At 39.9% G+C, this 72,089-nt stretch overlaps 2 protein-coding genes and 2 long non-coding RNA genes across 10 annotated transcripts in view; 1 reads left to right on the plus strand and 3 right to left on the minus strand.

Moving 5' to 3' along the window:
• Positions 1-1,358: 1,358 nt before the first annotated feature.
• Positions 1,359-4,313, minus strand: GPR27 (G protein-coupled receptor 27). The gene has a single exon (XM_007432354.3). It carries the CDS (start codon positions 3,346-3,348, stop codon positions 2,200-2,202), a length of 1,149 nt encoding a protein of 382 aa, XP_007432416.2. The 5' UTR covers positions 3,349-4,313; the 3' UTR covers positions 1,359-2,199.
• Positions 4,314-4,629: 316 nt separating this feature from the next.
• On the minus strand, positions 4,630-31,257 carry LOC103052130 (uncharacterized). Of its 2 annotated transcripts, XR_015794943.1 has the most exons (4): positions 31,034-31,257; positions 26,289-26,462; positions 8,457-11,997; positions 4,639-5,735 (listed from the first exon to the last, which is right to left on the minus strand). It is a non-coding gene; the product is annotated as an uncharacterized LOC103052130 (long non-coding RNA). The 2 variants fall into 2 exon arrangements; XR_015794944.1 differs by lacking the exons at positions 26,289-26,462; positions 31,034-31,257 and adding an exon at positions 19,598-21,824 and having other exon boundaries at positions 4,630-5,735; positions 8,457-18,452.
• EIF4E3 (eukaryotic translation initiation factor 4E family member 3) lies at positions 30,390-51,589 on the plus strand. Its single transcript, XM_007432355.3, has 7 exons — positions 30,390-30,724; positions 40,835-40,907; positions 41,233-41,327; positions 44,172-44,232; positions 46,868-46,934; positions 49,675-49,830; positions 49,928-51,589. Exons 1-7 carry the CDS (start codon positions 30,546-30,548, stop codon positions 49,972-49,974), a joined length of 678 nt encoding a protein of 225 aa, XP_007432417.1. The 5' UTR covers positions 30,390-30,545; the 3' UTR covers positions 49,975-51,589.
• Positions 51,590-67,812: 16,223 nt separating this feature from the next.
• LOC103052297 (uncharacterized) overlaps positions 67,813-72,089 on the minus strand; it is a 41,602-nt gene continuing 37,325 nt past the window's right edge. For 5 of the 6 annotated variants that reach the window (XR_003085171.2, XR_015794946.1, XR_003085169.2 and 2 more), the window contains one exon: positions 67,816-72,089. This exon is cut by the window's right edge and continues 406 nt beyond it. This is a non-coding gene — a long non-coding RNA (uncharacterized LOC103052297). The other variant, XR_015794945.1, reaches the window with a different exon arrangement.

The raw sequence follows: 72,089 nt of genomic DNA on the forward strand, positions 1-72,089 counted from the left end.
GTCTTTAGGTAATTTCTAAAAGTAAATGAGGGACAGTAAATAAAGCTTAGTTTTAGAAACTATGTGCTCCGTAATCTGCATCTTTAAACGTCCTAGGATATTGGTAATTTTAAAATAATCTGTAACGGTGCAAAACACATAAGCAGATAAGCAATTATGTGCAGGAACTGCTTTGTCTACTAAAATTTGCAGTCCACAATTGTCTAGAGACTCTTCTGACACTAGCAGATGAACTGCTATTTTTAAATAGAAATTAGATTGGGCAGATATGTATGTCAGTGGGAAGGTAGTCATTCTACTGATGCCCCTAAAATATCATTATCCTCAGAATGTTCCCTTTATAATATATAAAAACACAATTCTATTTATAAGCACAACTTCTTTATCAGGTCACCTTGTCACCACTCAGACTACTCCAAGGTGCTCTACATGGGGCTGCCTTTAAAGGTCACTGCTGTTGGTCCAAAATGCAGTGGCCCATGTATTATCAGGCATTCACCAGTCACAACGTATTAGATCTGTGCTACAGAACCCATGTTAGCTTCCAGGTGCAATTTAAAGTGCTGGTATTAACCTTTAAAGTCCTTTATGGCTTGGCACCAAGTACCTTCAGGGCTACGTTCAGCCACACGAATCATCAGTTCAACTGACTTGATCTTGCCAGGAAAAGCAGCATGTGGCTCTCCACTTTGGGGAAGTGTGGTCAACTAAAGCATGAAAGGGAAGCTTTTCTGTAAGCTAGACTAACCCTGACTCTAGCTGTTTTCCAAAGGCATTTAAGATTAATTCTTCTGGACAGGGTTGGAGCTTGCTGCCTGTCTTGTTTTTCTTGGAAGGGATTTTCTAGTTTGTGTACCTTATATTTTTTGGATGTTATGGGATTGTGGCCACACAGGTGAGATGGGTGGCTATATAAATTGAATAAATAAATGTTTTAAAGTTTGTAGTTTTGTGAAACCACTGAGAGTCCTATGGGAGCACACTGGGATAGATAGAAGTAAAAATTAAAGTCTCCTTTGAGTTAGCCTCAATTCCTAGTTCACTAGCTTCCTGGGCAACTATAAGGAAGTAGTTTACCACTGCCTTCTTCCAGGACCTTTGACTTCAGATTGTAGACTACACCCTGAGATTTCCTAGAGGTCTCCCGTCCAAGTCCCAACCAGGTCCAATCCTGCCTAACTTTCCAAAATAAGTGACCATCCTATGGGTTTAGACCATAACTTGAAGTTAAGTGTTGTTTTTTTTAAAACCCTGTTGTTTGAATGGTCTGTAGGCAAATAATGCTTATATAAAGACAAGAGAAGGCAAGCAAAGCATAACCCAAGCATTTAAAAGTCATATATGTACAAAAACTGGAGAGTGTTTTATTAAAACAGTTCAAATATACAAGCATTACCCAGTTTGTAGATAAGATCTTATAAAGCCAGTAAAGTATGAAAGTCAGTGTAATTTAAAAACCTGATCCTGACAGTTTTAAAAGTTGATCATTTTTTCTTTTAAAATTACCATTTTTCGTAAGTGTCTGAAATACTATTAAAGAAACAGTACAAGAAAGTTTAAATTAGTTCTACATCAGAGTAAGTGAACACAATACTCATTAGGTTAGTAGGAAATGAGCTAATGATTCTAGTATAATTAGGATAAGACTGTATCCATATTTTCAGGCAAAGCTAGAAAGTTATCTTTAAGTACTGAAACAAAATTAGCCCCAAAGCTCCCTACAAAGAAGTGACTTCTAAACACAGTTCAGTTTCTTCATTTCCATTGCTCTTGAAAGACAAATACCCTAATAATACAATATTCTGAGGTCATCAAAAATAACTTTAGTACAAAATTTTGTCTTGACCTTTTATCAAATCTTACATAAGGAATAAAATTGTTAAACTTTTATCAAAACTGGCAAGATTGGGAAGAAAAATTAACACAAAATTATGGCCTTTAATCCATGTCAGAATAATCTGTAGAAATGCAGAGCAGAGATAAAAATGGAACCTGTCTTATTCTCTGCTTTCCCACCCTCCAGAGACATATAGAAGACCCCCCACCCCCCACCAGAAATCTGGATATAAATACCCTATTTTTACCTACTGGTTTGGTGAGGTCAAGAGGTTTGCTTAGATAATCATGATGCAAGTGCACATGCCAAAAAAAAGCATAGACATTTTTAACTTTTTTTTTTCTTTTTTAAGGAAAAATGAACTATATCCCCAAATTCTTCAGATCACACAGAATTGTGCCTTGAGTATTCTGTATGCTTTGGCAGCAAAAGAAGTGAGATCTGAAACAGACTCTAAGCTCCTTGTTGAAAATGAAACAAAGGATAGGGTTGACTCCTGCCTGGGCAAAGGTCATCCAGACAGAGGTGGTCAAGTAAATCTGGGGGATTATGCTGGCCTTGATGAAAACACGCAAATAACAGGTCACAATGTAGGGAGACCAGAGAAGCAGGAACAGGAGGGTGATCATGTAGAACATCTTGCAAATCCTCTTCTCCATTTTGAACTCCTCTAAGACCAGCAGTCTCTTGATCTGGCTATGAGTAGTATTTTGTCGGATGCCCACCAAGGTAGGAGGGGTAGGACCCCGGCCAAAGCCAGCCGTCCAGTTAGCAGCTGCCTGCCCGGTAGCTCCAGGCCCGTGGAAAGTCCAGTTCTGGCTAATGGCTGGCACCAACTGGGCGGGCTTCATTTTGCGGTGACTGTGAATGAAGAACAGGAGCTTGACATAAACCAGGTGGGTGGCTGCCATGACTGTGGCGAGCATGAGCATGAAACCCAGGGTATCATTGGCCTTGACATAACGGTGCTCAAAGATGCACTGCTCCTCCTCACGGATGAACTTGTAAGTGCCAACGTCAAAGACCGGGGGGAAGGCCATGGCCATGGAGAGCGTCCACACCATGAACACTATAGCCAAACAGGTCCAGCCAGTCATGCGCTTGGCGTAGAAGCGGTGATGGGCAATGGCCATATAGCGCGTCACCCCCACGCAGAAGAGCAGAAAGGCAGCATGAAAGCAGAACAGCACAGACAGGAAAGCCAGCACTTTGCAGCTGAGGAGCCCGTGGGGCCAGAAGCCCACCCCGCTGTGCACCGAGAGCATGACAAAGGGGAAGCAGGCCAGGGAGCGCAGGCCGTCTGCCAGGCACAGGTCCAGGAGCAAGTAGTACGGGGCCCGGTGCAGGTGGCGATCCTTGAGGATGAGCCAAGCAAAGAGCAGGTTGCCAGCAAGGCTGAGGCAAAGGATCAAGCCCAGGGTGGCCAGCTTCAGGCCAGAGGTGCCCAGGAGGCTGCCAGGGCTGGGCAGGTGGGGGCTGCTGCTGCTTCCCAGCTCGCTGGAGTTCGCCATCTAGCAGGGCCGGCGACAGTCCCCTTCTCTCCAACGCTCAGGCACAGGTATGGCAGGGGCGGAGACGAGGCTGCTGCTTCAACGGGCGCCGCCGCCTCGTCCTGCCGGGCTCCTCCACGGGGTTCTCCCGCCCAGAAGACAGGCTGGCATTGCCTCCGCTCGGGAGCTCCCTTGGCCGGCACCCATCTCCCCCAGCAGACCGCTCCGCGTGCGGGAGCAAGAGGCCCCCTGCGCCCTCCCCGTCTCGCTTTCACTTCCTCGGCCTCGCTCCCGAACTGCAGCGCCGTCCTCCTGCACAGCAGCGGCGAGCTCAGGCTGTGCGCAAACCAGGCGCCCCCACGCCGGCATGGTAGGCTCAGATCAGCGGAGCCGCCTTCTCCGGCACCCTCCGCGCCGCGGGCTTTCCCTTCCCCTCGGCAGACGAGCTTGAACGCGAGACTCCTGCTTAATCCGGGGTGCGGCCATCCTGAAACTTTAAAACGCCCCCTGGGGAGACGGGAGCGGGCCGGGAAGGCTGCAGGAAGAGGAGCGACTCCCGGGCATCTCCCTTCCCAGGACCAGAGCGCGCGGTTGCTGCTGCTGCCGCCGCCGTCGCTCCTCCAGCATTGCGCCCTCCTATTGTCGGTACCTTCTGCTCGCTCTTGACCGTCCCCCACCCCCCAGAACGATTTCGCAGAAACGCCGGGCTCCCCGCCTCCTCCTTCGCGCCGCGGTCTTCCCAAATGGCACCCAGGGAAGGACGAGCACACCCCGACAGTCCGCGCGCGGGGAGCCACAGTCCAGCCTCGAGCGCGGCCACCTTGTTTTATTGGCTACAGCTGCACTTCCGGTGGGGATGCTTCTCCGGGGATGAAGGAGGAGGGACAGGCTGAGCCTGCGCAAAAGGGGACCGGGTTCGGGCAGCGTCGCTTCTTTCACTGCGGATTTCGGTGGGAGAGCGCATTACCCCGTTGATAGCCATGGGAGGCTGAGTCCTGGGCATCCGAGCCTGCCTGCCTGCCAAAATCCACCCACCCAGCCATCAGCATCCCTACAGATCAAGGCAGTGCAGCAGAAGGCAAGCCGCAGCTGCTCTTCAAAAAACAAACCAGGATTCCTGACTATAAGCACACATAGTAAGCCACAATAATGCCAAAATGATGTCATTGGGATCATGATTTCATTGCACAAACGATGCAATAATGTCATGATGTGATGCAAATCACATCATTTGCATCAAAATGTCATGGCATGGGTCATTTCCTTCCCTCCCCCTCCCCCTCCCCAAACCACTCATGGTCCTGAGCCAGTTGCTCCCAGTGACTCTCAGTTTCCAGGCAACTTGCCCTTTAAAGCGCTGTTCACTCATCCTTGAGTCTGCATAAAACAGTCTCCTCTGTGTTACAAAATGATTGACTGAATCCACTCAAAATAGAGTTCAAAATTAGTTCTTTTATTCTTGTGTTATTTGGACAGAAAGCAAAGCAAGCGTTTAATCAGTGTTTAATCAAAGTTGATTAATACATACAATTTCTTTAGTTTCCTGTAATATGTATTACAATAAAATATATGCCCACCAAGGCTAGCAATAAATGTAAGTGCCCGACTAGGCTAACAACAGTGTATCAATAATCAATTGCCCAACAAGGCTACCCAAGTTGCTGTAGGTATTCTTGCCCTACAAGGCTACACATTCACACAGAATACTTACATTCACTCTCAGCACAGTTGATCAGGCTGTGCTAAAGTGGGCTGGGAATCAGACTCAGGGCGTCCCCTGCTCCAACAAGAGTCGTCTCGCACTTCCAGGGAAGTATGGTTTCCATACTTCCTTTTATACCCAACTTGTTTACTTAGAATTCATCTAAGTCATCTCCATCCATTCTCATCCAGGTACGGTACATGCCAGGAACAGTTCGTGTTTGGTACCGCTGGGTAGCTTGTTACAATGGTACCTCTCGTCCCGTTTTCTTATAAATTTATGATGTGTCACTTTATTCCTTACACCCACCAGCATTCCAGCCTTATCATTGTTGAGAACTCATTCATACAAGGTATCTAACGTATATTCCAACATTCCTTCATGCCAGCAACGTGAGTTTCCTAGTAAAGTTCATGAATAGGATAAACATGGCTGTTCTATGGCTATATGATTATATAGATTTATATATATATATATATATATATATATATATATATATATATATATGGCTTAAATTCATTACATCTGGCTTTGCCACATTCCCCTTTCCCTCAAATATCAACCAGAGTGAAAAATAACTGCCAATCAGGTACTGCAGCAGGAAGGGGGGTGGGTCCAATTGATTTCTTTAAGCTGGTTGGTTTGCTCCTCCTCTCACATTGCAGTTTGTCTGGACTCAAGTTCCCACTCTTCCAGCTGCCTTGAGCTGCCAGAGAAAAGATGGGCTATAAATGCAATAAACAAACAAACAGATGCTGAGTTCATAGTTTAGCCACATTTGGATGGCCAGAGATCCCTCACTCTTGGTTAATGTTCTGTTCAAGAGGAATAGTGTCATCTAAAGATTGAGGCACTGGACTTGGACCAAGGAAACTAAGTGGACCAAAGAGATTCTCCCACTTAACTGGAGAATTCACTGGGTGACTCTGGGCTGATTGCTTGCAGGTCAATTTACTTCTTGGGACACCGATAATATGAGGGTGCTCCTGAAATATGCTCAAGAGGAAAGGGGGAATTATATATCATTAACTTTCTGGTGCCCTCCAAATGTAGTGGACCACAACGCTCTCATCATCAGCTTGGAGCCTGACCTACTTCTGTTCCCTTTTAACAGGAACCAGAAAAGTGGCCACTTGGTGTTGGCCAAACCAACAAATAGTCATGTGGCACCTTAAAGACTAACAAATGTATTATTATATTAAGTTTGTGTGGAGTGTCATTCACATGAAAGAAACTTATGCGATAATATAATCTGATAGCCTTTAAGGAGCCACAGGGCATTTTGCTGTTCCTACATCCTTTGTTTTGTGTGCAGAAAAGAAGGACTTTAGTCTTGGCGTTTTATCAAATCTTACACTGTATAATGCATAAAACTGCTTAGACTTTATCAAAATAGGCAAGATGAACACAAAATTATAGTCTTTTAACCTGTGACAGAATAAACTGTAGAAAATTTATTTCTGTAGCTAGTGCCACAGATTGTACTGCTTCAAAGCTGTCAGAGGGGTGCATCAATATTTCTATTTTAAAACAGAGGCAGAATTTCAGCAATGAACCCTTTTGTAATATGGTTGAAGAGCCACTGCCTATGGACTTGGTGGGGCGATCACCAAGAAATACCAGGGCTGTAGCCTAGACTTGGAGATGGATGGGTGGGTGAGTGGGTGAGGTAGGGTAGGGTCGGGTAGGGTAGGATAGATGGAATGTGACAAAGGCAAATCACTTCCACACTCTTGCCAAGAGAAATACATGGACTTCATGAAGTCTCCAAGAGCTGAGCTTGACTTGAAGCAGATTTTACCATGGCTCTTTATATTGTAGTCAGTATCAATGAGAAAAAAAAGCCATAGTTCAGTGATAACACACATGCTTGTATTACATTGAACTAAATGAGTCCCTCATGTTTGTAAGTAGGGCTGAAAGATTCCTTACTTGAAATCTTGGAGAACTATTCCCATTTCCCAAGAATAAATACTGAACTAGATAGACCAATTGTGTATAAAAGGAGGTCTCTTGATATACTGTATCCTTTAATGGTTGGCCAAGAAGAATATACATCTCTGTTTAATAGAGCAGTCCTACAGAACATTATTCTAACATCTGAAAAAGCCAAGTAAAAGAAGGTATTCGAAATTCTAGCAGTTTTTCAAAGTGCAGTGTGGTACACACTTGCACACACACAAACTTTTCATGCCCTGGGTGTTCTTTAGAGTGCCAACTCATGTTGAAGAGACAGGACTCATTCACTATATTTGGAGAGCAGAGGTAGAAATGGGCCCTTAGTACAAAAAGTCTCATCACTTTAGCACTACCACCAATTAACGATTACTAATGCCCACATAAATACTTTGATATCTTGAGCAGTTTCCAAAAACCACCATAAATAATGACACATAGTTGATAACAGATTTATTAATCCTTTTTTTGTTGCATGTATCATAGATGGATGTTATGTAATAGATTAACTTGAATGTTTATTGTAAAAACCTTTTTAAAAACATGATTAATTCAAATTTTTAAAACCCCTGGTGCAAGTCAGTGTAGACCTAGAGTGGCAATCTAACATCCTAGTTTATCTAGCTCACCACCTCCTCCCCAATCCTGTTTCTAAGAATGCTTATGATGTCTATGTGTGAACCAGCAATATTCTTGTAAATAAAATTGTGTTACAAGCTAGTAATTTCTTTGCAGTTTCCCATGTATTTATTCTTAATTAAAATATTATTTAAAAATATTAAATCAGGCAGGGCAGAGAAACAAGCGTTGCTTTCCTCTGAATCAAGGTGCCTCCTCTAATGACAATCTCAGCTGCATGGAAGATTCTCTAGTACAAACGAAATCCAATCTTTATTACGGTCATAGACCAGCATAGTTCTCTAGCACAGCCACTGACTTTTTACGAATTTAAGGAAAGGTCAGAAATAAGAATGTATAAACTTTTTAAAACAAATACATACTGTATATTTGGGAACTGTTCTCAGAATCAGAATAACTCATTTTTCTAAAGGAACTCTTGAAAATGAAGCTTCAAATAGGAATTAAATATTAAGTGGTTCATTTTTACTCAACTAAAAAGATAAACCAAATTATGGAAATCATTACTTCCATTGGTTGCATTACAATTACAGTTAATTATTAACAGTATAAGAAGTCATAACAGTCAATATGATTCATAAGATTATCCCTGCTGATTTGGTTAATTTTATGCATATTAAAAATTTTGGTGATGGATGGATGAAATGAGATCACACTTTTGCACACAATAAAGTCTTTACTTAAACAAGAGACCTTACAATCTGCCCTCACATTGTTATTTTTACCTATTATCAGAAAAGCCTTGGTTCCCAGGATTAATTATAATAATTTCCAACTGTCTAATATACTCCTTGTAGGAGCTTGCATTCTTGTGATTAACGCTTTCACTTACATGTTAGTGCCTTGTTACTTCAGGATTTGCTGTGGATTCCAGATTCCCGATTGCTTTTGCTGACTTTACAGTTGAATTTTTCCTTCTTCAACTGTCTGGTGTACTTGCAACATTCCATGCCCACCAGTGCTCCTTGGTAAGTAGTCTGTCAACGCCGCTGCATGGATGAAGGGCATGATTCATTGTCATTATTTTTCTGGTCTTCCTATCCAGGGCTTCTAGTTCTGTTGGAGTCCAGTCCACTATTCCATCTGTGTATCTAATGACTGGAATTATATATTATTGTTGTTGTTGTTGCTTCTTTGATTCCTATCCTACCATAATACATGCTTCTGCTATGTATATGGCACGGAACTGATATTAAGTAAGAACTACTCCTGCTGAAGGTCTATATTAGATTTTGGAAGAATATTCTTCTAATGGTTGAATTTGTTCCTAACATGCATCTTAAAACTAGTTACTGAAGAAATGTTCAGTTTTCTAATCTGCGTTCCCTATGGCGAGAACATTTCTTATTTGCTCCATCTGACTGTTGATCAGACTTGGCTTTGGCTTTTTTTTCTATTCTTCATAACTGAGTGGGAGATTATTTTGACTGGAAACAACCAGACATATCATGATTGCAATTACCTCCAAGCGTTGCACTTGTAAAAGCTGTGACATTCCTCTATAAAACAAAGATGAATTCTAAAAAAAGCATGCTCGGTAAAATGATAGTAGAAAGGGAAAGTAGGATGAGCTAGCATTCATTTTCTTCACTGCCTATCGCACAGTAGATGCTTTTGCGTCACAGGCAACATGCCACTCCTCATTTCCAAAGCAATTCCCCTACTGTAGTTTAAAACAGACATTATTTCAATGTCTATTTTAACAGCTATTTAATGGCTTTTGTGGATGGATCACTCTTAAGTACCAATATAGGAGTTGCATATTAATTGACCGTACAATCAGCTTAGCTTTTGAATGTATTCTGATAACCATTCATGTTTTTTCTGGTTATTGCATCTTGGTTTGGGTATTTTAAAAAAATGGTCATTTAACAACACGCTCTAGAATCCTATTCTTTCATTGCTGCTCTCCTTCAACAGTTTTCTTAAATCTTGAGTAGCTCACAGGTACTTTCTACATGCTTATTTTAACAGCTTTAAAAATCACTGGCCTGTGTTCCTAAAAGCAGCACAGTGCAGCTAATGAGTTTGGGGAGATTCTAAGACATTGTAAGCTTCTCAATCCAGTTGTAATAAGCTTTCAGCATTCAGAAGTTCACCAGTTCTTTGCTCTAAAGCTATTATTTGACTCAAGTTTTTTTTTAAAAAAAACTCCTTCAGAGATGAACATTTTATATCTTGCAATTAATTAGGTGCATCATTACTGATACATATGTAGAACACCAACTGGAAACATCTTACAGCTGGAACATAAGTATAGATCACCGGGAAGTGGAATTTTCAGTTCTTCTCCTTATGTCTATCTGATATAGTATTAAGGTATGGAGAGTCTGCATATAAGGTAATGAAGGATGGCCCACACTCTAAAATGTAAATCTGCTTATCATTCTGTGAAAAAAAAAATTTCCCCTCTTTCAGAGTTTCTGAATTTCTGCAACTTTGCCGCTGAATGCTATATAGATCCTCCTGATATATAAAGGGAATATAAGTCAACAACAACCACAACAACCTTCAAAGTTAGGTGCTTGTTTCTTTTATTTGATAAACAGAGTGATCGAACATGCAATATGCCACTGTGAAAAAGGAATTGACCTCTTAGATTCCATAACGCTGTCTGCACCATCTTTAGCTGCAATAACTGTGACCAAATGCTTCCTGTAATGGGTTATCGGTTTCTCACATTGCGGTAAAGGAATTTTGGCCCATTCTTTTATGGCTAACTGCTTCAGCTCAGCAATATGTGAGGGTTTTCTAGCTTGCTTCAGATCCTGCCACAATATTTCAATGGGATTTACGTCTGGATTTCAACTTGATTGTTCAAAAACTTTGAATCCGTTGCTCCTCATTCTCTTGTATGTTTGGGATCACTGTCCTGCTGTCCGAGCCACTTGGGTTTCAGTTTCAGTTGATACACAAGTGGACTGATATTTTCCTGTCAAATTCTCTGATACAAGGCAGAAGTTATGGTTCTTTCAATGATGGCAAGTTATACTGGTCTTGAAGTGGTGAAATATCCAAACCATGACATTATCACCTTCACGCTTAACAAATGATATGAGGTTCTTATTGCAGAATGCAAATTTTAGTTTCTGCCTAACGTAATGATACCCATGTCACTTAAAATATCCTACTTTGACTCATCTGCCCATATAACATTCCTCCACCAGTCTGTATGTTTATCTATGTGCTTTTTGCAACATTTAACACAGACATCAGTGTTCTTGATTCTTCTTGCTATTCTCCCATGAATCCCAATTTTATCTAGTCAGTGTTTTTCTGATGGCACAGTCATGAACACTGATTTTAGGAAACAGTAGCTTCCAGATTTCTAGATGTTGTACTTGGATTCTTTGTGACAGCCTTTTATGTTGCATTTGTGGGACAATTTTGACAAGAAAGTCACTCTTGGGAAGAGGCACGTTATTCCAAAATTTCTCCATTTCAAGTTTATGACTTTGGCTATGGATTGACAGAGCTCTAAAACTTTAGGAATGGTGCTGTAATCTTTTCCAGATTGATAGGCATCAAGGACTTTTTGATAGAGCTCTTCAGAAATTTATTTTTAGCAGGCATGATCTGCCTGTAAAATCTGCGTGGTGAGAATTCACTGAGATGAGGAAGCCAAAGTTTGTGAGACTTATATATGGCACAGTTGCCCCTAGTTATCCCTTTAAGTGAAGGGGAAGGGGATTATTTTTCACATTGGAACACATTACTGTTTACGAAATAAATTAAAACTTCCAAAATTTAGTGTTATCTGTTCACTCATTTCCTTCACGTATCAGTAGAGCTCAAATGACTCTGATAACATTTAGTGACAGATATGGATGAATTCAGAAAATCAGATAAGAGATACTTTTTTTTTTTTTTACAGAAGTATAAATCTTATTTTCCTTTTCCATAGTTTTTTTTTTTAAGAGACATTTGTAATTTGATGGAAAAGTAACTGTAGTTTGGAGGTAAGGTGAAGCACATACTTTGCATTTGGAAAGTTCCAGACCCATGTTCTGTCCTTAGCATACTGAGTTAAAAGGGTTAAGTAGTAGATGAAGTGTTCCTAGAGCCATGAGATAGGAACTATGTATATCAGAAGCATAAAGCTCATAGTTCCTTCAGTGCAATACAGATTACTATGAACTTCAAGGACTGAGTGGATTACTCAGCTCTGGGGAGCACTTAACTGCTAGGCAACTACTTATCAATATGAAATGTGAAGCAGAATGGAATTGGTCAGCCCTTTCACCATGCAAGGAAGAAAAAGAGGCATAGACATGAAGGCAGGGGGATGGGGAATCATATGTAAAAGCTGGCAAAATTCTGGCCAAGTCTTGGCTATCTTCCTTTCTTTGACAGGTCCAACCTGGACAGTAAAGCTGTTAAGGAGGAAAAAAGGGTCAAAAAGACTATTTCACAAACATATGATACATATATTATTTTCTTGGACATTTTGCAAAATTCAGTTGTAACATCTGTAAAATGTGAAATGCATACTTGATATATGTAAAATGTATTGGAGTGATATACGTACATACTTGATATAAGCTTACAATTAGTAACAGCTGGTTCTTTTTATGCGATTAATCTCTCTGATAAAGTAGATGGCAATGTTAAGGCTTGTGGTCTACTATTCTGAAGTCTAATTTACAGTTGTTTCAATTAATGTATACTTTTGATGGAAGCCACAGCAGGTAGAAATGTTCACATTCATAAAATATTAAAGCTCCCTCTAATGGTCAGTTGATGTTCTAGTTCATATAAACTTTCCTTGATGGATCTTTGTAGATTGATATGTTCCAAGATTGAGCATTGGACCAGGCAAAAATGTCAGAACACATCATAGGAAGACAGGTCTATTTGGAATGAGTCTAAAAAAAATTATTGGCACGGAGCAGTTCAAATGTCACTTTCTTATTCTGGTGGCATCTATATCTCTGAGAGACACAAGCCTTTGGTGTTGAGCAATGCTGTGCATTCTTTCATGAGAAACAAAACAAAACTTACTCTCAGGTTTACTTCCTATTGAGGAATGATGTTGAGGAGTGCAGCCTAATTATTCCACCTGTTTCAGTTGTTTTAAATATTCTTAAATCTTCAGAGGATTGGATTGTATACAAACAAGTAGGAACTACTAGATAAGAAACCAGGAGAACCAGGAAGAAATCAAGAAATAAGAAATGAAAAGTTCTATTAAATAAGGATGAGAACCTGCTGAGGTTTAAATCTTACATTTGGAGCTAAAGCAGACAGAAATTGTTCTAATTAGCATGAGCTGAGCTGACAAAGATGCTATTTTTTATAAATGCAGATACTCCTAAATTTATTTTAGCAGAAAGTAAGCTTACTGTTTTCTTACCAGAGAACTTTGTTGTCTATAATCTCATATCACCCTTCAGTCATATCTAAATAATTGAAGGATGCATAGATGTACGCATATAGTTGTATTAAGGAAAAACATAAATAGAACACAGCAAATATAATGATAGGTGAAGACTACTGATTTGGGCAGGGAGTTAGCAACAGCGTAGTTTATGTGAGTTCCTAAGTTTTTAAATATCATATCTTATTTCTTTTTTAATGCTTTTTGGTGCTAATTTAGCACTAATTATCTACAAAGTTCTTATCTACAAAGAAAGAGCAGAAAGAAGTAGAAGATCCTGGTAAATAAATATAGTTATAGCAGAGGATCAAAATAGTTGAAGGTCATACCTGCCTTTACACATATGAACTTTAATACTCCCTTTGGAAATTACAACCGATTACTGATACAGATAGAAGGTCTGTGACTTTACTAAGTAAATTGTGGTTGCTTTATTAGCCAGAAATAATATCAAAAGAAAAAATACAACTCTAGATGGAGCAGCTAATGTAATAGGTTTATCTCTATGTAGAGATAGATTTACTGAACTGTGCCTATCAGTTGGGGACCCTGAAAGAAGAGATTTAGAAGGCATGAGGCATTGAAACAATGGTTCTCACTAGGATTGGCTACAAACAGAAGGGTCTGTGCCCTTTAACTGAAGAGGCTGATAGGTATAGTGCATCTCAAAAACAATTAAAAATTACAGATATCTTTACTAGAGGTGCAGTTTCAACAGACGCTTGTGAGCAGATTGACATGCAGAAAAAGGGATCAGAAAACACTATGCCAAGTGAATGGTTGTTAGACCCTTACTGTTCTTTGATAAATATTACTGATGTCATGATAAGAGAACCCCCAGTATTGCAGCTGAAATAGCTTTTGTTAAGAGACAGCTAAATCCTGGGAACATGGAAAATCTTAAATCCACAAATAATCATGTACCAACAGTACTGTCAGAGGGCTTCTGTGTAACACAAAAGCAACTTGTAACCAAAAAAAGCCTTATGCTAAGGCAACCTCACCCTACTTTTGGATACATTATTAGCATATGATCTAAGGGATTTACAGGATTTCTGTCTGCATGAGATAATAAAAATTTTGGGAGAACAACACAAGGCTTTCAATAATTTTGCTATGAAGTAGTCACCTGACTTATTACAGATAAAACTATTCCTGTCTGCTTCAAATGATCTACTGACCATTCTTACCAAATAGGTCTCAAAAAAGATCAGACTACAAAAAGACAAAGTACATGGTGATAATGAATTACTTATACCCATTCACAGATTCAGACTCTGCCTAGAACTAAGAAGAGACAAAGAAAGTAAACTCTCCTATCTATTTCAAGAAAGGAAAAAGGTGGAAGTGGAAAACTGAATAAGGAAAAGCAAAGACAAAAAGATATTCAGGAAGAAGATGGGCAAAGTGAATAAAATACTTAATAAAGAAAGTAAGGGTTGTAACAATGCTAGGAGAATACTGGTCAATTAAATCAGCACTGTCCAAATGCAATAGGGGACTTTATAACCAAACAAAATCATTTAGCAAATGGCTTCACAAATGTTGCCCTTTCGAGGAGCAACAGAGATTACATTCCTTGCAGAAGGTGGCATTTACAACTCATGAAAGCCAAACTTACATTTATGAACTTTCCAAAATCCAGAGCTTACTTTCACAGATGGAAGATTACATTTTGTGCAGCTATTCCAAACTTTTACACTGTTCAGACTCATAATAGATGACATTTTGAAGGTGGAATGTTTGTATTATAATGATATTACAGCAATAGCCTTGATAAGTTTTGAATCTAGTGACAAGAAGCAAGGAAGGAGCAAAGCTGTGTCATAGCTAAATTGCTCTGGTTAAGAGAAGAGCTGTTAACTGAAGGCACAGTTACGAATCACTGTTCCAACCCCATCTAACCTTAAATGTTTTGAAGAGGAAAGGAGAATCCAAAAACTGGGGCCTGACAAAGACAAGTTTAGCAGTACTGAGCAAAGCAGCCAAATGTATAATAATCATCCCTCAGGATAAAACAGTTTGGATCCTACAATCTTGGTAGGAAACAGTTTGTGATAGTAGCAGAGATTAACCCTGTGTATGAAAATAATTCATATGTCCCCACTCTGCAAGGAACATCAAACCACACAGCCTTTTGTCTTAAAGATATAGGGTCCCCCAACCACCTGAATTTAAGTCCTTAAGATCTAACCACAATGCAATTCAGTTGGCAGGAGATCTAAAGTCAGTTCCTGGTTTTAGCAAACAAGCCAACATTATGAGATTAAGCATTTCAGATGAAACTACTTTATGCCCTGGCCCAATGGCTAGTTCCAGGCCAAGACATGAAGTTATTGGCACTAAAATAACAAGAAAGAACAAACGTACCCATGTACCAAACCAAGCTTTACTAATGATGCTTAATTCATAAATATGCAATTTTCTGGTTCTACAATTAACAGGAAGACCTCATATGCCAAATGACAATTAAGCTGTACAACTTCAGGCAGCTTATCCATCCTGGTTTGGAACATAGCAGGGTGAATGCTCCAACTGCTAATAAGGATTGCTTAAATTGATTAAATTCACATGATACTGTGTTTTTGGAAGAAACATGGTTCCCAGAAAGCCAGAGTGGCATAGTGTGTTAGCAAGATTTCAATTATGGGTTATTCCAGCAGGGAACTTGCATTTTATACGCCATCCTTTTAGGGGGGTTGGGTGTTTTGTTAAAGAGGAAGTAGAATCTGGAGGTAGTTCAGATAAAATTGGACTATGATCCCTCCCTGCTGATAATAAAATTCATAATAATGAATAAGTCTGCCTTAATTATATAAATGTTTACATGCCTCCTAGATATGCCAGATTTCAAAATCAGGACCAGTGGGATACACGGGAAATGCAATAGATATATTGGAACATAAATTTCTGGCAGATACTATTATATTAGTATGGTATTTTCATGCAAGAATAGGGGGTGATAAGTACAAAATAGCAAAATGTTTGAAACTTGATCCTGATGAACTCTGTTACCTTCCCTTAGGACCTGGAGGATTATAAAATAAATCCAGCAGGACATCAATTCTTGGATTTACTTTATAAATGAAAGTATCAAATCTAGAATGGCTTCCATCCCAGGGTTTCATCCAGCAATTGCACATATATATCAACAAATGGGATGAGTATAACTGATTGTGTATGTATCCCCTCTGCCAAGATAGGAAAAATTCAAATGTTGAGATCATTTCAAGAGGCTGTAATGATAATCAGCTTATCTCCTTCCAATAGGAGACCTGAAGACAATAGGAAGCTGAAAGTTTATAATGAACATTTACTTGAATATGTTCATTAGTATCAACATACTAGATATTTTGAATGAAAAAACAATTAATGGTCCATAAGTTTAACAGAGAAAATCACTGCCATTTTACATTCAAGTCATCTGGCAGATATTCACCACAAATTAATGCTGACTCAGGTTCTCCAGATGTTTTGAATTACTATCAACATATAGTCGAACAGTTAAACTAGCTGTTCCATAGTATAGTCACTGTTTTGATGTAGAATGCAGAATAGCATGTTGCATAGTTAGGAGTGTAGCAGGAAGAAAGAATTTTGGCCCTGTTTTCCAGTGAAACTCATGAAAAAGATTACATCCCAGGAAATTTACTAAAAGTTAACAATGTTTGATGGAAAACAATTTTGGTTAAACTTTTTGGTAACCTCAGTTCTTTAGGTCAATTCCTCCAAGGTTGGAATGCAAGCATTGTGATCCCAATTTATAAAAAGGTGATCAAACCTCTCAGAAAAATATAGATTGATTATCCTGACTGACATCAGAGCCAAAATGTATGCCAAATTTATAGTTTACAAACGAGATGATTAGGTAATCAATCATAATGTGCTTGCAGAAGAACAAGATGGGTTTAGAGCAGATGCTTGACAATTGATCATTGCTTCATTTTGGATTGTTGGATAAATAAGTGTGTAAAATATGAGAAAAGGAAAATGTTTGCTACCTTTGTTGATTTTTGTGCAGACTTTGACTCTATCAATACAAACAAGTTATAGACTAAATTAAAACAGCTAAATCTGGACAGAAGATTACTGATATTAATGATGACATTATGCACAAATGCTCAAGTTCAGGTTAGATTCACCCCAGTATGCCATTAACAGACAACATTCTGACCTTTAGTGGGGTGAAACAAGGATGTGTGCTAACACTACTTGTATTCATCTTATTTATCAGTGATATTGTCTCAGCCCCGAGAGGATAATTTTTTCCCCAGTTTGTTATGACTTGCAATCAAAACAATAAACTGATTGATTGATCAAACGCTGAAAACATATATTAAATAAACAGGCTAAGTATGGCAATGAGACAAGGAGACGAAATGTAGTGAAATGTGATGAGACTACTAATCTGAATGCACAGGAATGAGAGAATGTATCCAAAGATGAAAAATCTTAATGCAGCTCTATGTGACTGCAGTCTGGTAACATGGGAAAGCCATAGCTTATGAAAATTGCCTGCAGTTTCTTGAAACATCCCTTTATGCTCAGTAAAGAAGCACAGCAACTCGGTCTCTGTTCTAAACATTCCCATGACAAAAGAAAAGAGGGACAGGGAGCAGGGGATGTGAAAAATATCTTCCTTAAAATCTGGAGAACTGCCAGTGTGGGGTTCTTGTGGGAAATGGGACAGATTACTGATGAAGAGGGTACTGTTTCTAGAGAAGCTTTCTTATACAAAATGCCTTAACAAATGTTATGGCCCTACTTATTTCTTAACTTCTCACTTAACTCTCTATCACTAAACCTATACTATTTATCTATGTGCTTATTCCTACGTGTATTACGTATCTAAATCCTAAAGGGTCCCATAATACAGTTATTTCCTCTTTCATCTTACAACTATGCTTGCCTGTGCTATAGCTCATTTTATAGCCATCCTTTAACCACCTTGGAGTTAGCTGGCCTCTGTTGCTGAATGGCCTTTTTCTATCATCAGCTCAGGGCTGCACTTCTGAACTGCTCCCTGCTCCTGAGGCACTGGCTTTGCACGGTCTTTCAGTCTGCACTGGAGGAGGGGGAGCTGGGGAAGGAAGGGGCTGCTTGGTGGCTGTGAGCTACCAGAGTCCTTAGTGGAAATGGAGGTGGAGTGGTGGGTGGAAGTGGAGGTGGACATTTCTCCTCTGAGCTCTTCAGCTGTTGGCTCTTTGACATTCCTGCCCACTCTTCCTTTACCAGCAGTTGCCTACTGTGCTGCACTTCATCCTGGTGTCTGCTCCCCTCTCTTGCCTGCAACTTCTCCTGTTCTCCTAGGAGTCAAAGGCACCTTTCTCTTATAGTTGGAGCCCCAGGTGGTCCAGTGCTCCTCAAAGTCCTGGCGAAGGGGGCAGGAACAAAGAGGGAAGGAAGGGCTCATGGTGACCATTTCCAGGGTTTCCTTCCACACAGCTCCTGCTGATGAATACATAAAGGGACAAGTAGCTTGACCTTTACTCCTAAAATATTTTCTTTCTTCCCAAACCAGCCAGACCTTTTTCTGAGAAATCTGCATTAAAAAGGGGCCCATTTAAGAACTGTAAACTATTATTAATAGGGATATTTAGCCATTTTCAAAAACCACAAGAAACCAAGAGACTAGATAGACAATAGTATGCTGATGATACCCAGGTAGACATTTGCAGTCTGGGAGCGCTTCTGGACTCATGACTCCTGCTTGAAGAGCAGGTGGCAGTCATGGCTAGGAGAGCCTCTGCACAGCTTCAGGTTGTGCGCCGGTTGCACCTATTCTTGGTCCAGGAGGCTCTACACACAGTGACTCATGCCCTGGTCACCTTCCATATGGATTACTGCAATGCATTCTACATGGGGCCACCCTAGAAGAGTATTCAGAAGCTTCATTTGGTGCAAAAGGCAGCAAAGTGGGTAGTTATATGTGCATCTAAATCTGCACACGTTACACTTCTGCTCCACGAGCTTCATTGGCTACCAATTTGCTTCTGGGTCCAATTCAAAGTCCTGGTGATAACCTATAAAGTCCTACATGGCATGGGGCCGGGTATTTGAGGGACTGCCTCTCCCCATTGACATCTACCTGTCCCATCAGGTCCAGCAGAAGAGGCTAGTTGTGGGTTCCGTCCACTAGAGAATGTCATCTGGCGGGACCCAGGAGGAGGGCCTTTTCTGCTGTGGCACCCACCCTATGGAACATAATTTCCCCCGAGGTCAGGCTGGCCCTGACCTTGCTGGCCTTCTGGAAGGACCTGAAGATGGCTTTGCCATCTGGCCTGGGGATCAGAGAGTGGTGTGGAGCCCATAAAATGTCTGTTCTGTTCTTGAATGTCTCTGCTCTCCTGGTGACTGTACTGTACGGCTTTTAATTGTTTAATTGTTTTTAATGTTTGTATCATTTGTATGGCTGTTTAATTTTTTTATTTTTTTGGTACTGTTAATGTTTTAATTGTAAGCTGCCCAGAATAGGTCAAATTTAACAGACATATGCCTTGCAGCTTACATCGTAGACAGAGTCCAATTATCTATGACTGTTTTCCTAATAATTCTTAATATCAAAGTCCAGGAGAAAGCATGCAAGTCCTACTTACTGTGAAGTCTACCCTTAGCCATGGAAATTCACAGGGTGACTTGGCTCAATCATTCCTAGTCTAATACAGCTCATAGGGTTGTTGAGAGTACTACATTATGCACACCTCCTTTTGCTCTTGGAGAAAAGCAGATATACATATAATTAATAACAACAACAACAACAACAACAATAAAAAAATAGGCAATTGGCTACAATATATCCTTAGACCACAGTCTCTGAGACACTGCAGTGCTGATAGGTAAGTAGTTCCATATAATATACTCAGCTACAAATCTGGAAGATTGTATCTCATCAAGGCAGATAGAAATCATTCCACTCAGCTGTTGTCATTCCTGGTTTCTTTGAGAAAGCCACTATATTATATAGGAAGCTTCAGAAAAGAGTACAACTAAACAGTGGTTTTCCAACACACAATTCCACCTTTCTGTGTTGGAAGGTGCATTTGACTAGGTCACACTTGAGCAGTGATAAGCAACCTAAGATACGCAACCCCAGGGTCCCTTCCTTGCGACTCCTAGAACTTTCTACAGATTAAGAGAATCTTTTCCCCATCATTTTGAAGCAGGAAATACACAGCACTGTAGTGCACACTATGGTTCTTTTTTTAAAAAGCAAAAACAAACTCCAACAAACTTAGGGCCATGAGCTCAGCCACCTGTTCCTTAGATCCATGCCCCTCCTGGCTTGTTAAGGCGGCCTGGGGGGGAGGGGGTGTCGTGGGAGTGGGTTCTAATGGTGGTAAATTCTTCTTTGAGTGAGGGGGTTGTTCCTTTACTTCTTAAGGAGGCCTTGGTTTGCCCCTTCCTCAAGAAACCATTGCTGGAGCCCACTATACCGGACAATTTTGTCCAGTATCTAACCTTCCCTTTTTGGGGAAGGTAGTTGAGAAGGTGGTTATGCAACAGCTTCACAGGACCCTGGATGAAGCAGATTATCTGAATACTTTTCAATCAGGATTCAGACCAGGGTCGGGATGGAAACAGCACTGGTCGCACTTTTGGATATCTCTGGCATGGGTGGGATTGGGACTGTGCATCCTCGCCCTACTTGACCTCTCAGTGTTTTTCGATACCATTGACCGTGGTATCGTTCTGGATCGACTCAGAGGATTGGGGGTGGGTGGCACAGTGTTGTGTTGGTTCGCCTCCTTTCTTCGGGGTCGATTCCAGTCAGTGGTGATTTGGGGTGGGAGAAATTCCACCCTTGGCCCCTACTGTGTGAAGTACTGCAGGGGTCAGTGTTCTCTCCGTTCCTGTTCAACATCTACATGAGGGCGATGCGTGAGCTCATCTGTTGCCATGGGTTAAGGTATCATCAGTATGCTTATGATACCCAATTATACATCTCTACCCCTGGCAAAGTAAGCGATGCTGTGGACGTCTTATCCTGGTGCCTGGAGGCTATAAGGGTCTGGATGGGGAAAACAGGCTTCAATTGAACCCTGGCAACACTGAGTGGCTTTCAGTTTTGGGGCCTGCCAGCTCTAGGACTATACCATTTTTGATGCTGGATGGGGCTGCACTGCCCCAAACAGACCCCGTGTGCAATCTGGGGGTTCTCCTAGACTCACAACTTCTGCTTGAGGAGCAGGTGGCAGTGGTGGCTAGGAGTGTCTTTGCTCAACTTCGTATTGTGCATCAGTTGTGCCCATTCCTAGATCAGAGGGACCTACTCATGGTCACTCATGCCCTGGTCACCTCCCGGTTGGACTACTGTAATGTGCTCTACATGGGGTTGCCCTTGAAGAGCATCTGGAAGCTTCAGCTGGTACAGAATGCAGTGGTGTCAGAAGTTATGTATGTTTCCAGAAGAGCACACATTACACCTCTGCTCCGTGAGCTGCATTGGTTACCATTCTATTTCCGGGTCCAATTCAAGGTGCTGGTTTTGACCTTTAAAGCCCTAAATGGAATGGGACCGGGTTCTTTGAGGGACCGCTTCTCCCTGATTACATCTGCCCATCCCACCAGAACTAGCAGAGAGGGCATGCTGCGGGTCCTGTCAGCTAGGGAGCTTCATTTGCAGGTCCTAGGCAATGGGCTTTTTCTGCTGTGGCCCCTGCATTATGGAGCATTCTTCCCCCTGGAGTGAGGTTGGCCTCATCCCTTTTAACTTTCTGGAAGTCCCTCAAGCCCTGGTGGTGTCATTAGGCCTAGGGACCCCAGGGGACTGGTGAATATTGAGATGGCTCCAGTGTAATTAACACCTGCTCTTCACCTAACGTATATTTATTTTTTATTTAGTGTTGTGCCTTTTATAATTTTTAAAGTTTTTAATAATATTAATATTTATTTATATATATTGTTTTTAGCTTTGTTGTATGTCACCCAGAGTCACTTGTTTGTGAGATGGGCAGCCATATAAATATGATGAAATAAACTCCACCAGGAAAAATATAAGAAAGTTATATGGCTCCACTCAAATGCCCCACTCACTTCAGCCTTCATTTGCAAGAGATGTTGAGGTGTCAATCAACCGAACAGTTCCCTCCCATTCTTGAGAACTGATGGAGTACACCAGCACTGGGCAGAACTGGCTTCACCTTTTGCAATAATAGATGGGGAATAGTGCTGAAGCTATGTGAACTCTGTTATGATTAACAACTGGTGCACTAGAACTCAAAAAGAAACTATCACATGGTGATATACTGCACCCCGTATATGTATATTATCAGTAAAACTGATTCAGTTTCCATAGCAACAAGTATTAAGAGGTTTAGCTGATCTTTCCTGAATGGGAAGCCTAAAACATGTTCTTGTGGAATGCATGTGCACACGTGTAGTGTGCATTCATACACACTACACAAACGTCTACATGTGAAGGAGTGATTCTTAAGCCTATGAATCTTGACTGGATTCATAATCATGGCGAAATCAGATGAATTCTCTTATGCTTAACTTTCATTCTTTTTTTTTTTTTTTTTGCTCTTGACCACCAACATCCACAATTGGTCTCTTGTAGGCATAATGCTTGTGAACTCCGTGTAAGGAAATGCCATGCATTTTCTGTGTTCCCAACTGATTCCATAACACTGAAAATTGTGTACAGATTAGTTTTACCAAATCAATTATTCTTCCTGCCTTGAGGAGTAGTATTTCCCCCCTAGGTGAGTTCATACAGTGTGTGCAGGGTATAGAAACAATGTGTCTGCCTGAGCATGATTCTTACACGCAAAAGCTTTCTTTCCAGGCAGTTCAGTTCAATAGTAGCTAATGTTGGCCAAATATCCTAGTGAGCTAAGCCTGCGGCTCTTACCTGACCTTTAGTGCCTTTTAGATTACACTCCCTTGCTGATGGTGTTTTATGCATAAAAGTGAAACAGAAATAATAAATAATACATCCATCAGTTAGCCTCCACATATGTCTGGCTACGAATAATGGAAGTTGAGGTTTAATACATCTAGAGGGCAGGTAAACTGCCCAGAGTCGCTCTGCAGTAAGATGGGCAGTGACAAATTTGAAATATAAATAAATATAAATAAATAAATAACAAGACAGGGAAGAATGTAAGCAGTTACTGAAACTAGAAGAGAAAATGCTACAGTAACTAGGACAATTCTCCCACAAACCTTATCTCGGTTCCCTATTTATTAACCTCCGTTATGATCCAAACCACAGTGTGCTACAAAGGGAGCAAATATTGTATTACAGAAGGGAACAGCTGCCAGGGGTACATACTCAAAAGCCAGATTAAAAACAAAAACAAAATACTTTTGGAGTGTGGTTTTTCCACTTTTCTTTTGCCAACCACATTGTTATTCATCACATTTATCCTTTTAGGGAATATAGCATCAAGAAAAGAATTCTGACTGAACACAATTTAAAGGCTACATCTTCCCCAGGCAATTAGCATTACCAAAAAAAGATTCTCAGAGGCAGTACAATCACAGCTGAATGTGGAAACCAAGGCCCTTCCCCCTTTTTTCCCATAATAAAACAAATGTGAAGAGAAAAAGGTGGGGATGAAGCGCAGGGCAGTAACTGGGTCCTGACTGCTGTGATTAGCTCATCCAGAGTCCTCAGTGCCAATAGTGAAAAGAGCTACAGGCTCTGGTGTAAATGGTTCTGAGGTTTAAGAAGTGATGAATGTGACTATGGGGAAGTGCTGTATCTTACAGTGAAGTCCTCTGTCAGGCATGATCAAGGAAACAAGATTCACACAGACTTTCTTTAATGAGTCTCAATGCCAAGTGTTAGGGGTTAGAGATTTAGAATCTTGAAAACTGAGACAGGAACCCTTTAGCCCTCTGTTATTAGCCCTCTGTTATTAGCTAGTTCTCTGAAGCTTTTCAAACTTTTCCCCTAAGTGTTTCCATGAAGGAATAAGATTCCATTTATTAGATAGGCCTGTAATGGGATCCTTCCATCATCTGACTGTGTGTAGAGACTCTCCTCTTTCTTTTTCAGCTTCAGCCCAATCTCTTACATACTTTGAGAATTGAAGCTGTGAAGGTGATGATTCAATCAGAAATAGTAAAACTGAATTCACAGAAGTGGGCAAAAGTATCGATTGCCTCCTTCCTACATCTCAGAGCTACAACAATATTGATCTGTGGTACAATCTGTTCAGAAATACATCCCATTAAACTGAGAAGGCTCATTCTACTAGGTGACATTTGCTGGCCCAGCAGCACCTGTGACTCTGCTTTAAGTCAGAGGTCCACAGTTGAATCACTTGGGTTGGCAAATAAAACCTTATGAATACACACAGAAACCAGTATGCATAAAACAACAATCAGCTTCCACAGGAAGGGATACAGTCAATATATAAAACATAAATTTGACTTAACAGACATCTGCTGACTCTCCTTAAAGGCATAATACCCCTATGTCACAAGGGCTATGCATGCTTAGATTGAAGCCTTTCTCACTCCATCTTTGGTGGGAGGGTCTCAAACCTCCACTCCCAGAATCCCCTGGATTAACACACTCTTGCTGTAGCTGCTTTGTAATTACCGCTGTGATTACTTATTTTTCAGAAGTAAGCATCCTCCTGGAAAAGAGTGGTGGCTTTACTTGGCATCCTCCCACTTAACCCTGGTATGTGAGGTAGGCAATGATCCTACAGCCTGTGCCTTACAGCAAATAACAGAAAAATGAAACTGACCAAAATGAAGTAAGTTCTCTGTCACTTCCTGGCAGGATAGCATGAGGTGTGTGCCTAGGGAATTTAGCCCCCTCTCCTTTGGAGGCAGAACAATCTCAGAGCAGTAAATAAAATTATTATAAAAAAGGAAAAAAGAGAAAGTAAATATTCTTGTGTTGCTTTCAGAGATGTTTCTCAACCTTGGCAACTTTAATATGTGTGGACTTCAACTCCCAGAATTCCCCAGCCAGCGTAGTCACCTGTAAAAACAAGATCTTGACTAGTGCACAGAAAATAAAGAATAACCTTGACTCATTGGACATTAACCTATGTCTACCCAAGTAACAGTTCTTTTAAAACAAAAATTCCTTTCTGACTCAATTTTACCTATCACTTTCTTGGTTTTCTGGAAATCCTCAGCTTAAATAAGAGGATGTAAGAGGATAGTCTCAACTTTCCACTTCTCCCCACCTGGGCACTTCTCCTTTATTTCCCTTTCCCTCAGCCTTTTCAACTTCACAAGGAGGGGGTTGGGGAGGAGCACTTGGGAACATCCTGCTTTGGGCAGAGGCAATGTATACTAGCATCTGGAAGAGAGGGTGGGAGGAGAGTGTTCACACACCAACATCCTTCTAGTCAGCCAGCAGAATTTCTATTGCAATGATAATGGCTGGAAAAAGGAAAGTGGGAGGGGCAAAAGCATAACCTCTTGACCCTGGACAATCTCCACCCCCTTTGTAGTTCTCACATCCTCCCAAGGTCAGCTTGATGACAGTGCGGTTTCTCATTACAAACAAACAAACAAACAAACAGGTTGGTTTCATGCATCTGTTTTGTTTTTAATCCAGAAATCCAAAAGCTGAAAAAAAGAGCTGAATGTTCTTTTCGAGCCACACCCTCTTTGCCAAATGCAATCCCAGGCCACAAAACAGAAGCAGATGAATCCACCCTTGCCTTAACAACTGAGCTGAAGTTGCCCATCTCATCCTCCAGTCTATGCTGTATTTCTCTTTAGGCACAGATTCCCCTGTGGCTGATTCTAAAGCCTCTCTGAAGATAGTAAAACACCAGAAATGAATCTGGCAAAATAGTAGTCACTCACCAAAGAAACACAGAAAAGAAGACAGACTGAAGACTGGGTCAAGAAAAGATCACAAAGAATTTATAGAGCATTCCTTGTAGCAGAATTTTAATTATTAGAATGCATTCTGCTTTGAAAAGCACTTTAAGTGAGGAAAATACTCAAAATACTTGCTAAATATAAATATCAGTGATTATTTACATATTACATTTCTAGTACAGATCGCTGACATCGTATCTTAGAATCCTTAAGGAACATTCTTCAATGTAATTACTACAAAATCTGAAAAATACATGCATAAATTGTGAGCAGTCTCATATAAGTCCTGCTAAATTTATTTACTTATTTGTTACTTTACTGGATTTATAAAGCAACCCAACTCAAACAATGTGACTCTGGGCAGCAAGAGTTAGAAAGATACAATTATTAAATTGTACTACTTGTTTTAAATTTATTTAATTAAATTATTAAATTGTATGTTACTTTTCTTCCAGTGGTATATTTTAAATTGTAAAAACTTACAGTTGAATTTGATTCCTGGGGACTCCACAGACATGTTTATGTAGTTAGTTTTTCAAGATCGGTCAAATTCAGCTAGGTAAAGATAAGATCTCCTTCCAGTAGAAACCAAATTCTGATGACTTCATGGACATGCTCAAGTACTTTTCTTAGCAGCAGGTGGTTTGCCATTGTCTTCTAGGATGTTTTAAAAAAATTCTATTATGTCTAGTATTTCTTTGTTGCCTCCCATCTAAGTACAACTAAACATCAACCTTTTTAGCTTTTTGAGTTCAGCTGAGGTTGGCTAAATGCTGTCACTTACCAAATACTATAGTAAGAAATCCTCAGAGAAATGTCAAATTGACAAGTAGTAATTCAGGACTTAGCAAATTTTGCCCCCTCCTACTGTTTCTCAATAATGTAATTTTTTTCCCCTGACTGGCAAAGATATTTTTCAGCACAATTTCTCATATGTCCACCAGATAGTTGAACACAAACTATCTGGTAAAACATGGATTTAAATCCTACCATTAATTCTTGTTGGTTATATTTGCAGGACATACAGTGGTACCTCGGGTTACGAACGCCTCTGTTAACGAACTTTTCGGGTTACGACTAGCTCCGGCTGCAAAAATTTACCTTGGTTTGCGAACTCCGCCTCGGGGTATGAACAGGATACGCGGCCATTTTCCCTCCCGTGACACGGTCTGTGGCCATTTTTCCGCCCCTGACACGTGGTCCGCGGCCATTTTTCCGCCCCTGACATGTGGTCCGTGGCCATTTTTCTCCCTGACACGTGGTCCGCAGCCATTTTTCCGCCCCTGACACATGGTCGTAGGGAGGGGGACTCTCCCTCCAAGCAATAGCCGCCTCCCTGTCCTCCACGCCAGAACAGATTAACGGTAATTATATTGAACCTTATGGGGAAATTTCCTTCGGATTGCGACCAATTCGGGGTGCAACGAGAGTCACAGAACGAATTAAGTTCATAAACCGAGGTTCCACTGTACTTATCATAGTGTATGGAATTAGACCAGTTTTCTACATTTACATGAGATATGGATGGTAAATTAGACCAGGCTAAAACATGAATGAATAGCGCTTTGCTTCATCATATGAACATAACTAGTGAATGCAGAGAGATTGAATGTGTACCCTTCTACTATGATAGGATAAGTGATAAAGTTAGAAGGGTTTAATTCAAAGCCAGAAGACACACCAGTGTGTTAAAGCTGTGCCTTGAAATTCCTCCTTAGCTTATCTCAGCAATCAAATCACGTAAAATGTTTTTCTATATTTCTGTGTAAGGGGCAGATGTAGAATGCAAGAGCAAATCAATACAGATAGAATGGCCCTCACCCCATTTTGAAATCAATTATAAAATCCAAAGCAGTTGCCTAAGAGTAAACCTGCTTCCAAAAGATCATCAATATGCTATGTGCAGAGTTAATTATAATGTCATAGCCATCTAGATGACAATATCATAATGTACTCCAAAAATAGTGACATTGCAGATCCCCAGCCAATGTGGGAATACATCTGGAAGGTCCCAGCTGCTTCAATCCATTTCACAGTACTTTCAAAGCATCATGATTCAGAGCATCAGCACTATTGCTCATTGTTCTTCTTCTCATCCTTCCCTAATGGTTGAATTGCCCCCAATCTGTTGTAAACATAAGCACAGTGTGCAAGTATGCGTATATGTGTATGTGTATATTCCTTTTTTTTTGGTTTTATTTTAAATCCAAATTCCAGGTATATGTCCATATCTCATTTGCAACTATGTCTTAATCTTCTATATTTCAAAAATGATGCTTTCCTTTTTAACATATACATATATAATGTTATTGAAAGTTTTAAAAACAAAGATAAAAACTACTATAAACTAATATAGAGTAAGGAAGAAAGAAGAAAAAGAAAGAAATCAAGAGAGAGCTAAGAGTGCAAGAAAGAAAAAAGCGAAGTAAAAGAAATATAAAAAAGAAAGAAAAAATATACAAAGAAGTGGCTTCTGATCTTTACAGCAGTTATAAGTACAGTTATAAATTTACCTCTTTCTCTAAAGTTACATTGTGGCTCTCTTCTTTCTATAATCTATCCTATCTAGTCGTCAAAACCATAAATCATAAGTTCATTTTTTCCCATTTTATGCAGAAAGTCCATAAGGGGTTTCCAGTCAGCAATAAACGTAGATATTGTCTTTTCTCTAATCAAACAAGTCAATTTGGCCATCTTGGCACATTCTATCATCTTCCCCAACCATTCCTCTGTTGTACATATTGCCAAATCGTTCCACCTTTGTGCATACAATAATCTCACTGTGGTTATTGTATACAAAAACAACATTCTGTGACTTTTTTCCAACTGTTTGTCCATCAGTCCCAAGAGGAAGAATTCTGGTCTCAGTTGTATATTAATCTTTAAAATCCTCTGAATCATTGTATGTATTTGAATCCAAAATTTTCCAGCTTTTTTGCATAGCATGATAAAATGACCCTTCTTCTTGTTCACATTTCCATCATAAATTTGAAGTGCCTTTATACATTCGAGACAATTTCTCTGGTGTTATACACCAACGATGATGCTCATTTTCCTACACATGTACAGAGGTGGATATCTGCAAACAACCATTCCTTAGCACAGCACTACTATACGAGTGAAAAAAGAACTGCAGAAAACATCACCAACCTTCCAGCAGATTATGTCAAAATCATAGCTCTCTAGGGACAATTCCTCAGCATTAAACGGCTTTAGCTTTGCTTGACCTCATAAATTTTGCTACTAAAGCTTTGTTGCAAATAACAGCATGTTTCTTTGTTACAGAACACAGGAATACTAATATTATGGTATACTGTAATGATAGGTGAACTTGGCAAGATGCACTGAATACTTGGGAGTGTTGCGATGATAAGCTTTTGAGCTGAATGGCCGTGGTCTATTTTTCTGGTGTCCAGATGTTTTGCTGGCAGTTGTGGCTGGCATCTTCAGAGGCAGAGTCAGCTGCTTTGTAGTGTACTTCTTGGCAGCCCACAGGCAACTTAACCAGGACCATTAAGTCCTGTTCAGCCCATCATTGGCCAATGTCAATCAAGCAGTGTTATTTCCGCCATAATATTGTCTACACCAGGATACTTGGGAGTATCTTAATATTTGCAGATTCCAGTTTAATTTGTTAAAGCATTATGTGCAAATGTGTTGAACACTTGTGTCATAATGAAATTACTGGTTCAGAGGAGTAAAAACTGAAGGTAGGATGAAGAGAGGCTGAACCAAGAGGATAAGTATACATAAGTCTGAATTTATCCCTGTATTATCCACCTAGTATTTGGGTTTCTTTAAATGCAATAAAACATTTCACAGAAAACCACTACATAAGTACAGTAACTGCATGTTTTGACACATTCTCACTGATTTCAAACAGACATACTAAGCTATGTTTTGGCTACCTAATGCGAAGAGAGGACTCCTTGGAAAAGACCCTGATGCTGGGAAAGATGGAAGGCAAAAGGAGAAGAGGACGGCAGAGGATGAGATGGTTAGATAGCATCACTGAAGCAATGAGCATGAGACTGAGCAAACTCAGGGAGGCAGTGAAGGACAGGAGGGCCTGGCGCAATATGGTTCATGGGGTCACGAAGAGTCGGACACGACTTAATGACTGAACAACAACAACAAAACCTCATTTTGCTTCCCCTAACCTAGTGACCTCCAGATGAATTCCAATTGCAACTTCAAAAATTCCCCAAGGGCACTGGCATCAATTTGGGGAACTGCCACCCCCACACATCTGGAGGGCATCGCCTTGAAGATGAGCCTTAGTCGAATTTACTAGGGTAAAGAAAACGCTTGAAATCTGCTGCCATCTAGTGATCGTTCAGATTTATGCTCCCTTGATTGACAGCTCTGCATTCACAGAAATAAACATGCACGGAATTGCAGCGTTAGCAAATACACGTACATCCTCGCCGTCACACACACACACACCCCCACCACAGTTCTTGCTTGAGCTGCATTTCGGAGCGCGCGCGCACCCTTGCGCGCTGCCAGACGCGAGCTGCCCTGCGGCTCCGCCAAGCGCCCTGCGCAGCGCCGGCCCTGTGCAGAAAACGGAGGAGAGCCTTACGCATGTGCGCAGAGCTGCTCGCGGGCCGTCCGACGCACTGGCTTGGGTGAGCCAGACAGGGCCCCCTGCTGCCCGCCGGCCGGCAATGCAGCGAGGCGGGCTTTCACCGAGCGAGGCGGCGCTGACTCAGCCAGGGCCGAAGGAAGCGCAGGGCAATGGCGCTCAGCCCCCCCGAGCGGCAGCCGGGCCCGCCGGAGCCCCCGCGCCCGGCGCCCCAGCAGCAGGACGACGAGGCGGACGACGAGGCCGCCCTCGACCCTCAGCGGCTGCGCGGCCTGGAGGCCGAGGGCGGCGGGATCCCGCTCCACTCGCCCTGGACCTTCTGGCTCGATAAGTGAGTGCGGGCGGGGAGACCGGATGGGGAAGGCGACGAGAAAGAGGGAGCGCGCAGCCTGCGCCCGGCTCGGCCCGGCCCGGCCCGGCGGTGGGGCGCGGGCGTGGCCCCCGGATCCCCCCGCCGGAGACGCCGAGCGGGCGGGGCAGAGTTGGCCTTCGTTGGCCCTCTCCCCGGCCCTTCCCCCACGCGCCGGCAGCTCTCCGCTTTTCAAGGGCGAGGAGCGCGAACGAGCCAAGCCCGCCACGGCTCCCCTTCGCCGAGCATCTCGGCCGCCCACGCGCGGCTCATCGCTGGACCTCAGCCTACCTGGAAATGCCCTCTGCCTGTAGTGCTTTCTCCTGGCTGTTGCTAGCAGCGCCGAAGCCGCCGTCGTGGTGCTGGGAGTAAGGAAGGAGTGTGAGTCCAGTCGCAAGCTCTGCGGTGGCCACCCTCCTCCCCTCCCCCACACACTTTAAAGTGGGCAGAAATTCAACAAGTGCAGCTCCCTCGGATGCCCACAAGAGTTTGGGAAGCACGTAAAAATGGCAACGAGGCTGGCCGAGTTAGCGCCTCGCGCTAAAACACTGTGTGGTTTGTTTATGTTCAGTTTAGAGAAGGTGTGAAGCCAGCCGCTGTACCATCTGATTCACGTTTTATGGCTTGGCCTTAGATATGAACCGGATAACTGTTTTCTTTTCAAGAAACTGTGATTCAGACAAGCCCTGGCTAAGATTCTAGTTACCAAATACAGAGAAGAGGGTTCATTTCACTTTTGACACTTAGGCAATTTCACTGAACTTCTGAGCGCTTGCTTCTGAATTGCACTATTATGCATCGGCACTAATACAGGTTTAATTCATCTTTCCTAGAGGTTTTTTAAAAAATTAGTTGCACTTATCAGAAAGATCCATGACCTACCAGCCTTCCTCAAACTAGCTGATATTTTGGACTGCAAATTCCATCATCCCTAGCAGATTGCCTGTGCTGATAGAAGGTTTTAATATTTTTTATTGTAAATAGATGTTGTTTTATGTTTTGGTTGTGAGCCACCCAGAGTTTGGTACAAGATGGGTGGCTATATAAATGTTTTAAATAAATAAAATAAATAACAGTTGTATTGATGGCAGTTGTAGCCCAGAGTATTTGGAGGGTTTCATAGTGGAGAAGGCTACCTTAAGGTAGGGATTCCCCGGCTGGGGAAAAAAAGCGTTTTATGGATACTGTTAAAGTGCTTTGATGTGAAAGTGTTGTCTGTAGCTCACTTTCCCAAGTAATTAAGAGAATTTAAGGGGAGTGTTAACTGGTTTGATTCGGTTTAGTTGACAACATTAGAGACCTCCAGGACGTTTGTAATAGCTGTTTTTTCTACAAATATAAAAGTTGGATCATAATTATCTTCAGGAAGATGCCTGCACCTTAAGGAGCCTTTTGCCGCTTAGCTTCTCACTCCTGATTCATTGGAATATTATCTTTTTTAAAAACAGCTATGATAGGCAAGGCTTCCAGATAAAAGTTGTTACTTGTACAGGCCTGAGCCTTTTTGAAGGAATTTAAATATTGAATCTTACTCCTCCCTGTTTAAGCATTATATTGCTATTTTTATCCTATAAACCTGATCACTTTTGTTCAAGCTTAACTTCTGATAAATTCTTAACTGCCCCATACTTGGTGAGTCGTTCTCTTTCAACATTCTTTCTCATTCCACATTTTAAAATTGGGCTGCCTGAGAATCTATACTCCCTACATCCATTTCGTTATACACAGAGACACATACCTCTTGCATCCCCTCTCCATTTTGCTTGAAAACATAATCATTTCTAAAAATATCTAAAGGTATTTTTGTGGCACATTTATAAGCCATGTTGACCTTTTCCCAGATCAAAAAGCATTCCAGATCTACTTTTTCAGTTATTCCAAAATCAGACAGTTATGCTTGTTTGTACTGAATCAGATTATGACTGGTGGCTTCTTTACTTTCCCTTGTAACTCCTTGATATCCCAACACTTGTTTCATTCCCTGTCCAGTCAGATCATGTAATAGGTGGCTGAGTTTCTTTACAGAACTGGAGTTGTAACTTGAGAAAGAAAGGAGTCCTTAAGGAATAAACAGCTTCCTCTGAGACAAGGCACTGTGGCCTGAAATGTTCTTATGACCAATTATATTTTATTAGCACTATTTTGAATGCTGAAGAGCTTGTCAAAAGAAAAATACTAAGGACAAAACCAGATGATTTGTTTCCCAGTTGAAATTTAAAAAGTTCAATCTGACTTCAACAACATAGGAGTTCTGATTCCTGACACTTATTTTCCCATATATTCTGATTTGTTGCTCAGTGAAAGTCTCTTTGGGTATATTGAAGTATCACAAACTTGAAATGGAAATGCACAGGGAAGTGTGATATGTGGGGATAGCATTCTGTACTCCTAGTTGCCCTTCCTTTTTTAGTCAGGTTCCTGCTTCCTCATTATGCAGTTAAGCACAAACTATTATAATCTCATCCTGGAGAGGGTCTCTTTATGAAGTCACTGAGAGTCAGCACCAATTTGATGGCACATAATCAAAATCATTATGATACCTAGATTGGCACTTATTCCAGACTGATGTTTTCTTGCAGTCATTGAATTGTACCTGTCTTAGATCAGGTTTTTTTTAATCCATGTATGCATGCTTGCTGAGAAATAAAGGAATACAATTGTGATGGAATGGAATTATGAAGGCCAGGCTCAGGGAGATAAACGTGTTCTTAGTTCACTGGAGGAGCATGGGAAATTCAAGAGGATGAGGCTGGCACCTCCCTGAGGAATTCATGGTGTTGTGGCTGGCTGGCTTGGGAGCTAGGTTTCAGTCTGGGGAGATTTTCTGTCTAGAGGTTGTAGCTAATAAACACAGTAAAACTGGATTTGCATTGTCTCTTGGAGTTCTTTGGGCTAGACCTGACAACAATAAATACCCTGCTTAGAGTGCCCTTTTGGGATCAAAGCTAGTTACTTCAGCCCACCCCACTTGGTCCAGTAGAAGGGGCATGTTGCAGACCCCACTAGTCAAGGAATTTCAACTGGCAGAGGGCCTTTTCTGCTGTGGCCCCCACCCTATGGAACAATCTGCCTTCCGAGGTCCGGTGTGCCCCCTCTCATGGCCTTCAGGAAAGGGGTGAAATCCTGGCTGTGCAGAAGGCCTGGTGGCCGGATGGGGGCTTGCAGCAGTGGAGGTGGCTTGTGGGGTGATTGACCTTGCCCCCCTGCCATCCAGAATGTTCTTTGTATTTATGTACAGGGTTTATAGTTTTTATTTGATTTTTAATGGATTAATTTATTTTAACTATTTATGGGGGATTTTGAATTGTTGATGGGGTTTCTGATTTTAATTGTGAGCCGCCCAGAGACACCCGTTGGGGGGAGATGGGTGGCATACAAATTTAATAATGAATACATACATAAATAAAGATCGGGGGTAACAAATTCAAACATCAAAACCAGTACAGGTAGTCTTCACTTAAGGACCACAATTGGGATTGGCAACTCTGTCGCTAAGTGATGTGGTCATTAAGTGAAACAACCTGTGACCACACCTAACTTACAATGTCAGTTCCACTGTGGACATTAAGTGAATCTCCTGTGGTCATTAAGTGTGATGTAATGTCATCACAACTTGCAATTTACTGCTGGCTTCCCCATTGACTTTGCTTGTTGGAAGTTGGCTATGAAGGTCACAAATGGCGACCATGTGACCACAGGATGCTGCGACCATTGTAAATATGCACTGGTTGCCAAGAGCCCAAATCGTGATCACATGACCCTGGGGACGCTGTGACCATTGTAAGTTTGAGGACTGGTCATAAACATACTTTTTCAGCACTATCGTAAGTTTGAACAGTTACTAAACAGGGCAGTAGTTAAACAAGAACTACCTGTAGTAAAAAATGTAAAGCATCAAAGAAGTAGAAGAGTGAGAATAGTTTAAAAGGCCATGTTAAATTGATGAGTGTGGCTCCTGTACATGAGAGGCAGAATGAAAACATATGAGCAGTTGCCAAAAACCCATGTATTTTTCAAGTGAGGCAACTGTGGTGGTTTTTAATTAGGTAGAACAATGTTGAAATAGACATCAGCTTCCAAAGTTAAAATCCAACCCCCTTTTGGGACTATAATTCTGTAATAGATAAATAGTTGATTTAATATTTTCTGAATATAAAATCAGGGCAGGATATACATGTCCTCAGAATGATGCACATTGGGTAGAAAACTGTATTAACACTATAGCCTGTAGTAAATAACCCCTTATATATTGTTTTATCTGAATTAAGTCTTAGATTCTGAGCAAATACTTCAAAATTATATTTTGGTGGAATGTAATTTTACAAATAATATTTATCTGAGAAGTCAATCATTGTAACACTGAAATTAAAGACAGGAATGTTCTAAAATGACTTTCATATATAGGTAGTCCCTGGGTTACAATGGCAATTGGGACTGGAATTTCTGTCGCTAAGCAATGCGGTCGTAAAGCACGTTACATGACTGCATTGCTTAGCAACGGCAATCCCACAGTCCCGGTTGCCATCGTAACCCCAGGACTATGCAGGTCATTAAGCTGGAAGAAGCCGCAGTTGAGTGTGCAGGTGCCGTGGGAGCGCCATGGGGATGGGGGTGCCACAGACAGGTGCTAGGGAGCGTGGGCAGGCAGGGGGTGCTGCAGGCAGGTGTGCGCTACAGAGTGCAGGCAGGCAGGGTGCTGCGGGTGGATGCATGCTACGGAGTGTGGGCAGGTGGTGCTGGGGCTACAGAGTACAAGATCCCTGGGGCTCCTCAGGAGAAAAAGCAGCAGGAGCGACCTTCTCTGCTGGCTTTTCCATTTATTCTGTTTGTGAGAATTTGGCAGGGAAGGTTGCAAATTGTGATCACGTTCTTGTGGCTCACTGCGACATCATAATCATGACCAGGTTCCTGAGCGCCCAGATTGTGATCACGTGACTGTGGGGTAGTTGCAGCAGCTGCAACTTTGTGGACCAGTATTAAGTCCCCCTTGTTCAGTGCTGTCATAATTTTGAATGGTCACTACATGAGTAGTCGTAACTTGAGGACTACCTATATGTAATTTGTTATTGCTGTCCTGCAGTCTTTAAAGCTGCAAGCAGTAAATTAAAATGTTGTGCTGATTATTTTGGGTTCATTACTAATTAACACTTTTTATTTAAGCTGGTGCATTCAGAGTGTGCCAAGGATTTCTAAGCAGATGTTAGGAATATTGCAACATTTTCCTTAACCCATTTCCTGAACCAGACAGCTGTTGGGCTTGTTCCAAATCTACTTGCTGAACCAATCAGCATTCTTGTCTCTCCTATCCTTAATATTTTGTTTCTGCCCCAGCCTGAAGGTCTACCAATCAGACCATGAACATACGCAGTTCTGCTGCTATTTATGTTTACTTTCTCTTGTGCTTTTCCCATAACTGTGGCTTGCTCAGAAGTATTAATAGCAATTAGTGGACTACCCAGATGTTACTCATGCCAAGTTTCATAGTGTATCCTCTTGAGCATCCCAAAACTGAGATCTCTTGGAGCCTGGATATTGGACTAGATAATTCATTGATGTTACAAGGTTATCCTTCCATTCTTGCATGCACTATAAGTTTCTATTCATATGTTGCAGTATATTGTTCTCATAAAATGCCTATTTAAACAGGGAGTAGAACACACAGTCCAGAGTGGGCAGTATTTTTACTAGGACCACCAAAAATGGCACAAAAGAATGTGCAGACTTTTGAGTTTCCTAACACTTTTGTTGAGCTAAGTGGTACAAAAAGCAGGAGATGGAGACAAGAAGAAAGGTTCAAGTGCTGTGGAATTTCCTTTGGTTATAATCAAGGACAAACTATAAATTTTGGACTATTTTAACAATACACATTGTGTTCTTTTCCTGTGGATTAGAATGATTTAACCTTTTGGTATTATGGGAAGATTCTGTTGGTAGCGTCCATAATCTTCCTGTATTTTCTAGAGCTATAACATACAGTAAGCATCAGCTATTTATATGCTTAACTACTCTTAAAATGTCAAGCAATTTGATTTCCTGGCTCTGAATTTTCCTGATGAGAATTTTTAAATGTAATCTAACATTGTTTTTCTAAGCAGAAGCAAATTATCTGAAGTAATCTTTTCTTATATTAATGTTTTCATGATTAGAATACTCTTCCTCTGGGCACTGGGTCAGGACGTTGGGTGAGATCATCTTTTAGCTGTCATGTTAAGTTTTTATTACTCAGGCACAATAAGTTTGGCCGTTTTAAATCTGTTTTTGTTTTTGTTTTGTTTTGTTTTTAAGTATTGTGGGATACCCAGTGTCCCACTAAGTGGACAGCCGGATGGATGGATGGATGGATGGATGGATGGATGGATGGATGGATGCCTTTGGCAAAGTTCTCATCAAAACCTCTGGAGCAAAGTTAGCAGATATGGAGTAAAAGGCCTGTCCATATATAACTGGTTAAAAAGCTTTTGTCTTTTAGGATTGAATATCAACAGTAAGGAAACTAGCAGTCAAGAAATATGCTGCCGACTAGTACTTGGTACAGTAGCAATGAAGGCCTTGGAAAAGATACTCAAATGCTGTGATGTATCTATCTACAAAGATCAGAATCATGCAACCCATGGTATTCCCTGTGACACTCTATGGAAGTGAAAGTTGAAGAAGCAAACAGTATTGACACTTTTGAATTTTGGTGCTGGAAATTCTGAGAATGCCACAGATAGCCAAGAAAACAAACAAATGGATGATAGAACAAATCAATCCAGAATTCTCACTTGAGACAATGACCTGGCTCAAATTGTCAAGTTTTGGATCCATTATGCGAAAACCTAGCTCTCTGGAGAAGTCTATAATTTTGGGAAAGGTGGAAGGAAAGAAAGGAAGAGGATATCCAGCAGCAAGGTGGATATTAGCAGCAATGGCTACACTATTGGAAGATCTGAAGGACCAAGTTGGGCACAGAATGTCCTGAAGAGAATTTATCTAAGTGGTTGCTAAGAGTCGGCACTGACTTAATGGCACAAAAAAAAGTGGTTAAAAACAGAAAGAAAAGAACAAATTGGCAGTTTAAGGGAAGTAAGAAGTGGGGTCCCATAGGGATTCTTTTGCAGCCAGGGTAACTTATCATTTATCTTGATTGAGCGGTAAGCAGTGAGGTGGCCACACTTGTGGATAATACAAAACTGTTCAGAGTAGTAAAAATCAAGTGTGACTGAAAAGTTCCAGAAGAATCTCTTTAAATTGGGAGAACAGCCAGTCAAGTAGTAAAAAGCAATTTAGTTTAAGTAGGTGTAAAGTGATATACATTCGGGGAAAACAATTCTAATTTCACTAACCCATACACTGATGCACCTGAAGCTTTGAAAAGCTTTGGAAAAAAAAACACGATGTTGTTATTCGTATGTATTGTGTGTCTGCATTAAGACTGTGCACGTTTTAAGTATTTGAGATCTTGTGCTAGTGTAAGCACCTCTTCTTATTCTATTCATTATAGTAAGCTCTCTTTTCAGGCTTCTGTGTAAGCTTGGAAAAAAGTGTTGCTGCTTTAAGGGATGCAATTATTACACTGACCATCAGCCAGGCAGTCGGTTTGATATTGGCTATTCTCTGTTTGGCAAAGTAAACACAAATCTTTCCACAAGGTTTACAGATTAAGGGTTACTTTTTTTTTTAAATAGAACGGTAATGATTAAACCTGATAACAGCAAACAATGAAGAATGGGTGCGTGGGATCCTTGTACTTGTTCAATACACTTAGCCATTATTTCTTCGTCTGTTTTGTAATGTTTATGCAGCCGTTACCAGTCAATACATCTATGGGTCGTCTGTAAACCAGGCGTTCTTAACCCGGGGACTACCTGTAGTTCTACACAAAGATTCAGTTGGCTTTTCTGCTTTAGATTGGATCTCTTTTAATCTAACAATATGCATACCCTTTCAAAGCGCAAGGGTGGCGCTCTCATTCCTCATTAATATAGAACTTTTAGAATACGGTGTACGGTAACACTGATCTATTGATCCTTCCAACAAGGTGCATGAATAAAACAAGATTACCATTTATAGAACAAGTAGTAAAGGTATGTCTACAGTTATTCTCAACTCAAATCCAACATTCTGTCATGTTTCTGCCCTGGCTGTTACAGTCTTTGTGTTTGGCACATCTCTCCATCTTACTATAGTACTTGTCAGTTGCATTCTCACCAAAATAAATTACTAGCACGTATTAGGTACATACATTGGCATTAGTATCAATGGCTGTGGAAAAAAATCAAAATGTGTAATACCTACATTTGTGGTTAAGCATTCATGCTGTGTTATACTGTGCCAGTAGAGCACATATGCTTATATATTTCAGGTTCTGACAGTTTTCAGTATTTGCATGTACTGAAATAGTTCCAGTGAAATTAGGTTCTCATTACAGTAAGATTTAAGTAATCATTATTTAGCTTCATTCATTAGATTGGCTAATCGTAAATTCATAGTGGATTGCCATCTAGTGGTAAAGATAGGAAATGAATAAAAATGTGTCAAAACATGAATGTGATGAGCTTAATATCCATTTAATCCCTGTGAAAATGCAGGATATAAAAAATACGCTGTTTAAAATAATGACTGAAGTTAAATATTAGAATTATAATTAAAATGATGGAGTAGCTAAATAACTACTGTAATAATCAAACAATATTCTCCCAACTTGTCATTATTCAATATCTGAGTGGAATTGTATATAGTTGTAGTATGGACCTATGCATTTTTACATGTAAATTCAATTGTGTTATTGGAATTTAGTCCAAGATAAGATGTTCAATTGCAGCCTAAACCACTTGTTGCTTTAAATTCCTTGTGATTTAAGTAGGTTAACAGAGTGAAAGATTGTGACTTTGCATGTTTTTATTACATAAAGTACTTGAATTTCATTGTTTTTTTCACTGTGATTTTTTTCAACACTATAGTTATATGTATTTGTGTATTTATTTATAGAAGGTATACACTGTTTTTCATTGTGAAAACATTATTGAAATGATGCTCTTTGAAAAGCTATGACTATCCAATACAATAAAATACAAATATATAAAAATAATAAAGCAATAATACCACCATTAATAAGTAATAATTAGAGCAGATAGCAAAAAGTTAGATAAAGAAAATAAAAAAGAGCTTGGGTCATTAGTCAGATTTTTAATTTAAGGTAGAAATACTTTACAATAATAAGAGCCTATCTAATCTTCTTAAGGAGTTTGTTTCATGTAGTGGATTACCAATAAAGAGAATGTTGGTCTCCACATCACAACTAATGAAATACCAGCTAATTGTGGTTTTACCAGCAAAACATTTCTAGAATGCAAAGAGCAAATAGGCATATATGGAAGTAGATAGTCCTCCAGTAACCTAGTCCGAAGCTGGAATCTGGCTTGGTAACTGGTTGACATTCAGTGTGGAATCTTCAACACAAAAAGATTGTGTATGATAAAGACCCCTTGAGTACCTTAGCAGTGGCATTTTGCAGTAGCTCCTTAGAGGGAATCCCCATGTAAAGTGTGTTAAAATAATTCAGTCTTGAAGTTATTAATGATTAATGCAATAACCATTAATTCCTGATTAACCTTATCCAGAAAAGGCTGTGTGAATCATGCCAACTAAAGCTGGTAGTAGATGCTTTTAGCCATTGATGATTTTGCAAGCCCTACCCAACTACAAACCTTCCTGCAGGAGAGTACAATATCTAGAATGCCTAAAACTAAACTCGATATGGGAAACACTCACAGAACTTCACTCTCACTAGGAATTAGCTTTACTTATTTACCTTTATGCAGTCTATCATTGCATGCAAACATTGGTTATTAAGGTTCATGGTCTGCATGCAGTAGAAAAGCAGAAATGCATGTCATATTGAATGTCACATTGGTGCCACCTTGCTCCAAATTTCCCGTGTCTGCATCAGTTATAATATTGGGGATCAAAAACAGGATTAAAAGTCTATAGTATTAGCATTACAGGTAAATTGCTGTTATGTATGTAACTTCTATTTTATGTTCATTGTTCTTATTTTCTGATACGTATTGAGTACATTTTCTTATGTAATTGTTTTCTTTTACTTTTTAGGTCCCTTCCCGGTACCACAGCAGCTGAATGTGCATCAAATTTGAAGAAGATCTACACGGTACAAACTGTACAGGTAAAAACATGTGTTAATCATGAGAATTATATGATGGAATATAAAATTATGATGCTCCCAAATTTTGGGATGGAAGGTCTCTTACATCAAAGGAGATTGTGACCATCTTGCTTGGTATCAGTGTATTGATTACTAGTGATTGCAGAGAATTTCAGGCAGTGTCTTTTGTGGCTGGGCCTGGAAATACTAATCACTGCAGCTGAAATTTTTGTGTGTGTAAAGCATGGGCTTTAGAACTGAGCTATGATCTTCTTTCTAAACAAAGCAAGGTAATTTCATAATGTTTGCTGGTATGTGTAAATTAATAAAATCATTATCCATCTAGATCTTCTGGAGTGTTTATAATAATATTCCTCCTGTGACAAACCTGCCACTAAGATGTAGTTATCATTTAATGCGTGGAGAAAGACGACCACTGTGGTACGTATATTCAAATGATTATTGTGTTTTGGGAACCTGTTGTATTTCTTAGAAAAAAAGCAATATATAATAAGACATTGGGAAGCAAAGAATAGAAGAATATTAGAGACTTTTTACTGTGTCCAACAAATATGGGATGTTGCATTACAGTGATTCGTGTTTGTCTTTCAAAGCTTCATAGATTATGTTTGTTAAAAGTTCATGTTATGTAATATAATGTTTGTCTATTGTCCATACATTTGAACTAAAGCAAACTTTGCAAAATTTTGGTAAAACTTTACTGATGACTGCTTGTGACAGATGCTGTAGAAAAGCAAGAGTCTACTGAACTGAAGTACTAGTTTACTTACTCAGAGGGAGACTTGAGTTTGGAGTGATAGACTAGTTGACCCGCTTTTTCATGTAATGGTTTACTGCTCTTCCTTGAAGTCCACACTGTATCAGCAGCTTTCACTTACAATTATGGTTATGTCACCTGAATCATATCTTAAATCAGAGATGAGCAGCCTGTAGGCCCCATTTGCTCTAGTGGTCCCTCCTCCCAGCACCCCCCCCATCATGTTGTTAAATTTTGGCAGCAAACTGGCAAAGAAGAGTAGTGAGATTTACCAAGTTTTTGGTAAAACAAGTAAAATAGGTACATTTCATCCTATTGTAAACTGTTTTACTTTAAAAACAACCAACCTTCCCCAAATGAAAAAGGGACAAAAATTCCATCATCACTTCTCCAATAATGTCATCATATAATTCAATTTCCCCCTGTGGTCATCAGTTACAATGTAAAGTGAAGCCTTCATCTCTTAAAAATTGCTTTTACTGTCTAAAGTGTTCCCCTGTTTGTCAAGATAGAAGTGTTAGTGGTTATTTCAGAATGTTTAGTTATTGTTTTTTCTACATTGGGTTAACCACCAAGAGTTGTCTGATTGCAGTAGGATATAAATGTGATAGTAAATAAATAATTTCAGGAGAGTTTTTGCTTTACTAAACGAACTATAACAATATATATTTAATATATGTATAAATTTGTGAGTATAATTTATAAATTAAATGTTTTTTGGATTGAAGTTGGATTATTTAAATAGTAGTAACATTTTTGTATAAGTTTTTCAACTGGAGAATTTGGCTGACAACACTAAGCTAATTTCTTTGGCAGAGATCTGGAGACTGAAAAGTTCAGAGAAAAAAAGAGAATCCTCATGATTGAAAAGATAAACTTCCATTATGGATGAGATTAGTGCCAGCTGCAGGTCTTGGTGGACATAGGCAGGGCATGAGTACCTTACTTATTTGTTTTTTTGTTTTTTTGTTTTTTTGTTTTGTTTTTTACATTAATTGGGTCAGCTGCCCCCAACCTGCCAGTATCCACATTTGTGTTAGAAATGCCACAGTCATGCTGATTAGGGATTCTGGGGTGTATTTGTTTAACTGACTACCACAGTAAGTCACTGACTACCACAGTCTATTGATCAGAAACTATTAAAATAGTAAGTAAAACAAGTAAATGAGTAATTAAAATTAGTAGTTAAAATCCTGGACTAAAAATATTTTAAGGGCCTTTTGAAAAGCTAATAAAGGTGGTGAGTCCCTCAGCTCTGCAAGGAGTGCATTCGAAAGTGCTGGGGTAGTAACAGTGAAGTCCTGATCCTAGGTCATGGCTGAATGACCTTATGGCAGTTGCAGGTGAACCTCCTCAGATGATCCCAGTAAGTATTGGAAACTCCCATAAATAGTCATCATTTCAAATAGGCTAAATGTAGGCCATCTAAGGCTTCGAAGGTCATGGCCAGAATTTCATACTTTGTCTGGAAACAAAAGCCAGTGCAATGTTTTGGATCTGCAACCTCAGTACATCTGAAAGATGTCAAATTGGGGGATGTTGGATTCTGATACATACTCAGAGTGCTGGTCATCTATTCAAATCCTTCTGCTGATCAGTTCTGCCATTCTTCCTTCTTTGACAAGGGTCTGGGAGATAATCTTGAACAGTTTATAAATCTCTTAGGCAGAAAGCAAAGATTGTAAAAATGGTAAATAAATTAATCAACTGCATATATTGATTTCCAGTGCCAGTGTGTGATAGTGAAAGTAATATAATCATAGAACATAAGGATTGAAAGGGATCTTAAATATCATCTAGTTGAAGTCTGTGTACATCAAATTCCAAACCTTGAAATTATGAAGCACAGTTTTAGTTTCCTGGCATATATTGTACCAATTGCCAGCCATTGGTTTGCCACCCATCCATCTAACCTTTTTCCTAAGATTGAGGAATACATTTTAATTCTAGAGATGCTGCAGGTAGGCTTTAGTTTTTTATCGTGTTGAGTGTTATTTTATGCAGGGCAGTGGTTAATCTCCACTGAGAAAATTCTGCATGCAAGTGGCTCAGATTCAGCAGGTTATATAAGCCATATGGCAGTGTTGTCCAAACTTGGCCACTTTAAGATGAGTGGACTTCACTTCCCAGAATTCCCCAGCCAGCCATCTTAAAGTCCACTCATCTTAAAGTGGCCAAGTTTGGACAACACTGCCATATGGAGTGGGGAAAATTATTTTGCTAATTTAGTTTGTTGGTCTTGGGACAAAATAAAGAACTCAACAGGACACTGAAGCTAAAGCTTGTTGGTCACCATTAATTCTACTTGGCCCCCTTCTGTTTTCTGAGGCTACTTAATCAGTGCCACATAACTCAGGAGAAGCAGAAAAATGCTTTTAAAAATGTTGCTCTTTAAATGAGATGATATTCTAGCTCTCTGCATGATATTTCTATGGAATAAATTTAGCCCTGCATTCACACTGTTGCCGAAGTATGTAGTTGAGTCTTGTTTTTCCCTAACAAATCAGGGAAGAGGAAAGCAATGCCAAAGGAGGTGTATGGAAAATGAAGGTCCCCAAAGACAGTACGGTATGTTATTTTAATATGCATATAATTTTATGGCGAGGTAGCAAGATATATTAATGTAGGGAGGCTCATATCACATTTCTAGTTACATGAGCTATATGAAGAAGATTTTGTACCTGAGAGTGACCAAACAAAAAGATTGTTTTTGTTTGAATGGACAACTTGGGACATTTAGAGCATTTTCTAGTGTCACATACAGTGGGGCAAAAAAGTATTTAGTCAGCCACCAATTGTGCAAGTTCTCCCACTTAAAAAGATGAGAGAGGCCTGTAATTTTCATCATAGGTATACCTCAACTATGAGAGACAAAATGGGGGAAAAAATCCAGAAAATCACATTGTCTGATTTTTAAAGAATTTATTTGCAAATCATGGTGGAAAATAAGTATTTGGGCACCTACAAACAAGCAAGATGTCTGGCTATCACAGACCTGTAACTACTTCTTTAAGAGGCTCCTCTGTCCTCCACTCGTTACCTGTAGTAATGGCACCTGTTTGACCTTGTTATCAGTATAAAAGACCCCTGTCAACAACCTCAAACAGTCACACTCCATACTCCACTATGGCCAAGACCAAAGAGCTGTCGAAGGACACCAGAAACAAAATTGTAGACCTGCACCAGGCTGGGAAGACTGAATCTGCAATAGGCAAGCAGCTTGGTGTGAAGACATCAACTGTGGGAGCAATAATTAGAAAATGGAAGACATACAAGACCACTGATAATCTCCCTCGATCTGGGGCTCCACGCAAGATCTCACCCCGTGGGGTCAAAATGATCACAAGAACGGTGAGCAAAAATCCCAGAACCACATGAGGGGACCTAGTGAATGACCTGCAGAGAGCTGGGACCAAAGTAACAAAGGCTACCATCAGTAACACACTACGCCGCCAGGGACTCAAACCCTGCAGTGCCAGGCGTGCCCCCTGCTTAATCCAGTACATGTCTGGGCCCGTCTGAAGTTTGCTAGAGAGCATTTGGATGATCCAGAAGAGGATTGGGAGAATGTCATATGGTCAGATGAAACCAAAGTAGAACGTTTTGGTCTAAACTCAACTCGTCGTGTTTGGAGGAGAGAGAATGCTGAGTTGCATCCAAAGAACACCATACCTACTGTGAAGCATGGGGGTGGAAACATCATGCTTTGGGGCTGTTTTTCTGCAAAGGGACCAGGACGACTGATCCGTGTAAAGGAAAGAATGAATGGGGCCATGTATCGTGAGATTTTGAGTGAACACCTCCTTCCATCAGCAAGGGCATTGAAGATGAAATGTGGCTGGGTCTTTCAGCATGACAATGATCCCAAACACACCGCCCGGGCAACGAAGGAGTGGCTTCGTAAGAAGCATTTCAAGGTCCTGGAGTGGCCTAGCCAGTCTCCAGATCTCAACCCCATGGAAAACCTTTGGAGGGAGTTGAAAGTCCGTGTTGCCCAGCGACAGCCCCAAAACATCACTGCTCTAGAGGAGATCTGCATGGAGGAATGGGCCAAAATACCAGCAACAGTGTGTGAAAACCTTGTGAAGACTTACAGAAAACGTTTGACCTCTGTCATTGCCAACAAAGGATATATAACAAAGTATTGAGATGAACTTTTGATATTGACCAAATACTTATTTTCCACCCTGATTTGCAAATAAATTCTTTAAAAGTCAGACAATGTGATTTTCTGGATTTTTTCCCCCATTTTGTCTCTCATAGTTGAGGTATACCTATGATGAAAATTACAGGCCTCTCTCATCTTTTTAAGTGGGAGAACTTGCACAACTGGTGGCTGACTAAATACTTTTTTGCCCCACTGTAAGTAGAAACTTGTTAGTAAAATAGGAATTTCCTTCCTTTTCTCTCTTTCTGCATATCTTCTCTGTGTTCCCATGCTCTGTTTGGGAGGAAGATTTTTTAGCACTCCAACGCTCATCAAGTGAACACTGATTTCCTCTATAGCTTGCCTTGTCTTAAGGGTTGGAGTGACTAACAGCATCTAAGTTTGCATATCGTACTCAAAGTAAGATTGTTCTAGTTTTGATTTAGTACAGTGCATAAACCTGCAAGTATGATTAAATTAAAAGTTCTGCTTATCAGTGATTAAAACCCATGCCTTTACTCTGTTTCTTCTTTGTGTCTGGCATTAATAGCCAAGATGTCCAGGTTTAGACTTTGAGCCTCTAGGAAAAGGAATTCTAAACCTTGTGGGCAGTCAGCAAAACTGTACTATATGTACAGGCAGACAGGTGATATATTAAGGGTAAATGTAAGAGTAGTCATCAACTGGGATTTATAAGTAGACAAATTCATATAATTCCATGCAGAGTTTATTAGAAAAACTGGCACAGGAGCGATAATCTAACCAAATCAATTTCTAGAAGAAAGAATCCCCCTTCTCTGTGCTCTCAGTTATAAAAGAAATGTGCAGTGTATTTATAAAAGTGATTAAAAGGACATCTGTTATATTACCTGTTGAATTTAGCAATTTGCAATCCATAAATATTCTCCCTGCAAACAGTTATGAATGTAAAGTTGTAATAATATGCATAGCTACAATAGCATGGTTGTTATTGCAAAAAAATATCCTGCAGGCCAAACTGGAGATGTAATTGTTACTGTGGCAGAATCAGCATCTTAATTTTCCTTTTTTTGCTAGTCTGCAGTTTGGAAAGAGTTACTGTTAGCTACTATTGGAGAACAGTTTACAGACCACTGTGCAGCAGGTAAGAACATGTTTTTATTATTTGATGTTTGCTTTAACTTGTGAGCATCTCATGCTTAAGCTTGCTGACCATTTTAATTCAGCTGGCCAACATTTGCTAGAACTTTCACATTCAAAGTGGATTACCTTTTTTGCCTGAGTCAGCTGATAGTAAAAAGCACTGATTTTCTCAAACTTTATCTAAGAGTGAAGCCAAGAGAAACAGTAGTTTCCTTCTAACAAGAAAAAGTTCAATTATATGTACATGTTTGACATGCCTGTTAGCGGTTCTCACTTTGTCTGGATTTTGTGGGTGCAGAGTGGAAACAAGGCTATCACCATACCTACACAGTAGGCTCAAAGGAAGAGAAAAAAATAAGATTTTAGGAAAGACGATGTTACACTATCTGCTAGCACTGTTGGCAAACAGAGTGGAAAGCTTGACTTTCATCCTGGTGTGTTGATTACTGACTAGAAAGAGAGCATTTCTTCTTGATGAGGTCAAGGCAAAGAAAGAGAGATTTAGGTCATAGAGTCAAATATATACTCAGTGAAGGAATCTAAATTAAAGTATCCCCAACAGATGGGATGGTCTAGTTTCTGCTTGAATACGTGCAGTGAATGGAACCCACTTCCTTGGTGGGTTATTGATTCCATTGTCAAACTGCTCTTATTGTTGGGAAGGGTCCCCCCCCATTTTCAGTTGGATCCTGCCTTTCTATAATTTACATCTGTTATTCTGTGTCTTGCTCACTGTAACAATGGACAACCTTCATTTGTGTGACATCCTTTCAAGTATTTATTTATCCCTTAACTCTGTTTTTTATACCATCACATATTCCTCCCTTAGTGTTCCATACTCTTGACTCAACATACCATGTTCTTTCAGTTTAAATTTATTGGTCTTTGTTTTACCCAGATTCACCCTCACTGTTCTTCTCTGAACCTGTTCCAGTTTCTCTGAATCCTTCTTAAAGGATTGTGGACACAGTGTTGGAGGTGGGGTTTGACCAACACAGAATAACACAGAACAATTACTTTGCATGATTTGGAAATGATACAATATAAAATTACATCTACCTTTTTGCACCCATAACACACCACTGATTCATATTCTGTTCGCAATCAGCTCAAATTTAGAACCCTTTTCACAAAATATCATCAAGCATGTATCTTATTAATCTTGTTCCTGGCATTTGATTTTTGTTTCCTAAAGTGAAAAGCTTTGCATTTATCCTCATTAAAATCTGTTCTGTTATTTTCAGCTCAACTCTGAAGTTATCAATATCATTTTTTAATTTTATTTTTCTTCTAGTATACTCACTATCCTACCCAAATGTGTTCATCTGCGAACTTGATAAACATTCCCTCTACCTCTTCATCAAAATCATTAATAAAAATACAGAGTACAGTGCCCATACCTGAAGCTCTGATACTCAATTATCTCTCTCCATTGTAATAAGGAGCTATTGATTAGTACTTTCTGTGTACATTTTTCAGATAGTTACGTATCCATTTATTTGTCATGCCATGCCATCCATCCCATACTTAACTAATTTAAAAGGTAAATCAGGGAAAACTTCATCAGATGTGTTACTAAAATCAATATAAGTTACATCCCATGTTCTACGAAATAAGGTCAAGAACTATTCTTGACAAATCTATGCGGACTTCTTGTAATTGCCATAATTTTTTGCAAAATGTTTACAGATTGATGTCTTTATGATCTGCTGTAGAATCTTCCCTGATACTCATGTTAGACTGATTGGTCTGTATTTAACAGGATCTCCCCCCTCCCCTTCTTGAAGATGGGGACAAGATCCTCTTGTCACCTGGTACTGTATTAGTTCACCATGATTTCTTCAAGAATGTTTGGCCAGACAATCAGTTTGTTCCTTCAGTACCGTAGGATGCAATTCATTCTGAGTTTCAGCTTTGTTGCTACAATCTCTACACTTGCAGGCTGTATGTATGTACTCTTCCTTGATGACCTGCCTCTCTTTCCACATTGTATATGTAACTTCTGTTCTCAGATTTTTGTGCAGCCACATTAGTTTCTGCTGCCATCCATTTTCTTCCTGTCATTAGAATTTTGCTTTTAGTATCTTCCTTTTTAGGAACTCCCACCTCTCTTCAGCTCCTTTTCCTATTAGCTTCTCCTGCCATGGATTCTTACTTATCCTTGCTTGGAATCCAGATACACAGCTGACTATACTGAACCTTACTTTTTCTTAAAATCAAGAACCCCAGTGCTATAGTCACTTTCCTCCTAATGTTCATGCTGCTCTCCTTGACTAAGACTTCCCTGTTGGTTAGTATTACATCAAGTATAACTGATTCTCTTATACAATACTTCACCCTCTCAAGCTCAATATAGAAATATTCAGGTAGAATTTTTAGCAGTTGCATGTAAAAGAACATAAACTTGTATTTTCATTGTGATTGTTACACCTTATTTGCTGTGCTCATTTGGTGTGTCTGTGCTTATGTCTGTAAGGTAAGAGTTCTGTAATAAGTTGAAAATACCTATCTACCTACTACTGACTCCAAACAGCTCTGGGTGGTTCACAGGTAAAAAGCATTAAAAACAGTACCATAATAAATGAAAATAAAGAAGTAAATGGCAAAGATGGCAAAGATGACAAAACTGGATAGGAACGAAAAAGAACAGATCCATGCAACCCAAAGGAGGCTTCAGTCATCCTTGCCAAAGGCCTGGGCAAGGTCTTTAAAAAACAAAATAATATTGTTTCTTCCAACAGATGATGAAGTAATTGGTGTTAGTGTCAGTGTTCGTGACCGGGAAGATGTTGTTCAAGTCTGGAATGTAAATGCATCATTAGCAAATGAAGCTTCAGTTTTAGAAAAGATCCATGAGCTTCTGCCCCAGACATCTTTTAAAGCAGTTTTTTATAAACGTAAGTGGTCCCTGCACACAATGTAAGTAGAACACAATGTTTATAAAACTGTATCAACAAAATCTGTTTAAGACTCATGAAGTATCTTGTTTTTCAGCCCATAAAGAACATCATGCTTTTGAAGGTAGACGTGGGAGACATTAACAGGACAGAACTCAGAAGGTTTTTTGTAAGATCATCACAACAGAAAGATGGATAAAACATTTACAAAAGCACCACAACCCTTAGTGCATTTTTGAGATCTTTGTATTCCTCTTGAGCCGCTGGTACTGAAAAAGCAAGAACTGCTGCCTCAGTAGCTGATACTATTTCAACTTCTCAACTCAGAAAGTCAGTTTCTTTTAATATTCCTTTCTTTTTAAGGTAGAAGACTACACTTAAGCAATTCTCAGTATCTGCTTGAACTGCAAATGTGCACAAGCATGATTTGCTGCTTTTTTTCTAGATTTGTTGTACCTAGATAAATAATAGCTTAGGGAACCATGTTTTCTGAATTTGTTTTTAGACATTCCTAACATGTTCATATCTACTCATAGATTTCTCCCAAAAGAGGCTGAAATGTGCACTGTTCTAATCTACGATGACAAATTCAATCATACAAATTCTGCCCAAGCTCCATGAAATGAATGGCGCTTTCACTGCACCTCTGCTATCTGGCTTGCTTCCAGCATCCTCAGCTTTTGCACTGATAATGCCCAAAACAGAACTGCATTCTCAGTTGACGGGCTCTCTTCAGTAATCACCAAACAGAGCCTATAAACTGAGAATACAGTTCTATTTTGATGAAGTCTGGAGATACAAGCCTTTAACAAACATTGACCTGGTTCACACCTGTTAGTCACCCACATTCTTGAAATTCTAAGCTGGGCAATGTTTAGATAGAAGCACTGTTTGTGATTATGTATCTACTGTGATTTCTGATAGTAGCAGCAGTTGAATTGCTACAGTTGTGCTGTTAGTGCAAAGACTACAGTCAAGTGTGAAGCAGTCAATTGTTAGTTGATGTCTGTTTGTTTTATGGCTATTTCAAAAACCTTATCTAGAATAATGAATGATTTTTCGACGGGGAAACCCTACAACTTTTATTTCTTATGTTGTTTGATTTTTTCTTAGCTTACTATATTTTATGTATCTCTTAAAAACAAATAATGCTCTCTACTATGTTCTCACTTAAAATAGGAAACTTCACATGTCCATTCTACTACACTTATAATAATATACCTTTTTTCCCCAACATCCTCATTATGATAATAACAGATATGTTTTTTATCCCTTAAAATCAATATCAAATGAATAGTACCTTTATGGTAAACATAATTTTGTGTAGTTGCAAGTTACGATAACGCCTTAAGTACACTTTTCAATGTAGAGAGAAGTCAGTTATATTTTAAAGCATGAATGTGAAGTTTTCAAATTAGTTTGTGTGATTTCCTCCCCATACTAATTTATTGGAGGTTGCAATACATTTTTATTTTTTATTACAAAACCAAAGATTTATTTAGTTCCTCACCAGAGGATGCCGATGTGCTAGAGGGAATGTTCATTCCCATCTAAGCAGAATTACTGGATTAGTATTAGTATTTTGAAAATTGTTCTGACTGCACTGATATCAACTCACATTTAATCATATAAGAGGTGGCTGTTGGATTTCAGTACATTTATGAATCAAGTTTCTCTTTTTAATTTTGTACTAGTTCATCTGTATTTATGAATTAAACTTGTGCATTTAACAAACCTTATTAAAAGTTTTATAAATTCATGTATCTAGTCAATAATTACATTTCATTATATATTCACTCTTTAGAAACATAAGATTTCTCAGATCTCAACACACACACACACACACACACTCACACATCATTTTTCAAGAACTTAGTAGTGCTGTATATCTACAACTGTTAACAAAATTTGGAGCTGAAGAAGCCATAAATAAAATGGCAAAAAACATAAATGACTTTTGTCCCATTGGGAAAACTCTTGATAGGTGGATTGAAATATTCATTTAGGACATTCACAAGGTATTCTTAGGCATACCACTCTCTACTTACCCTTTATTTTATTTAGTCTCTGCAGTAATCCAGGAAAATATAGAATAGTCACTTCCCCATCATGTAGGCAGAGCTATCCAGTAGAGTTATTTTGCAGCCCATCAAGGTAAAGGAACCTTCAGAAACTTGTTGATCACATTCAGAATGCGCAGTCCCTGGAGCTTCCCATGTATTTGATTTTTGCCTGTCTTGCTTATTACATTTTTCTTGTGAAATGACCTGCTGAGTCATGGAATTGTGGGGAAGGGGGATTCAAGCATATGTTCAAAGACACTGTTCAAGATCATTCCAAATTTTGGCTACTTCCAAACTTGCTTCTGAGTGAAGTGCTTCACGCTGGTTGTGTAAACAATTTTTATGCAGAGTCATACCAGTCCATCATCTTGACAGCAAAACTACCATGGCTGCCCTACTGTGTAGTCTTGCAGGGTTTAGAAGCTTCCAATACCATCAGACAAACTATTTTCCTGGGCTACCTAACTGGATAAATAGTGGAATTCCTCCTAGAGAATGGTATCTGCAGTAGCTTAAACCACAGGGCTATTTTGCCGTTCGGCATCACACGTAGACTTGGCCCCAATATATTTTCTATACAGGAAGCACATTCTGTGCCTTAGACAGATATACCTGTTGTCATTCCTTCTACTTTGAGCCTGGCAACATCTCCACTGGACTCATATCTGAGCTACCCTTAAATTGGGTGAGTATCTCTATGTTGGATCAGTCCAAAAGCCTGTCTAGTCCAATGCTCTGCTCCACAGTGGTCAACATTTATGGGGAACCCTAGAAGCAGAACGTGATAGCTGCTTCCCATTTGGCTTCCCCAGCAGCTAGCATTTTGAGGTATATTGATTCAGAATATGAACTGGAGTGAGCTATTGGGAATATATCCTGTCAACTTTCACATTTAAACAAATATGCTTAGGACTCTTCCTCTTTTGTTAATAATTCCACACAGTACTTGAGTTCTCATAAGACTTGGGTTTTGTGCCAGGAGCTGCTCTTGGCCGGGTTATAATGCAAGCCTTCCTCCTGTTTGTGCTTCTCAATGAGAGAGGATTTTTTCAGTTATACAAAGAGTTGTATAGATCCCCAGAGTACAGTGTTATATTTAACACAACGCCTTTTTAATGTAAATTCCTCTTAACAAGAAGGGCTGTCCCTGAGGCATCCTGATTAAAAGAGCTGCTACAGCAGTAATTACATAGTTCATCTAAAGAAATAATTTGTAGATGTTATAATTCTGAGATAAAGCCAGATCTTTTCTAATTTTAGGTTCTTTCCCAGTTTTCCCCAACTGCCTAGTTTTCCTACCTTTTCATTTATTCATCTATTTTTCTCTTCTTGAAAATTCTCATGTGAAATAAAGATTTGGTCTCATGCCTGAAATAGAATATTATGCTATATGACTACTCTTTTCCCTGTAAAAGCTCCTGTATTGGTGGGTCTTATTATTTTACCTTGGCTGTGAACTGAACTCTAGTATTTCAGTGTTTCAAATCAGCAAAATAAAATGGCCAAATTTCAGGTGGGTGGGTGAGTGGGTGGGTGGGTGGGTGGGCAGGCAGATGGATGGATGGATGGATGGATGGATGGATGGATGGATGGATGGATGGATGGATGGATGATAGTTACAAATGTATCAGTGGGTCTTGTTTGCATGAAATTAACAATGTGGTCATATTGTGTGGTGTTGTGCAGATTATTTAACCCATATGAATTATCAACTAAATCAGAAAGCACTTAATTTAATCCCAAACAAAACCAGTTCTTGCTTTTGGGGGGGGGGGACTAACTCTCCCCAATCAACTAACTCCACTTCCATGTTATACAAATTACTTACCAGAGAATTAGGTTAACTTCCAAGACAGATTTTATCCTAAAGAGGTCCTGAGAAAGCACTGGTTCCCTAGAAGCTGCTGTCTCAGTCTCCTTAATAGTTTTCACTTCTTCCTCCCCCCTTTTTTATATGGGGAAGTGAAAAGGGGGTAGAAAGTGGTAAGACTGGCAAGCAGTCCCCCGGTTTCTTCTCTGGGAGAAGAAAATAAAAAAGGCAAAAAGCAGGAAGATAAGCATTGGAGGAGAACCAAGAAAATTTGGGAACATCTGCACTAGGAGAAAGTACAAGCGCTTCCCAGGTCACCTGTCTGAAAGGTGGAAGCAAACCACTTTCAGTTTCACTTTTGCTTTTCTTGCACTCTGCCAGATGATCAGAGGCATTTCAAAGGTTTCAGGACTGCCCCCTTCCCGTCAGTCCACCAGTTACATCCTGCACTCTCCCTGCCCCCAAGTACCCCAAGTCTGGGTTCTTCTGTGAACCCAGAACATTCTTACTGGGTCTTTTTGTGGACAGTTGGCCCTGACTATTAATTCCTTAAAATCGTTTTGGACTTTGGTAAACATCCAGGTTCTGCCAAACATGCTTATAATAGTAAGATATTCTTATTTAGGAGTTCTGCTTTGCCAAGGAAAATGTGGGTGTTTGGGGCTGAGTTTAGCAGGACGATTTGGCCATTTGATGTTGTATTAAAAATGCTATTCACCTTTCCCCTTTGCAATAATCTCAATGCTTAGGGATTATTTTGGTATTGCTGAGCTCTATACATTAACAAACTAGAAGATTCCCAAGATGCATCTCCTGTTTCCTACCATGCCTAATAAAAGGGACCCCTTAAAGCAAAAACGTTCTCTTGGACTATTCAGCTGCTTGTATCCAGAGACTTTGTTGTCTTTGATTCTAAAAGTTGTATATAGTCACCATGACTCTGTGTGTGTGCATTTGTGCATGTGCCTTCAAGTCAGTGTTGACTCCTGGGAACTGTCTGGACTAGTCCTTGCAGTTTTCTTGGCAAGATTTCAGAAGTGGCTTCTCATTGCCCCCTTCCCAGGCTAAGAGAGAGTGACTGGCCCAAGGTCACCCGGCTGGCTTTTTGCTTAAGGTCGGACTAGAACTCCTGGTCTCCCAGTTTCTAGCCTGATGCCTTAACCACTGCACCAAACTGGCATTCTGGTCACAATGACTAGTAGCCATTAATAGATTCTATCTTACATGGATTTGTCTAATCCCCCCCTTTTTTTTTGTTTGCTTGCTTTTTGTAATCTTGCATGTCTATATGGTGACTATTTGAATTGCATTATTTTATATAGGAAAAATCAATACTTACTTTAAAAAAAACTCTGCATTGATTTTCAGAATAAGGGCAAAGAAGGCCTTAAACGCTCCACTTGGATGGAAGTAAATATCCTTAATAATAATTTACTACATTTATATGCCCCCGACTCCCGGCTATTCTGGGTGGTTTACAATGGTAAAAAGGTTGAAAACAAAGAACAATTAAAACACAAAAACAGCAGGAGAAAAAGAAACAATGATGGCAAAGAAAACAACCCAGAGGGGAACAGAAAGGAAGAAGCGAGTGTCAGTCATCCTCACAAAGAGCCACATCTGTAAGGCCCTTCAAAATACCAATTGGGTGGGAGCCTTAAAGATACAGCCACTTGTTTTTTTTTTTTAGTTCTTTCCATAAAAAGTTTAAGTATCAGTAATGCCTGCAAACTTGGGGTTAGGTAAAACTAGGCAAGGATGGCCATTATTACTCCTTGAGGGAAAAGATCTGTTTCCAAATGATAAACACAGGTAACTTTATTTAGCTCATAATAAGCCCATGGGGTTGGGGGCAGTGATGCGCTAGAACTGGCTCACATCGCCTTGTGAGAGTTGATGGTTAAATTTTCTGGAATTTTGTGAGCTGGTTGACAGCAGAGCTGAGCCTCACTGTCTAGCATGCCAGTCAGCTGTTCTGCTAGCGGTATGGTGCAGTGGCTGCGATGGAGCCGCAGAGCCGGGTTTTAAACATCTAGCAGCACACTGCTGGTAGGTTTTTTTCCCCCTGTTTGTGTATCATTATTGTTCCATTTGTGCATTCTATTTGATCCAGTGCTTCAGGAGTTGGCAGCGCTTGGCTGACCTTGTCTGGATCAGGATGCCAAGCAGGTTGGACTGGGTTAGTATCAGGCAGCAAACCACTAGGAATTCCAGGTCTCTAGGCTAGACTCGTCCAAGCAGTCACTGCAGAGTCGGTAACGACTGAGCGCAGATTAAAAAAAAAAAAAAAGGCTAGACTGGAAAATCACAACACTATCCCAAAAGAACGCAATTGCGTCCTCTTCGTACTGCTGCCAAGAAAATTCCATGCATGTGCCCGTGGAAGCACCTGGAGTTGAGTTCAGCTTATCTCTGTTTGAACCAATATGATCTAACTTGCAAGAAACCACTGTATTGTAAGTAAAGTGTGTAGACACACACATGTATTTCAGCATTTTCAAAAATGCCATCTCTGACAACAAACCATATATACTTCAAACTCACTTCAGGAGCAACAACTGATAATCTCACAGGTTTATGTTGCCTGTTAAAGAACATCTGGTTCGGGAATGCCTGATTGCTAAGAAGTAGTGAATAGCCCCACTACTACCAGATGGAGTTGTAACATTAGGTCCTGGGATTCCCCAGCTTGAGAAACAAGATTTATCTGTTGAAAGGCAAAAAAAGCCGGAAGAAGACTTGAGAGATGGTGTATCAATGTCTAAGTTTTCCTTCACTTGTCTCCCAAATTCTGCATCTTACCTATGCTTCAGTGGAAAACCCCAAAGAAATCACACACTTTTATCACTGCCAGTTAATTAATTGTTAATTTCAGGCACAGCGGGTACAAAGAAGTAATAGCATCCCAGGGCCCAAGTCCTTGTCAATGTATTATTTCTGCCAACTGGAAAATGTACAGGAAAATACTGGAAATGTTCCCCCTGCCATGAGATCAATTTTAAAAGCTATGAACAGAGGTATGTACAGAAATAGATTTGTTTTACTGCCAATAACTCTGAATGTAGCCCCCCTGCCACAGTAATTAGCACAGTGAATTATCTGTATAAACATTTTCACATGTACCAAAATGTCAAATTTCTTCTGATTATTCTTTACTTTTAAAAAGTTTAATGAGCAGTTTCCTGTGTTAAACAGTTCATCTACTTGTAATGATTTCTCTCAGGATCAGGAGGGAGGAATTAGAGGAAAGATGAAATGAAGGTATCCAGAATTTTGATCTAAAATATCACCATCAATCTTAACTGTACTTAACTCTGACAGATTTCCTAATTTTCTAATTTGACAGGTTAACGAAGAATAAAGTTCTGTCAAAAATCTCATACAGCCTGAAATTTGCAACTAGCCAATTTGAGGAGAGGATGGGAATTGTATTTAATATGTGAGAATAACCATGTCTAAACCAAAATAGAGTGAACTCCATTAATTTTTTGTTAATCTTGAAAATACTTTTCCCCCCACTCCTGCAATAATATTAAATAATAACTCTGGTCACTTCATGATACATAAATGCTGTTTTCCTGGCAACAGTATGGAAATGCCTTCTTCTACTGTGATTTTTTAAAAACTTCCTATAGTCTACATTTCCTGTTAGGGATTTCCTAATTAGATACCAACCACATCTGATTGTTAGCTTTTTGAGATCTGGCAGGGTCTAACTTTTTGCCTCATCTAAGTTATTGAAATAGATTAGTAGTGCAGGATTTTTTTTTTAAAAAAAGAATCTTTAAAGAAGCTAACCATTAGATTACCCAGTATAACAAGGTAGGGAAAACATACAGAACTGGAATTTTTTCTACCCCTTTATCGGCAGTAGCCATAGCTGGTCATGTGAATGGAGCAGTTAGGAATATTCTGAGCCATTGTCCAACAGCCTTTTCTGTAGGAATCCATTGGTTCCCCCCCCCCCCTTTCAGGAATTTATTTTTCTGTAGGCCCCATCCAGATCTGGCCCATTTTTAACTTGATCTTTCTTTTGCCAACTTCTACCCTCACACCAAATTTGGCCCAGTTCTGTTCTGTTTTTGAAGAGTTATCCTGCTGATGGACAGAGCTCTAAGTTCCTTTACATTGTTTCTTTCCAACCTTCTGTTAGATGGGGAAGAATAAAAAAGTATCAAGTACCAGTTAAAGGGAGAGTCTACTAACCAAGATACCATCTTCTGCTGGCCATTTCAATCAAAGTAGTCTAATGGATGCTGGAACACAACTGAAAACCCAGCAGACGGGCTGATATAAGCGGTGCAGCTTTGCAGAAGGAAGAATGTAGAAAGCTATGCTATTTTACTTAGAATGAAACCTAATTCATGTAACCTAACCCTTACCTGAAATTTTCCTAGGCAATCTACCCAAAAAATAATGATTAAAGAACCCCTGACAAACCCATACAGACACATTCTCTAAACAGAAATCTTAACCAGATAATAAAAATTATAAATAAATAATATTTAATATTTTTATTAATAATAATTAATAGCTAATAAAAAGCCACCACAGGAGAGTGGCTTTCACTTTTTCTAGAGTATTATAGAATCCACATCTTGAATAGGATAGTCAAAATAAAGCCATAGATTTATGCACTGTGCTTCCACAGAGCTGAAAATAGCTTCAATTAAATGGTGAACAGTTATGTATCATTCTGATCTAGAGTTTATTTGCAACATACATATTGTCAGAGTCAGAAATGGACTAGGTTAGCATTTCATCCTTAGTACAAGAATGCCAGGACCATTTTTAATGTACTAATACAGAGAGAGACAAAAAAGAAATTTGTGAAACTACTATTGGCAAGGGAAATGGTAAAGCAGAGATTGTTGTATGTCAGAGGAAAGCTTGTGTGAGGAAAAGGTAGTCCAGAGGGGTAGAATGAATAGGCTTAGTGAGGAGACTGAGAGAATAAGAAGTTCTAATAACTTTTCCCTGCATAGGGAAACAAGGACATAGCTTCACACTATGATTTGTCTCCTATAATGTAAATAGGAAGTTATAAATGTGCTACTGTAAAAATAGGTTATACATGTAAAACTGGCAAATTCTGGACAATCCCTAAATGATACTCCCAAATGTACCATTTTTGCACCATAGTGTTTTTGTGGCATGACAAAGAGATCCCTTTAGGCAAGCAAAGGAAAAAGTTATTCAAGGGACTTTGTAACTTAAAACAGGGTAAAGCATCAGGGATGATGCTAGGTAAGAATCTCGAGAAAGACCTTGGAGACCAAGCAAATCCCAGAAACCTGGCTCAGAACTGAGATAATACTACAAACATGATAGTGCCCAGATAAAAAAGAGAAGTGCCCTGAATAAAGGGCAAGGATAAGGTCCAAAACAAAAAATGAGGCCGTAAGGATAAAACAGAATAGAGACATTGAAGTTGGAATTTGGGGTAATGAAATAAAACCTTGATAAAATGTTTCTTGATTAAATTAAATCTGATTAGAAGTCTAAAACAAAAAATCTTGCTATATGGCTCAAATAGGTCCTAGTATGGTAAACACAAGGAAATGTTAGGGATATTGCTAGGAAGTTATGTTAGGAGGTGAAATGCTTCAAAAATCAAACTATTTGTTTCCTGGCAAGGTCCTTGATTGGTCATTTATAGAATATCTATTGGATTGCAGGGCTACATTATGATCAAACAGATTTTTCTCTGTATTGATTCTCTCAGATTGACTCCTTTCAATAGAGTCAATGGAGGACTGCTTGAATGACTGGAGTTTGATCTGTGGTGCTGAAAGTCATTCCTCTTCTTCCTAACAGTTCCATAAAACTCCAGCTTTGCCAAGTTCTTGGGAACAAAACAGATTCTTGAGCTGTGGGAAAATGCACAAGACACAACTAATGTATGAACCAAGAGCCAAAACTTTTGTGCCCCCCCCCCCTTGTATGGAAAATTACAAAGATAATTAAGTTTCCCCTTAAAAAGAGTTTGTTATGAGAGAATACGGCTAATTTACAGCTTTGATCTTTTAAATGCAGTTCAATTCAATTTAAAGGTTCTCTCCAGTTTAATTTATAAGAGCTTAGCAGAATACCTTTTGCTCATTTAGTTCTCCAAACGTTATCTGGGAAGTGTAACTTGCTAGCTAGGCTTCGCTAACTAAAGTACAGCCAGAGTTTAACTTAGAACTAAGTTAAACAAGTTGGACTTGCACAAAAATGGCTAGATTCACAGTTTGGGCTACATTTTAATGTGGTTTGTCTGGTTTTGGCTTAACATGATGAAAAAATCCAGCTACTGCAATTTGTTTAACAAACGATACTCAAAACAAACAATGGCTCCCTGCAATACGTGAATCTAGCCCATATAAACTTGTCCTGCTGCCAAGCTGCTTTCTGCATTCTTAGAACCACACACTCCACACTCATTCCATCATCAGTCTGTTCTCTCTCCACCCTCCCCCCCGGAACGAGCCAATATTCAATAGTCCTGAACATGCCCAGTCTTGATCCTATCCTTTCCTATTTGGGGGGGGGGGGACTTTTGTAAATTGTGAAGTTCCCACCCCGAACTGTTAGTCTCTCCTCAGATGGCAACAAAAATATCGATATTCAGCAGGATGGACTAATAGTATACATACTTTCTGCTCTTTCTTTAAGCAGGTGATAACTTCCATGGATCCACAAGGCTTTTTCTACATAGGAGCTTCCATTCTACTTAATTCAGAGCTTCAGCATAATTCTTATCTGAGCACAGGAAGCAGCACCCCTAGAAAAAAGTGTGAGTGATTTTATTCATTTTGCTGTATGCTCCACATACCCCCATGGGGTACAGATTGTGCATCTTGTGCATAACAGTCAACGGCTTCCATGTGCTACATGGACAAGGAGGCAGTGTAATTCTGACTGACAAAAATATGTTAATCCTCCATGAATGGTAGTTAAGAGCAGAAAATGCTCTTACGTCTCTCAAGTGAGCAGTAATCTGTATTCTTCTTGTAGAATGATACTGCAGCCCCTCCTAAGCTGTTCTGCCATAGACAAGCCAGTCAGAAGTATTTCATGGTTTACTGATGCCTAATTTCCTCTATCAACCCCTCTGAACTGTCTGCTTTCAGTATCAGTGTCTATGACATGTTATCTTTGATGGAGAGGGTGAGGAGAAATGGTTTCCGCTAGAGCTGCTGTCAATAAAATTCCATAAATCAGCGAGTCAAAGAAGGCTGAAGGCAAAGACCAATACATGAACCATCCATCACACCTCAAGTAGGATAGAGCTCATTTTAACAAAAACTTATAGAGGGAAACAAGACTTTGATTGCAATTTAGGATGGGAGTAATTGCATTATAGCTTTATGATTTTGTGGAATAAATCTATCCTTCTCTTTTTTAACTATAGTTTCATCTCAGTTCTTTTATTTTGATCTTTTATAACAGAAACTGAACTTAGATGCCAGGGCACTGAATCCTTAACATCACATTTTCATTAATGAGTTGGTCAGGATTAAAGGGAAAAAAGTTCTTGAAGTTGTAGTAGATATCTCAATTCAAATATCAATCTCATATGCAAGCAGCTGTTGAAAGAGCCAAGGAACACTGTAAGAAAGATCTGCCATTATTACATGGCCTCTTTACAGACCTAAAGAATATTCACCCTGAACTATGCTGTGTGGTTCTAGACTAGAGTCTTAAAGGGTATAGGAAAGGAAAATAAAAAGGGATAAAGGGCTTGGAGCAATACCTCTTTGAGAAAAGGTCACATTTGCTACTTCTTATTTCATAGAAGAGGCAAGTAAGGGATACATGATAGAGGATTATAAAAGCTCTATAAAATCATTATCAGTAAAATAAGTATTTTTCTCCCTGTCTCTAATAATTGGACTCAGGCTCATCCAATGAGGCTGAATAATGAAGGGTTCAAGAGTGGCAGAAGAAGCAGTGATGATGACCACGAACTTACTGATTCAGAGCAGTGTGCCTGCCTATCAATGATTGTGGTGATACTTTTTGTTAAGAATCACAGTAGGACTAGGCTATTGAGAGCCTCCCATGGGTTTCTGGTAGGCCACAAAGAGAAACAGGATGCTGAATTATGTGGGATTTATGTTCTCACAATTCTTTAATGCAAGACTCAGGCCACTCTTCCCTCTCAGTGATGCTCTTGGGGTTGGCCATGGAAGAGGAGAGGTAGTGAGGCTTTGTGTTCCCTTGGAGCACAGCTTCACAACTCACAGCTGCTCTAAGAATGAGAGATGGCATGACACTCAAGTAGTTTCCCCTCCTACAAAGCCACCAGACAAATAAACCAATACAGGTAGTCCCCAGGGTAAGACACATAGTTAAGAATGGAGCCTATTGTAGCAACATTCAAGTTAAATACGCAATGGTTTCAGTTCATTACACAACACTACTTATACAGTATTCTGCAATAATACTGTTCCGACTTACATACAAATTCAACTTAAGGGCAGACCTTGGGAATGGAACTAGTTCTTAAACTGGGGACTACCTGTATGTTAAATGGGAGATGGAATGGAAGCAATACCCTGCACAGTTCTCTTGGACTAGTCATTTCACCAATATACCTCTCAAAGGAAAAATACTGAAGATGTGGATTAGGGAAGGTGTGTGGAGATCTAGAAGTGTTTTTTTCCCCTTTTTTTCCCCAGGAGGGTGGTTTTGGCAGGAGCTGCAGGAGCTCAGAAGATGACAGAACTGAAAGGCAATTGGCTGGAGGAGAGCACTGATTGGCTGTTGGTGAGCCGAGTGGGCTCACAGCATCCCAAAGGCAGCAGTCGGAATGGAGGCAGGAAATGTAGGGGAAATGGTGCTGTATGGAATGGCCTGAAGTTGGCTGCTTTCTAGAAGTCCTATGAGTAATTTTCCTAAGAGAAAGAAACCACAAATTGTCTGAGAGAGCCAATGGTATTAGGTAAAATCTCTTCAGTGACTAAAGATGCAGATTTTTTTCTGCTTGGCAGCAAATCAGTTTTCCTTTGCAGGCCCTCTGTGCTGAATATAAATATGGGATGAACCATAGAGAGTCCTGGGAGTTTAAACACAATCAAGGAGCACCTGGAGATAAGTCTGTTTTTATTCCTTCAGAGTCAAGGGGCCTGGAGCAGCTTAAATGTAAATGCTTCAGCTTGTCTAGGATGTACTTTATGTAATCTGTTCAGAGTACAATTTCAGATCAGTGTATATCCATACATTTCTAGGAACATTAATACATTCATCCAGTGCAGTCAGCTTTAGAAACATCTACAAGACCTAAAGGAAACCCAGTGCAGAACGAGCACTTTGTACATCCATCATATTAAATTTTCCAAAACAGTCTGAAGAATGTTTATCAAGGAGGAATTTTTAAAGAATCTCATGCAGACACATTCTTCCCCATTCTTTTATTCCTGACTCCTTTTAATCTTAATTTTGAAATAGGAACTGAAAAAAAATGTGATTGGAGCTCTCCGTTTTTAAAACAAAAATTATAGCGTTATCAGTGGAATCAGCAACTGCTGGGTCCCTGATAAGGCTGCTTGCAAGAACAGTCCACTCCAATAAGTCATCTGAGGACAGCTGAAAATAGCAGGTTTTGAATAGCTTCTGGCTGAGCTAGAAGAGGCTGAACAGAACAGACACGCTTCAACATATGAGAATTAATAGAAAGTTACAGAGCATGAGCATCTGTGATGTACTTGATGTGTGTGAACCCTCTGTTCCTGTCACACTGGATTCAAGTGGACCTGATGGCAATTTGCCAAGTGCTGAAGAAGCAAATTCATGTATCAATGGCTGGGTTGAAGGATTTCTCAGAAGTTACTTTAGTCTCTCACATTTCTAAGACAGCGAAACAAATTTCCTTTCAACTATTTCTCCTTCTAAATCAAACTGCAGCAGGAGACCCAGGTGATTTTTTTAAAATCAAATTTTGCCAACAGATAGAGAACTAGCATGTCACGGAGAGAGCAGATTCTTCTCCATGTGATTTTCCATCTGTAGGGACATTTAAATTTATTTGCACAAAACAAGAGTGCGACTCCCACAGGTGCCCATGTTCCTGAACCTCTTTGGCATCTGCCAGATTCTCTGCTCTGTCTGATTTAAATGTATTTTGAACCTCCAATAATAGAGAATATCTGTAGCTCAGAGTTGCACGGTTGGGGTCTTGGTGTTCTGTGAGCTGGGTTGTTTTCCTGGAGATGTTTCATTGCCAGGCTAGGTAACATCGTCAGTGTGTGCAAATGTCTGCAGGAAAAGAGAACACCAGGAACTTAACATATTCTGAAGTCTTTTAATCAGGAATGGATGGATGGATGGATAAATAAAAAACAGATAGATAGATAGATAGATAGATAGATAGATAGATAGATAGATAGATAGATAGGAAGCTGGCATGCTAGACAGCAAAACACCAGCCTCCCACATCATCTGTGTTTCCAAAAATGCCACTGGACAACCCAAGGGCCCAGCACAGATTCTGAGATAATAAAAATAATAGGCAGTTTCAGCTCTGTTCTTTGTTAAGAAGGGTGCTCACCTAGTCCCCCAACCCCAACAAAAGACAAAAATAAACAGGTCCATTCAACATATCTGGGGGATGGGACAGAGAAGGTGATGGAAACATCTCATCAATTGCATCCTGGTAATTGTGGGTTTAGCCATTGGCACACCTCTCTTGTCAGCATTTTGTGAAAAGGTAACCCTGGCCCATGGCAGCCAAAGAGAATGCATCCATCCACAGGCTCTTGAAGTTATATCCCTAGTATTAAACTGTTAAAGTTAGTAAGCCATAATGTAGGACAGAGGACAAAGCAGAGAATTTTCTGTATTATATTAGAACCATCTGCATACTTCAGATAGCCTGTCCCACATGTTTTCTGTTATCTCTTTATCATAGTGGCTGGTTCCCATATTGTACTAGTTTATTTTAACCATAATTTATTGAACAAGCCTTAGGTACAGTTAATATATCACAGTAACCCATGTTATGGTTAGTTTGGTTTTGGCTTAGTGTGATATATGGGTGTAATCTAGCTATTGTGATTTCTGAAACACAGTTTACAGTTTAGTGCGATGCATGAATCCAGTCACCATAGCCTAGTTCACACATAACTTTAAGTCATAATCCATGCTTTATGATCAAGATGGTTGGATTCTTCAGCAAGTCTTCCAGTTCTATGTTGTAGAAGAGTATTCAGAGTATATGAAGGGTGCAGAAATTGTGCTGCTTTACAAAACCATTTTTCCACAAAACAAAAGTAGAACTGAGAAGCAAGAATAGGTAGGGAACAGTAATTAGATTTTCTTTAGGAATCAATCTCCTGTCATTTAAAAAGAGAATTGTCATACTGGATATATGATTACTGACCTCAAGCCAGTATGGAATGTGATTGCCCAAAATCAGGCAAATATTATATATTTTTTATCTCAGCTGTCATTGTACTTAGGAACTAAAACAGGAAGATTTCGTGGCCACAATGAGGCCTTTGTGTTGAAGCCTTGTGCATTTAGATTATTCAGTACTGCAAAACGAAAATCAGAACTCAAATTGCCTTTCTCTAGTATTTGGTGTAGTGACATATCTGAAAACATACACTATGGATTTTCTCACTGTTCTGTTTATAGTTCCCATTTGGCTACTGGGTGAAACTGGATTTAATTTTAACTCACTCTAGGGAAACCTAGATTCTTGGCATTCATTGTTGCTCTGTAATTAATTACTGGCTATTTACTGAGAGGTGGAGAGAAGCCACATTATCTCTGTAGGGTTCTGGCTGGAAGATCTGTGTCTGTCTGCCAAAGATTCAGAAGCTCCAGTAAAAGCTGCTGTTTATTTCACTTCATTTTGAACTTAGATGTTGGGAGTGAAAGTGGGGGACTTCCATATTGCAGCTTGACACCTAGGTTTATGCCTGTAAGACATTGTTTGAAAAGCATAACATACAGTAGGAGGAAGTGGCAGCCATGAATTCGTTATTAAAAGAAATTCCAGTTCTAGCAATGCAATTGGTTCCGTTTCTCCCTCTTCTCTATTCTGTACAGTGTTTATGTCAGCATTCCCCTACATGCAGCTCCAGATGTGTTGGAACTGCACCTTCTAGAATGCCAAGCAACATCACCCAAGCATTTTCCAGTTGAAGCTGATCTCCTTTGGCAATCTAGTAAATATTATTGCCATTAATATTTTGAGCTTTATTTCAGTACAGTAATTAGTAAACAACTTGCATTTGTTACATACAGTACACATTGGTGGGATAAATATGAGCAGTAAATTAAGTATGGCTCCCAGGCCAATTTTTTTGTTGATTAGCTTCTAACCTGACGTTTTGGGCTATAGATTCACAGTTTACCAGCTTGCTGGTCATACCATCTGGGAAATCTTGTGAATTCTAGTCTGATATCTATCTATATCTATATAGATATATCTATATATATCTGGAGGGCATCAAGTTGGGGTTGCTGGTTTACTGCCTCACGACTCTCCAGATTTTTGTAAAACATGATATTCATCAAACAAGAACTCTTATTCTTAAGCAAGAATGTAGATGGTCATGATTACTTACTGTGAAGTATGTAATTATTTATAAACCTTAAGTTTGTGGTCCTGCCTTGCAGTAAGCTAAACCTGTGATTCTCAAACTATGAGTTTTGATAAGTACTTCCATACTTCCAATGTTATAAGTTGCCTACAGATGGCAGTACTGACACACTAGAATTCTGATGTGTTCTTTAGCATCTTTCACTTCAGCTGGTGGGAACTTGCTGTCGGAAAATATTATGTGGCTGTTTTTCATGAAATGGAAGCTGCAGTGAGTGTTCATCTGTGTGCCACTGGGCCAAAAAATATAAAGACGGTGAATCAGGAAGAGCTTATTTGTTTCACATGAGAAAGCTTGATAAACTGATGAACAACAATTAGTTCCTCACATGCTGACAGCAGAAATGGAAGCTTTAAGAATGGTTGTTATGCTACAAAAATGAGGGTAAGGAATTTGTTTGTTGCTTTGTGATAGCCAACAAAACATGAGTTCATCATTATGATCCAGAAATTAAGCATCACCCCATGTAATATCATCATAAAGCATATTCAAAACCACAGTTTTGGGGGATACTGATAATATTATTCTCATGAACTATCTTGAATGTGGCACCACTATCAACTTAGAGGGCTACATTGGAACACTCAAAACTTTGAAACAATGATTAAGCAGAGTTTGGAAGTACAAGAGGGAAATTTTGCTGCAACAGAACACTAGGCCTCATACCTAATAAGTCACCTAAGAGGCAACTGCAAAGTTGGATCTTACTGTCTTGGTCCACTGTGGCCTCAATTAGTTGTCAAGATCAGGACTTACTTGTCTCCTTGGTCCCTGCCTCCATGCATTATGTGAAACTGGATCTGCAGTTGAAAACTGGTTCACTGAAGCATGTAAGTTATAAATAATACGAGTAGGAAGGTGAATACTACTATTCAGAAAACTGAAATAGTGAACAATACTCAAATGTAGTTACCATCTGTGAATCCACATGGCATGGGGTACTTAAAATAATTCACTTAATGTTGGGTAACAGTTTGGTACAAAATTTAGTTTTAAAAGGCCTTTAAAAATAAAAGGGATGGGAAGGCATTCACAAATGCAATTATAATAATCTTATTTGCCCAAAATTGTGAATTCCTGTGCTCTGAAAGATGAAAATGTGTGTGGAGGTTACTTGTGTGTTCCCACATTTTCTGAACATTCATTTAGTGGTCCACAATTGCAGAAGGTTTGGGAAGCCCTAAGCAGATCAATAGTTTGCAGGAACCTGGTTATTTTGAAACTCAAAATTCTTCCTTGAGACACATGATGATCTACATGTAGATTTTCCATAGATTTAGGGAATACATTTGGTGTAGATATTCTTGTTATGTTTGCAGAAGGTTGCAACTTATCAAAAAATGAGCTCTTTCGCTGTAATTAAGTGAAGTATATTTAATTGTGGGCTGGAATGAATCTTGCTGAGATTCTACAAATAGGGACAGAAATAGCAGAGTCAATTGTGCAGAATAAATTTCATAAACTTCCTACAATGTTACGTGAATTATATACTTGTAAACTCTTTTCTATTTACTTTAGAGAAATCCACCCTTTTTGCCTGGACATACTAGTCAGCTTTAAACATCATGCTAAGCCAAACAGGACAGTGGAGGTTTTTATGCCTTTTATTATTTACAGTGAAGCTATTTACAGCAGGTATTTACAAGTATATACAACACAATCCTGGTGTTCGCCTGGTGTCAGGTTTCCTCCTAAGTCTCCCTCCCAGAGACTATCCCCCTCTAGCTCTCCTGCTTCCTCCCTTCTCTGGGCTTATCAAGAGTGAAAGGAAAGGAATTGGTTGGATTTACTGTAGCGTGTTCAGCATGGCTTGACTTTCTCCTGGATTTGCTCAGCCAAACACCTACTACTTCTCCGCTGGGAGAAGAACCTCTCTCAGGATCTTCTGCCCAGTTCTTCCTGGGACCAGGGCTTTGCCAACAACCGACGAACCCCTCCTTCCTGGCTTGGGACTTGGGTGAAGATGTCCTCTCTCTGGGTCTTCACTTCCCTTCTTTCAGGGAAGTCACTTGTGGACCTTTCTCCTCCCTCCTCGACCAGGAACCAGCAACTGCTTTGCACACTGATGTACTGTAACTTCACTCTCCATCTTTTCTCTTCAGCCACTTCATTTTGCAGTCTTTTTCTCTCCTCTCCTTTTCTCCTCTCTCTTTCTCTCCAATTTTTAGGTCAGACTGGCAGCATGTTCCCCAGCAGCTGAGGAGGTGGGTGTCCTCTCCCACCCAGGGCTCTAGTCCTCCATACCTACATACTAGGCTGGTTCAATGGGACTGCTGTCTCTACATCTCCCTATAACAGTCCTGGCTAGCAGTCAGGTCAGGTCATCAGCACTTATGAGAGGGCAGCTGCCCTTCAAGGCCAGAATTGAGCTTCTTCTATGCTTTTCTTACTCCATTTGCTGACTCACCCCAGCACAACTGCAGCCATCCCAGGCCATTAAAACCCATATGCCACAGCCATAATGAGGCTTAGGGGGTTTTGATTTAGTATGTTGTGTGAACCTAACCATTATGATTTATCTACTGTGGTATATAACTTAGCATGATACGTAACCCAGCCAGTGTGGTTTATTCAACACACTCACTAGTTAGTAGATTGTGATGACTTAGGGAAATATGTAACCCTTTCCATACTTTATTCTGTTGATAAAATAATATATACATGTTTATTCTCCCTAAGAAAAATAAAGTGTTAGAAAATATGAATTGAGAACTGTCTAACTTTTCTTATATGTATTAGGATGTATAGCAGTTTAGTTTGAGTTCCAGAATAGACTCTGGAGTCTGCAGGAGCATAGAGGTGGCATCTATCTGCAAGACCTTAAAGCAGCCATATTTTTTCCAGCCGTGACATGATTGACATTACTTTTTCAGTAATTTTTAAAACTGTGCTAAACTAATGAACAAAAATAAAGTATGCACCCAATACTGTTAATAAAATAAGTTCAAACTTAATTATCATAATAATAAAAAGAGAAGAGAAAAAGCAGGCCTGGAAAATTTATTTATTTCTTAGATTTGTATGTCACCAAATCCAAACAGACTCATGGAGAACAATAGTTAAAACATCCAGTATAATATCCAGCAGAAATATATGTTGTATAATTTAAAAGGCATATATGCACCTTTAAATTGCTCCTGCCCTATGCTCATGTTGGCTTGATCCTAAACTGGCTCAAGAAAATCCTGCTTGAGACACTGTGACAGCAGCTTGCAAGATATTCAGTCAGGACTGCAGGCTGCCATGTCCTTCCACTGGAAAGTTTCTCTGCTGCTGTGTCCTCCTACCTCTCCACTCCAGGAAATCAATTGCCAGTCGCTTTCCTTCATGTGAGTGGACTGGTCTTATTGGACATATGTACTTTTACATGTATGTGTCAAGTGGGCAGCTATACAAATTGATTTAACAAATAAATTATACACACACATACACAAAAATAAAAAAAAAACAATTATGTTGATTTTTTAAAATAAGTGGCCTTAAAGACCTAGCTGTTCTCCCAGGCCTTGGGATAAGGGAGATGGAACCCTGTTAGATGAGCTTGACATATGTTGCGTACACTTTGGGGTTGGGTGTCTGGATTTTCCATCTTGTTTATTTCCTTTATTGTATTTTTATTTACCTGACTGTAAATATTTTATTTTGTTTCCCTTATAAGCTGCCCAGAGTCAATTTGGGGTCAAAATCAAATCAAATCAAATCAAACCAAATCAATAAATAAATTGTTTTTCAAGTCACATGGCTGGAAAAATAGTGCACTGCTGGACTTACTGAAAACACAAATCAGCCCAGAGAAAAGCAGCTAACTCATAAAAGGTAAAATAGTAATAAAAAAATTATCTTGAGTTTTGAATCCTTAGCAATTTTCTACCTGCAAGGCAAGTGTTATAATCATTATGTTATTGTATGGTACTTGAAAAGGTAGTTCTATAAGACCTTAGACATCATTATAACCACTGATTCAGTTGAGGGGCCATTCCCTTCTCTGCAAAGTAGCCAATGAACTGCTGGGGTTAACCTGTAATGAAGTAGAGGTAGTGCTCTCTTAACAACCCTAACTGGGACTGAAATTTCTATCGCTAAGCAAAGCGGTCCTTAGGCAAAACATCATGTGACTGCATTGCTTAGCAAGGGCAGTTCCAGCAGTCCTGGTTGCAGTCATTAGGTGAGGACCTCAGGCTTCTCCTGCCCTGCACAAACTGCTGGCTCCCTCCCTCTGCCTCCTCCCCAGCCAGTCCTGGCGAGCCCCTCCCCCCTTTTTTAGATGTTTTATCCCACCTTTATTATTTTTTATAAATAACTCAAGGTGGCAAACACACCTAATACTCCTTCCTCCTCCTATTTTCCCCACAACAACCCTGTGAGGTGAGTTGGGCTGAGAAAGAGTGACTGGGCCAAAGTCACCCAGCTGGCTTTCATGCCCAATGTGGGATTACAACTCACACATCTCTTGCTTTCTAGCCTGGAGCCTTAACCACTAGGCCAAACTGGCTTTGGTAGATGAGGCTCCACTGCCCAGCTGCGTTCGCCTCTGCTTCAACTCCCCCCACTCACCTATCTCCCCTACCATCTCCGCCCTTTTCAGCACCCTGCACTCTGCTGCTTCTACCTATCCCTGCTGCCCCAGCTGACCTTGGCTGTCTTCTTCCTCCTGCTGCTGACAAGGTGCATCTGGCCGAGGCAGCTGCTGGCTCTTCACAACACCTCATCAGCAGTGGGAGGAAGAAGACCGCGAAGGTTGGTGGGGGGCAGCAGGGGTAGGCGGTGGAGGCCTCACAAAGGGCCAGCAGTGCCTCGGCCAGATGCACCTTGTCAGCAGCAGGAGGGAGAAGACGGGGGCAGAGGGGGCAGGCCATGGGGGTGCAGGATGGAGTGCAGGGTGGCCAGACAGCAAGTATGGTGGAGTGCAGGGTGGCCAAAAGAACAGATATGGGGGGGGGGAGATAGGTGAGGGGGAGTTGAAGCACACGCTGTGGTTGTAAATGCAGGTGGGCTGCCAAGTGCCTGAATTTTGATCACATGACCATGGGGGCACTACAATGGCTATAACTTCAAGGACCAGTTGTAACTACCATTCATTCAGCACTGTTGTAACTTAGAATGGTTGCTGAACAAATGGTTGTTAAGTGAGGACTACCCATAAAGTGCACCAGCTAAAACAGACAAAAGCAGTCAAGGTGACATAAGGGGAAAAAGAATACTTTGAAACTACAGCAGAAAAACACTCCTGGAGGGGGAGAAGCTCTTGTCTGTTCTTGCCCTCCAAAAATGGTCGCTGGCCCATTCTGGTGAAGGAACATACAAGCAGTCCAGATAAGCCCAAAATATAAACAATAAAACATCCATGATAGGATATATACAATAAAATATCCACAATAAGTAACACACAATAAAACAATTAATATAAACAATTAAAGTCCATGTTATTACACTGCTACGTCCAAAATTACTCTCTGAAGTCCTCTGGGAACAACTCAGTGTTCACTGCTTTTCAGAAGGCCAGCATGCTTAGTGCTAAACTGATGTCTAAGGGGAGACTATTCTATAATAGCAGAGCCATATCTGAAAAAACATTACGTTCTGGCTTCTGCTCCCTCCTTACACCATGAAAATGTTATAAACAGATTTTTGAAAAGTTTGAAAATCTTTCTTGCCCCTTTGTCTGAAAGGAAAGGATGCCACCTTTCCCCCCCACCCCTCCAGATGACATATATCAACAATCTATTGCTGCAAATCAAGTGCAGATTTCCCCTTCAAATGTTGCATTATAATTATTTTAGTCAACCCCCT

This window comes from Python bivittatus, unplaced genomic scaffold (assembly GCF_059951505.1).
Source record: "Python bivittatus isolate LINGU-HERP-01145 unplaced genomic scaffold, Pbiv_v1 ctg000080_np1212, whole genome shotgun sequence".
NCBI classification, from domain to species: domain Eukaryota; kingdom Metazoa; phylum Chordata; class Lepidosauria; order Squamata; family Pythonidae; genus Python; species Python bivittatus.

What these genes read in the sequence shown, in the direction of transcription:
- GPR27 (XM_007432354.3), bottom strand. Translation starts at nt 3,348, where the DNA reads ATGGCGAACTCCAGCGAGCTGGGAAGCAGCAGCAGCCCCCACCTGCCC.
- EIF4E3 (XM_007432355.3), top strand. Translation starts at nt 30,546, where the DNA reads ATGGCGCTCAGCCCCCCCGAGCGGCAGCCGGGCCCGCCGGAGCCCCCG. An exon ending in TGGACCTTCTGGCTCGATAA is followed by an intron (nt 30,725 to 40,834) that starts GTGAGTGCGGGC and finishes TTTACTTTTTAG; the next exon opens with GTCCCTTCCCGGTACCACAG. An exon ending in AGGTCCCCAAAGACAGTACG is followed by an intron (nt 44,233 to 46,867) that starts GTATGTTATTTT and finishes TTTTTTTGCTAG; the next exon opens with TCTGCAGTTTGGAAAGAGTT.